At 46.0% G+C, this 60948-nt stretch overlaps 1 protein-coding gene across 1 annotated transcript; it reads right to left on the bottom strand.

Moving 5' to 3' along the window:
• Nucleotides 1–336: 336 nt before the first annotated feature.
• Nucleotides 337–46004, bottom strand: LOC311223394 (alpha-1A adrenergic receptor; the record flags this gene model as incomplete). The annotated part of the gene is made up of 4 exons (XM_084308182.1): nt 337–348; nt 8710–9078; nt 35394–36424; nt 45752–46004. Coding segments are annotated over 4 exons (1665 nt in total), but the record flags the coding sequence as incomplete, so codon positions are not given.
• Between the last annotated feature and the right edge of the window lie 14944 nt (nt 46005–60948).

Raw genomic sequence — 60948 nt, 5'->3', positions numbered from 1 at the left:
GTCCGCTTCCATTGTGCCGCTTCCATTGTAATAATAAACATATTGAAACATTCAGAATAATTTTGAATCTCTAATTCTGAATGGTCTTCAAAACAAGTCTCTGTACTAATGGCTACTAGACAAAGGCTGAACGCTCAGGTGCACACAGGTTCCAAATGCATGAACGGATTCAAATTTCCGTTATTGTTATTTTTTGTTATTTCAAGTTTGTGTGGTTATGGTTGTTCGAGGTAAATAAAGATCAAATCAAATCAAATCAAATATTTATTTCTGACTAACAAATTACCATGGGCCCTGATTTAGTTTGCCGGCAAATCAGTGTGTTTGTTTATTTTGTTATGGGGGTGTCTATAGAGAACCCAAGAGCAGAACACGGGCACAGGAGAATGAGGTGGTTTAGGATCCTGGTATCCTGGTATCTTATGATTGGGTGATAGCCGGCAGGTGTGTAGTCAGGCACAGGTGGTAAGAATGATGGTGAGGCGGGAACAGGAAGATACCCATATATGGACGTGGGGACCTGCTGACAGACAGGGGAGAGAAAAGCCTTGGCTGTGGCTGTAACATATTTTTTCTTTCTGAAGAAATGGTTGGTAACCATAACCCCTAATAACTCATGTGTGATGGTGTTGAGCACTGGTTTACTTTAATTGTTTAAGCAGATGAAATACAATCAAAGATACAACAAACATCACAATAACAATACACAACAAATTATAAAAAGGTTAACTTGCACAGGAGGAAAAAAGAAACCCTCCCCCCAGTAATCACATCACATCCTGTCACTCTTTGTCGATGATCAAATTTCATATATATATATATATATATATATATATATATATATATATATATATATATATATATATATATATATATATATATATATATATGCAGCAATCAAATGTTGAAATGTATACAGCTATATATATCCATGGGATATCACTGTGCCCTTTGCTTGCACCTACACAAAAGTGTACGTTCACAATAATAGAACGAATTGTCTATTGGCTGAGCAGCCTGGCATTTGTGTGAAATCATGTCCGGAATCAACCAGGAAATATCTAACGGCTAATAGTTGTTGTCGTCGTCGGAAAATTGATAATAATCACAAGATACATTCCTTACTGGATCTAACTAAATGGATTTATTGAGACACATTTATGTCCCCTTAACAATTGTGTGTATTGAGCCGTACTGTATTGTACCCATTCTGCAATCTGTTAAATAAAGTTTTCATTCATTCATTCATTCATTCATTCATTCATTCATTCATTCATTCATTCATTCATTCTGTGTTATGATATTATGATTTGAAAATGTAACATTAGTGCTAATTACCCCCGCCCACGGGTTTAATGACTTTGACATTGTTATGTCCAGCGACTCCACAATGCAGCCTGTAGCCAACTCTGTCAGTAAATAGGTGTACCACACAACTACACAAAGGACTACATGAAAGTCAATGGAAAATGCTGGAAATTAATTCCCCCAAAATACTCCCCGTTGCCTGATGTGAAACATATTCCCACACGCTCATCCCTGTGCCTCTGTAACTCTCTGCGCCAAAGCACAGGCTGATCGGCCAAATAGATTGCAAGATATTGCACAGATTCACATACTGTAGCTTGTAGTTCCATAGTAGAACTGTTTATAGACCATATAGACAGTGGCTCAGGAGGTAGAGCAGTCGTCTGGTAATAGGAAGGTTCCCGGTTCGATTCCCGCTCCTCCCGGGCAAGATACTTAACCCCTAATTGCTCCTGATGAGCAGGTTGGCACCTTGCATGGTTGCCTCTGCCGTCGATGTGTGAATGTGTGAGTGAATGGGTGAATGTGAGGAACAAAATTGTAAAGCATTTTGGATAAAAGTGCTATATAAATGCACCATTTACCATTTAGCATATTCCATATGCTTAGTTTGTTGTTCCATAGTAGAACTGTTTATATTTTAGGCATTTTCGACTATCCTTTGACAATGGCCTCTGGTTTCTTCACTGAGCATGTGTCCTTATTCTTACTTCAAGAATAAGGATTTCTTACTTCAAGCTGCTGCGGTCAGGCAAGCGCCTACGGTCACACGCTGCAAGAACAGAGAGACTCCGACTCAGCTTCTTCCCCCTGCAGGCCATCAGAACACTGAACACTGAACTCTCCACTCACAAGTACACATGAGCACACACACACTCAGACACAAACACTCACACACACACACACACACACACACACACACACACACACACACACACACACACACACACACACACACACACACACACACACACACACACACACACACACACACACACACACACACACACACACACACACACACACACACACACACACACACACACGCACACACACACTCATGCGGCAACCGCTAAAACAATCACTCTAAACAAGATGTCACTTTAAAAAATAGAAAGTCACTTTAATGGAAGGAGGTACTGTATAGTATAGTTTAGATACATTAAGAGTTAAAATTGTATATTGTATAGTAGTGTATATAGGAACCAGTTTCTCAGGAACCTAGCATGTCTTTTTTATCATGCATATCTTGTGTCTTACCTATTTTATTTTTTCTATGCCTATTTTATTATTGTATTTTGCACAATCAATGCGGGCATGAACACCCGCATTTCACTGTATGCCCTGGTATGTATGTGACAAATAAACCTCTTGATTCTTGATTCTTGATTACTTTGTGTTTCATTATTTTTTTTGTTTTGATCCACCTTTTCTCCTTATTTTCTATTCAAATCAAATCACATCAAATTTATTTGTAAGGCCCGACAACACACGTTAATGTCCCCATGGGCCGTACACTTCTTCTTTAAACAAGTCAAGAAGAAACATCACAATAAATCAAGAACAAAACAAGAACACCATAAGGTCCAAACATTTTTAAATAAATGCAAAATAAATAAATGCAACACTCCCAGACATACCCCACGCGAAGGTAAGGAAAAACTCACTAAAACGTATGAAGCTGTTCCATGGGACCAGTTGAGACGGAGACAGAGGTTAAAAGGTTCTCCTATGTCTGCAGAAAAGCAGACAAGGGAGCAAATAGACATCCTAACTAAACTAGATAGATTAATCTAAGGGTCAGTCGCCGACCAGGTGAGATCAGGGTATGTTGAAGGAGAGAGAGAAAAGATGGGTCTTAAGCAGGGATTTAAAAGCTTCGACAGAGCAGGCGCCCCTGACGATGGCAGGTAATTTGTTCCACAGGTAGGGAGCGCGGTAGACAAATGCTCTGTGGCCGGCGGATTTCTTTTTAACCCTAGGAATCGATAGAAGCCCCGCATTTTGTGAGCGCAGAGCACGAGTGGGCGAGTATCGAGAGATGAGATTGGATAGATAGAGCGGTGCAAGCCCTATTTTTCTCCCATCCCAATTTTGCTGTTTCCAATTCTCCCCTCCCCTGTCTTGAACGTTGCTCGCATATGCCCCCCACAGGTCGGTCGTAGGGAGGATAGAAGCCTTGCATCACGTGTCCCCACCGGTACACGAGGAGGCAGCCTGTCACATCTTTTCACCTGCCAGCGCGGACTCTCATTGGCGAGGTGTAACGTGTGGGAGGCTCACACTACCCCCGCTATTTCCTGTCTCTGCTGTGCAGGCGTCCCCCAACCGACCTGTAGGGGTCGCTGTCCACAACGTCCAGATTACCACCCATCGACTTCCACCCGCTAACTCTGCCAATTGAGTTAGTATGACGGCCGGCCCAAGCCGGAGGCAACGCAGACAGACAGATTTCTTTTTTAATCTTCTTTTTCTCCCCATTTTCTATTTTTCTCCCATCCCAATTTCATATTATCCAATTCTTCCCTCCCCTGTCTCGAACGTTGGTAGACCATGCCTCCCACTGGTCGGCTGCAATGTGGACGAAGCCTTGCATCACGTGTCCCCTCCGGTACATGAGGAGGCAGCCGTTGCATCTTTTCACCTGTACAGCGCGATCTCTCAGTGGCGAGGAGTAACGCGTGGGAGGCTCACGCTGCCCCCGATACTTCCTGATTCTGCTGTACAGGCGCACCAACCGACCTGTAGGAGTCGCTGTCCACAACGTCCGATCCCCACCCACCAGTTTCCCACCCCCTATTACTGCCAATTGTATTAGTATGAACGACCAGCCAAGCCGGAAGCAACGCCGAGAGCTGGGCTCGAACCCAGCATCTCCTGCGTTAGTGGCGAGCGCCTTGCCCACTGCGCCACTTAGCCACCCCTATACAGACAGCCGGATTTGAACCCAGTGTCTCTTGCGTTGGTGACGAGCGCAATGTCCGCTGCACCACCCAGCCGCTTTGTGTTTCATTATTAAAATAACTCTCAAACCAATGGAATTTGTACAAGACAAGCTTGTTAAATGATGGCAGATTATGGGCATACGAAAGTCAAGTTAGACCGCGCTCACGATAGTTGACACTGGGTGCTGCAATCCCGAAGATAAATGTAGAATAAAGCAGGAAGCCGGACCAGCACTCTCAGGTTTCAAATTTTTAATTGCAGCCGGATACATACATGTTTCAGAACCAATGTGTTCCTTCTTCAGTGTTGATGGCTAGCAGTATTAGTTTAGGCAAAATGGTGGCTATATACAAGGTGGGCAGGAAGTGACATCAAAAACAGGTGTGCCTGGGATCACTGGTCAACTTTGACCCAAGGAAGGACATTTATAATATGGAGTCAATTCCTAAATACAAAAATACCAGAAACAAAATACATCTTACCCATAAAGATAATGGGCTAAATAGATAATGGGCTAAATAGATGAGCCCATTGCAATATTTGCAAAATGAAAATTCTCTTATGAGCAACATAAGAAAACATTTCCTCATTCGTAAAAAATAAATAATAATAATCATGAAATCATAATAATGATGGTAAAAGTCACTTATAGGAAACAAGTTAACACGTTCTCTTCATTCATTCCCCTTGGTTCAATGCAATTGAACAAATGGATATAATAACATTCACGTTGCAATAGCAACTTATGCCTGTCACCCCCTCTAGAGGGCCTGTGGACTAACTCGAGTCCCATGTATTTAAGATCGTTGACGGCATGTTTGCATTTAGAAAAATGTCAAGCTACCGATGACTTGGACATCTGAATTTCTGACTGAACATTTATGTTCACTGATTCCCGATTTAAAGGCTAAAAACTAGAGCCTTTAAATCAAGAATGAGGAAATGAGAGAGAGAGAGAGAGAGAGAGAGAGAGAGAGAGAGAGAGAGAGAGAGAGAGAGAGAGAGAGAGAGAGAGAGAGAGAGAGAGAGAGAGAGAGAGAGAGAGAGAGAGCGCGCGAGAGAGAGAGATATCGCAACTCTACCTTGTTAATTTTCGTTTAGCAAATATTGCAATGGGCTCATCTATTTAGCCCTATTAACTATGGGTAAGATGTATTTTGTTTCTGGTATTTTTGTATTTAGGAATTGACTCCATATTAGAAATGTCCTTCCTTGGGTCAAAGTTGACCAGTAATCCCAGGCACACCTGTTTTTGATGTCACTTCCTGCCCACCTTGTATATAGCCACCATTTTGCCTAAACTAATACTGCTAGCCATCAACACTGAAGAAGGAACACATTGGTTCTGAAACCAGTGGCGGCCGGTACATTCTTCTCCATGGGGGGCGCTATACCAAACATTTTGCAAACATGTACCACGCATTGGCGAATATTTAATTCGGTACAACTATCACCATTGCCATCAATCAATATATGATCACAGTCAGTCAAATGCAGCCAATATGCCCTACACAATCAGAGAGAGAGTGAGAGAGAGAGAGAGAGAGAGAGAGAGAGAGAGAGAGAGAGAGAGAGAGAGAGAGAGAGAGAGAGAGAGAGAGAGAGAGAGAGAGAGAGAGAGAGAGAGAGAGAGAGAGAGAGAGAGATATCGCAACTCTGTTAAGTTGAACTTGAAACGCACAGTGGTCCAGCAGGCAGAAGGGCTTGATAAAGTATATCCACTCCACTGTCCAGACTGTGTTGATGTCCATCCATGTCCACACTGCATCCATATATAGCTTCTTGTTGTTAGCCAACAAGTACTGTGTGAGTGACGAGCTGTGTCTTTGCCCATTTCCGCGTCGAACAGCCTGCAAACTACCTGGCGTTAGACAAACTCTAACCTTAACCAACTTTGAAAGAGTGCCTAAGCTTAACCGTCGAAAGAACTTGCCGTCACGCTCTAAGACAAATAGCTTCATCACAACAACACAACAGCTAGCATAGAGTAACTATCTACTAACCAGAAACTGGCCTCGGCCAATCAGAGAGAGCGTCTCCGCGAAATGCAGCTACGGAAAAAACTGACGTCGGCCAATCAGAGAGCGTCTCCGAGAAATGCGGCTATGGAAATTATAGACGCAGCTTGCTTAGACCGCTTCAAATCGCGCCCGGCTTCCATCATAATACATCATATTTCAACGCACAGCGCGTTACGCACTGATTGGCTGCGACGGATACAGCGATGAAACCAGTGCACGGCGTGCACACCCACTGTAAGCTATATTGCGTCTAGCCCGAGAGAAATGCGGCTAGGAGAAATGCGGCTACGGTAACGGAACGTATTCTCTATCAGACAGTGAGTCACTTCCTGTTCAGGAAAACAATTATTTATATTTGATATATTAACGTTATATTGTGCATTGGAAACACAAACATACTTAAAATGAGTAAATATTATTCATTTTAAACATGTTTATATTATTTATAGGGCTATAAAAAATAAAAATAAAAATAAATATTTCTTCTTCTTCTCTCTTTTAACCAGGGTTAACCAGGGGGGGGCGGCGCCCCAGCGCCCCTAGTGGCGAGCCGCCACTGTCTGAAACATGTCTGTATCCAGCTGCAATTAAACATTTTAAACCTGAGAGTGCTGGTCCGGCTTCCTGCTTTATTCTAGATTATGGGCATACTACATTGACATTTGCATTTTTCGTGAATTGTTCCTTAAAGTGATTTCAGAGTGACAGAGTGCTATTCTAATCATGTAAATGTCTAATGAATGTCTGCCTTTTGGAATCTCTCACTCTCTTTCCCTCTCTTTGTCTCTTCACTCTCTCCCTCTCCCTCTCCCACACACACACACACACACACACACACACACACACACACACACACACACACACACACACACACACACACACACACACACACACACACACACACACACACACACACACACACACACACACACACACACACACACACACACACACACACACACACACACACACACACACACACACACACACACACACATTTTAATACTTTATTTGGTTCCACAAATTATATTACATAAACAGGGAATCAAATGTATCGGGGCCAAGCAGCACTGAACACTTAAGGGTACACATAGCACCTCCTTCTCCACGTGGCTAAGCTGCCAATAATAGCTGAGACAGAGCAATATTTGGCAATTTGTTTGGCTTTTCTTTTAGACATTGCAGCAATTCTCAGACCGGTCATGGTGGATTTGTGTACATGGCCAAGACTTCCGAACACAAGTACACCATATCTACACCTATACCCAAGGTCAGTCATCACACTGAGCAGTGGTTGGTATTTGATATACTTGTCCCGGAAGGCCTGGTCCATGTACAGGTCAAAGGTACAGCCTACTTCTATGACCAGCACCTCTCCGTGGCTGGTGTCAACAAAAACAACGTCCGGTGTATTGGGTATGTTAGCAAAAACATCGTTGGTAAGACCAAACCACTCTGGTTTGGCACTAGATGGTGATATGTTCCGTACCGCATCAGACACAATGTCCACAATACGGTCATGTCGAGCGATGTACAGGTGTTTGTATGCATTACATCCGTTTGTTATATGTGCAATGGATTCTAGGTGTTGTGAATCCTGATGGTTTAAACAGAATAGACTGTGAGTTTGAGGATACCAAGTGGACAGATTGTATTGGGTGGGTAATACCTGCAGTCTTGCTTTGATGGTAAATTTTAAAACATCCTCACCAACAGCGGCGTTCTTATACACTGAGTGTGAGACTGAGTGGTCAGCAAACTCCAAACAAGCTAGTTTGCCCTGTAGTCTGAGTCCACACCAGTGCTGCCTGATCTCAGACTGCTTCATGCTAAGCAGAACCCTCCTTGCAGAGTCTCTGTGCAGTTCGACAGTCTCTTCCTGCGGTGTTGTGATGTTGGCCTTCACAACCACACAGGGGTCTGTGATAAGTTCATCAGAGACAGGGACTTCATTCTGTGTGTTGGTGGGTCTTGTCCATTTCAGCTGAACTCCAGTCTGGTTGCAGAGGTCATTGAGATCTGGCCAGTCAGACCAGACCCCGAAGCCCTTGGCCCGAGAGTCCAATTTCCCAGAGTCTTTCTTCCTGAAGCCGAGGAAGTTATTCTGGTCTGCGGTGGCCAGGGGGATCTTCCTTCTGCGTAGATCCAGCAGGAGAGAGGCCCTGGCCATTTCTCTGACGGTGACATCATCATTGTTAAGCATGTGGAGCAGGTGGGCTAGCCTGGTGGCGATGTAGGTCCACTCGACATTGGGGACTCCCAGCCCTCCCTCTCCACATGGGAGAAAGATCATGCCCCGTGTGGAGTGTGTGTTGAGGCCTACCCACTTTCTGACCAGCTGAACAGTTTTGTTTGTCATTTCTCTCAGTGCCTTGAGAGGGATGTGTACATTGGCAAAAAGGTGTTGGATTTTAGCCAGAGCCACCTCTCTCACAGCCTGGAACTTCATGATGACGGGGAGGGGGGACAGGTCAATCAGATGTAGACGATGGAGAAACTCTGTAGTGAGCTCCTCGACCTGCTCCCCCCACTCTCCAGCGATGTTAAACCTGTGGCCAAGGTATGGGTAGGTCTCATTACGGGAATACACCTTGATGGGTTGGCCCATTACAAGAAAGGAGGGGGGCTTGTCGTTCTTGGCCTTATACCAGCGGTTGCCTCCACTGCAGCGCTCATGGAGTACGGCGCACTTGGCTTGCTTCACCTCCAGCCCTGACCACTGGAGGAACTCATCAGTGCGTGCCAGCATGTTAATGATGACATCTTCCTGTCGTGATGACACCTGCACGTCGTCCGCGTATCCCTGAACAGGATTTGGGGATCGGACATGCAGAGGAGCGCACTGGTAAATCCACTTCATCCACTGGTTGAGTGCTAGGCTGAAGTTCACGGCACTCCAGGGACAGCCAGTTTTTATTCCCACCTTCAGTGCAATCGGCTCTGTGAGCTGCTGCCCACAGATAACTTGGATAAATGAACCTTGGTATACACTGGATACAATATTCACAAAAGGCTGGGAGAGTGTACCAAATGCGTCTCTAAAGTCCAAAAACACTGTGTAGAATTTGGATGATTCATGTTTGAAATCGTCTATTCCGGTTTTTAAGCAAAACACATGTTCGTTCATTCCCTGTCTGTTGATATACGCTTTCTGATGGGGGGAGAGAATCCCTGTGTCCACCAGCCAGGGTAAGATGCGGGTGAGTAGGCACTTCATAAAAACTTTATATATAGTGGGCAATAGTGAAATGTCACGCCAAGTGGAAGGATCATCTGGGATATTTTCCTTTTTTGGTATTCTATGGATGAGGGCCCCTTTCCATGAATCAGGCACCTTCTCATTGATCAGGCAGGCATTGAAGATATGTGTGAGTGTCTGTGTTAACGTGGGCCTGGTAGCTCTCAACGTCTCATAGATGACCCCATCAGATCCGCTAGCCTTGTTATTGGGAAGAGAAGTCAGAACTGCATCCACTTCTTCTGTTGAAAAATCATGGGTGTCTGGGAAATAGCCTGGCTCTATTTTGTCAATGGAATTGCACCAAGGGGGCGTGGCCAGGGGAGTGACAGCGCTTGGTGCAGTTTGACATTTGGCTTTATAGTAGTTATACACATTGGTTGTATCACTAACAGTGGGGGGGGTTTCGGGAAAACAGCTATTATTCAAAATGATATTGATTGCCTTTGACTTGCGATGTTGCCAGAGGAATGCCAGCTTGGTCATGGAAACTTTTCTTTTCTGCCGATGTGTCTCTACGCCAGAGGCCTGTTGCTTCTTCCCAATCCAACAGTGCAAAAATGCTTCCGCATTCGTCACCGCAGGTACCGTAGTGGCGTGCGGTAATGCGCCTTTCATTTTCCTTCGCCCAGCGCCCAGGTGCGTGCACCGGCGGCGGCGTGCTCGCAAGGTGCCCGCGCATGCGCATGAGATCCCGCCTTGGTTCGACACGAGCGGAGCTCATTATATCCTAGTAACCGCCCCGTATACAGTATCCAGAAATATAGCTCAATTGGCAAGACTGCATGGCTGTGGATCCTACGGCTCGTTGCTGGCGAGTTCGATTCCCTTTAATTTCTTTTTATTTTTATTTTTTTAACGTGCATTCGGCATTCTTTCGCCGTTTCATTTCGCCGGTTAAGTTTAGGCATTGTTTCGGAGTTGGTTAAGGTTAGGCATTGTTTCGGAGTTGCTTAAGGTTAGAAGGGTTAAGTTTAGGCGCTGTTAAGGAGCTGGTTAAGGTTAGAGTTTGACTTAGAGAATGGCAATAGACAGCCAGCCGAGGTTTCAAGTGATTCGTTGCAATGTACGTGGAAATGCCATAGCATTTGTCTAAGCGGGCCTGAAAAGAAAGGCGCTTTACCGTAGTGGCGTGCGGTGACGAATGCTTCCGCATTTTTGCACTGTTGGATTGGGAAGAAGCAACACGCGTCCCAGAGGCGCGCAACACTGGTTGTATTCTCTCACGGATGAAGCAGAGCTGCGTTTCTATCCAGTGTGTCAGAGAGTCAGGTGTTAGGTCTACTGGGAAATCGGCAGAGAGAGGGAATTTCTTCAGGATTCTAGCGACATACTTTAGAAGCTGGAATCCGTACGGACGCGCGTTTCCTTGCGTCGCGGAGAATATTCCATTCTTAAAAAAAACGCTGATCAGGATAGACACCAGTCTGCCCCACTTCTCTGCGCCTCCGGGAGTAACAGCAAAGTTCGATCTTACCTGGAGCAGTTTTGTGTCCAGTGTCCCCCTGTACGCTCTTTCATGTCTCTGGAAAGTAATCCACTCGCAATCTGTCATTGGTCGCACGTATTGCTCGAAGTCCACACAAACATCTCCAGCCGGTGTTGGGCTCGGGTCGCAGACGTTCAGATGTTGTTTGTAGACTCGCCCGCTGTTCAGGGCTTGTTTAAAGGCCAATCTTAGTGTGGTAACGAGGCACATGCTTATCAAAAGCATCCAGTGCATTTTATGTCCCGACTGCAATAACGGTGGCAGTTACAACGGGTGTATGTGAGCTTAGATGTTAAAAATCATGAGCGCATTCGTCACACACACACACACACACACACACACACACACACACACACACACACACACACACACACACACACACACACACACACACACACACACACACACACACACACACACACACACACACACACACACACACGCTATGAAAGTCCAGTGCAGGGGCGGGGCTAGGGGGTGGCTACTTGGGCTCAAGCCCTGAATGTTTTCTTAAAAGCCCCGAATCTATTTAAAAAAAAAAAAAAATATATATATATATATATATATATATTTTTTTTTTTGGACAATTAACCCATTCTCCGCCAATCACGTGTTAAGTCGGGTTTCTCCGCCATGCGTTGTCTGCCAATCACGCCGCAAGGCGTGTTTGAGATCAATATTTCATATTTTCGTCATGGTATTCATATTTCACCCACGGAGTCTTGGCTGATGCTGTCTGAGCCATCACAACTCTGCAACGCTTCAATACCGCCACCTGGTGGCCGATCTGCAAGTTGCCAAACCGGAAGTCCCCTTTGTAGCTCGGTCCGTCCCCTAATTTCGTCCGGCCACTTGTTTATCGTCCCGGGGCTCAATACAGACACCGTGGATATGGATCTTTGCCATAACTCAATAATCAACATGATTTGGACGTGTATTAGTAATATACAAACCGGAAATGGATCGCATCGATCAACATCACATAATTGGGATCTGTTTGCTCCACTCTCATCGCCCAACGCTACTAGGAGACTGACGTGAGTTTCAGCGTTTTTCTTTATCATTTTCGATACAAACTGCTCTGATCAATATATCACCCATACTACATAAATCATTTAACGTCGGTCATTGAATTATAAATGACCCCCCCCCCTCCGTTCACCCACAGATGATCAGTCATGACGTTTAGGACCATGTACAGTTGACATTTTTAATATAGCATGGATCGGTATCAAACTGCATTTGATAATCTAATATATGCATTATGCCTATATCTCACGTTCTATGAAATACTGCAGAAAACGATAAAAACATATTTATACTCTAGACGGTATTTTAGTATGAATGTGTGAATGAAAAAGTAAAACGTTCCTACATCCTGAACGATAGATAATTGATGTTGAATGGGCCATAGTAATGTCAATTTAGCAATACAATTAAAAAAGTTATAGCCCTGCAAAGAAGGTGAACATCTCCATAGACAAATAGCGCTGGCAGAGGATGGGTTAATCATTGTTACATGAAAATATGTTTGCACCAGATTTAGCAGAAGCTAATTTCCTAATGTAGTCTATCCAGCTGCTAACTGTATTTGAGTGAGTTAAGTCTTGGTGTTATGGTAGACTCAGACCTAAGCTTTAAATCACAATCAACAAGTCGACAAAAACATAATTCTTCCACCTTAGAAACATAGCTAAAGTACGGCCATTTATAAATCAAAAGGACGCTGAAAACCAGATCCATGCCTTTATCTCAAGCCGACTCGACTACTGTAATGCACTCCTTACCGGCCTCCCGAAAAAATACGATGATAACTATTTTATTGCAATGCACTATTGCATTATTTTATTCTATTTTACTAACTATTTTATTGCACTGCACTATTTTACTTTGTATCAGTGATAATCAAACCGTAAACAAAGACGCATATTAACACTTTCAGCGCCAGATGGCGCTGTTTACTGTTACTGTTGAAAGGCCAGCGCCTTTTAACATGGGGATACGTGGCTGTGTTTGCAGGCCTAAAGCTATATTATATATTATAGTTATGGATCTAATAATATAGTCGATTGTCATTGAGTTTCTTCCGGTCAAGATGCAAAAAACAGATCATTTTTCCATCCATACATTTCCGTTTTATACTGTCGTGAATATGAGTGTAGTTTCAGGGTGGTCTGGTGTCATTTCCAAAATGACAGACACCAAGCCACATCGTTTCAAATTGAGTGCAATAGCGGCCGCAAGGTGTTAGGCGGCGGTATTGGACTTTTGAGATCTCAGACCCACCCCCAGTGATAACACAGGCTGCCGGCATGTCTTTATGAATGGAAATATCGAATAAAAGAAACAACGATGAAAACCCGACTATACTCTGGTTTTCGGGGGTCCTGGCGCTCAACGTTTTTGGCGAGTTAACCCTAGATCTTAGATCCTAATATGAAAAACAATGTGATTTAATGTTCTATGTCTTACCTTGACTTTGTCTATTTTACTGCTATCTATTTTATGCTTTATGTCTGCACTTTATGCATTGCTCTTGATCTGCCAATGTTGTGCTCATTTTATGCCTGTCTTTTTGTACTGCTGTGAAGCACTTTGAGCTGCAATTCTTGTATGAAAGGTGCTATACAAACACAGTGTATTATTATTATTATAAATTATTATAGTTTGCTTCATTAATTAAAGGGTGTGAATTTAAGTGTTCTCTAGTGCCTTTTGTCCGCTTTAAGGTGGTGGTATAAGTTAAAGGTTGTGGTGTCGAAGTAAAAGAAAATCTGATCTGGGCTAAGCCCCGGATCTTCTACAATCCTAAATCCGCCCCTGGTCCAGTGGTCCTGAGTTACATGATGTGGCCGGCGGATGCTTTTATCACATCTCAACTGACATTAACTGTGGGTCTCCCTCCCCTCTGTCTCTCTCTCTCTCTCCCCAGCGCCTCCTCCTGACACTGCAATCATCCTGTGATTATCTTTACTTGGCTACACACTGCAGCACCCACTCTACACACTTTAGAACACCTAAACACACTTTATATTTATTGGCAAAGAATTTGCACTACACAACCCATACCTCAGTACACCTTACTGTAAATTGTACCTAAATTGTACCTCATCCCATTTCTGCTTTGCACTATATAGTATATTGTATATTAGTATATTGCATAGTATATTGTTTGGTAACTCAGTTACTTCCACTCTGCATTGAACATTGTACATATGTACACACTGAACACTTGTGTCTACGAACGTGACTTCTATTTTTTTTTACTTGCTATACTTATTTTATTTTATACTTATCTATTTTTGTCTAGCACAGTCTCCGGAGCGTAACAGAAAGAAGCATTTTGTATAAAAGTATTCTGTGCTTCTGTATGACAACTAATAAAGAAACTTGAAACTTGAAACTTGAAAAGTAATACATGAATAAAATAGTGCATGAATAAAAATCTGTGCAGGACGGACGCCTATCTCTGACCATATAACTATGTATATTTGTTTGTTTGTAAAGCAAAAATGGCTTGTTTTTAGGCTTTGGGGTTTTGGGCTGACAAGGCACATTGACAGTACCCAACATTAGTTATTATTATCCCCCCTTGACCGATGACTGACTTTCATATGATGATTATGAAAAGGAATGTAATTTCTCATTATCGGAAAAAGGTGTTGACGAATGTAGATTGAAATGAAAGATAGAAAGGCGCTCGCCACGAATGCTGGAGACGCTGGGCTCGCCTGTTTGAGCCCAGCGCTTCACATTGCTTTCGGTTTAGCTGGTCGTTCATACTAATACACATTGGCCGTATTAGGGGGTGGGAAACTGATGGGTGGGGATCGGGCGTTGTGGACAGCGACTCCTACAGGTCGGTTGGTGCGCCTGCGCAGTAGAATCAGGAAGTGTCGGGGGCAGCGTGAGCCTCCCACGCGTTACTCCTCGCCACTGAGAGATCGAGCTGCGCAGGTGAAAAGATGCGACTGCTGTTACCTCAAGTATCGGAGGGGACACGTGCTATGTATGACTTAGTCCACATTGCAGCCGGCTTATGGGCGGCAAGAAGCAGCGTTCGTGACAGGGGAGGGTAGAAAATGGGAGAAAAAGTGGATAAAAAAAAAGAAATGAAAGATAGAAGGATGAAAAGATAATGTTGCTTTAAAAGCGCCGGTGGTGTCGGGCGCCCTCGTGGCGCTGCACCGCATAGTGCCTCGCACACCTACCCGGCCACGCCGGGCCGCCTGAATACTTTCCACAACAAATTCGTGTTTCCGCGTCTCTGATTGGCCACACGCGTTTCTGGTCATGTGACATGTGCGCCCAATCGTGTGACGGCACGTACTTTGGGCGGTTAAGCTTAGGCGACTCTTTCGAAGTTGGTTAAGGTTAGAGTTTGTCTTAGAGCATGGCGATAGAAACGCCAGCCCTGATTCCAAACTCTAACCTTAACCAACTGCGAAAGAGTCGCCTAAGCTTAACCAGTGGTAGACTCGGCGTTAGGTCGTTTGCAGGCTGTTTGACGCGGAAACGGGCTAAGACACTGCTCGTCATGCGATTGGGCGCACAATGTCACATGACCAGAAAGCGTGCGTGGCCAATCAGAGCGCAAAACGGGAACGCGGAAGGACAAGTCGATATTTGTCGCATGTCTTCGATCCCCACATCTCCTCCCGTTCTCCCTCTCCTCTATCGGTCCTGCGTGACCAGAAAAGCTGTCAAAATGCAAATCTTTTTTTTTTTAAACGCTGGCTGTGGGGAGAATAGCCGTTTGCACAACCCTCTTCTTCTTTTCTGTAGCCTGTACGTTGGGAACGATGATAACGCGCCGTCCTCCATCATCCAATCAACTTCACACTCGACACTGCACTCCTCTGCAACACACCCCGCCAGGGGCGTCGTTCTGTTTTTTTTATTACAATTTTTTATGTTGATTTAGAATTCGAATGTCAACATTATGAACGAAGCTTCGAACTAATCGGTACAGTCCTAGCATGTTTTGATATTGTCAATTATCTCACTTTTACTATAGGTGACTTTTACTGTGACTAACTGAAATATGCTCAAAAAAAAAGGAAAATGGACATAGGGACGTTTTTTAATCAAAGGGCAGCAGAGACAAGTGATACAGGGACACAGGTAAGGTCTTACAATGGCTTAGTGATTATATTATTTGCCAGGTCTTGCTCGAAAAAGAGATCTTTGATCTCAAGTGACTACCTGGTAAAATAAAGGTAAAATAATAACAGTGCAGTTCAGCATTCAGTAACCCATACTTTTTGTGAACGTGTTTTTTGATACTACATTCTGTTGAACACACACCTCAAAACCGTACCGAAGGAAAATTGGCTCAATTGCAAGAAAAATAATAGACAGTTATTGTTGTGAAGGATCAGATTAAACCGAATATATATATTTATTTATGGATATATATTTAATAGTATTTGTATATCGTTTGATATCCCTTGTATATTCTTTGTACATATACACTGAATATCATTTTAGTCTACTACAGCCCATAATAGTTCATTCTCTCATTGGACAAGAACCTGGCGCCAGCAGACAGGCCCCTTGAGTCAAGTTCAATAGTGCCGACGAACATGTCCCAACTAGCCCCGGTTCCGCGTAGGAATACGGCTACCGAAATACGAATGGTACTATTTGTTCACCGTGCATATAAATATGGCGCAAGTAAAGTAGAACTTTCCTTTAGTCCATTAGTCCTTTACCCTCCAACCTAGTAACAGACGTGAAGCCTCACCCACGACCCACGTGTGGTGCAGTATGGCCTATTTGGCCCCAGAATAGGCATTGAGACCTCGTGTAAATTCATAGCTGAATTGTCATAGTTTGGCACCGTATTTCTATTAAGTAATAATAGTCTATTATGTATGGTGCATTGTTCGGTTAGAGTTCTAAAGTGAGCAGCACCCCCATCGTTTCCTCGCGTTATCTAGAGTCTTAACCAGGCTGGGCAGACCACGCGTGGTGCTTTCATCCGAGGAGTTCTGGGCGAGGACGAGTGGACCTGCACATTGGATTACCTACCCGGACGACTGCTGAGCCTATACGGCATGGAATATCTATTTGCTTTGGGTGCTTTGATTTGTGGAGCGGATAACAGCCAACGCCGGTGAGTGTTGGAATTACCCCCGAGAGGAGCCCAGGTGAGACGGCGCTCAACCCAGACCGAGGCCGCCTCGCTTCTCCTTCGTTGTGGACCTACAGCCTACAGCTACCGTCTACAAGAGGGCCCAAGTGTATTCATCTGTGGATCAAGATCCTGCGGGCACTGTGTTCTGTACCTGAATTCTCCCCAGGAATCGTTGGCCAGATGGGATGCAGCTGACGGCTCTCTAAACCACCCCCCCCCCCCCTACTGACTTACAACCAGCAGGACCCCTTTAGTATCCCGCTATAATCCTTAAGTACCATCGCTATAGTTCCCTAAAGAACCAGGTTGTATACTTGCTTCCTGCGTAACCAGAGATTGGACATTCAGTGTTGATTTGCCTACGAATACTCATTTGCCTTACAAGTGCATTCAAATCATAAATGTAATTAAGTGAATGTTGTATATACCTTTTGCTATATTAAACCTTCGACTGTTATATTTGTGTGGACCTGATTTCATATGTGGGAAAGTGTTCATCATACTTAGATATCGTGTACTGTATGGCCAGAAGTTAAAGTACATCAAGCGGTAGTGGTTTAATGATACCATACTTATCAATACAGTCAGGGAATTGTACCCCTCAGTTACAATTGGTCCTTCGAGCCGGATGGTAACTAGCGTAATATTAATATAGTGTTATTAATATTGAAATGGCCTATGATGAACACTCCACGAAACGGTCCTCCTAACGTAGAACGCCCGCGGCGCAGACGACAGACACCTCAGTACTTAGAGGATTACGCTGTCAGTCAACTACCTAGCCTTCTACAGACGGTAAACGCGGTAAAAGTAGAAAGTAAAATTATGTCTGACCTTAACGACCAGGTTACCCCGACCACAGAGGCCCTAGTGGGTTCTAATGTAACTGACCAAGCTCACGGTGGGGACCAGGAGGGAACAGACATGCCTTTACCCCCCGCCAATACCGAAGAAGTAGTCCCCGACCAGCTCCGGGAGGAAGACAACCCTCCAGAGGTGGAACCCTGCACGGAACAAGATGAGGAGAGCGCCGAGGAGATAGAGCTCCAGGACTCCCCAACGAGTACAGCCAGGAGCGGCTCACCTCTACAAGCGTCTTCCCCCAGCGAGGCGGAGAGGATGCTGTCACAGGCGTTCCTCGTCAGCCTGACAGCCTCTACCGAACGCGATCGACTCCAGGGTGAACGCGATCGACTTCAGGGTGAACGCGATCGACTCCAAACACAGCAACGGAGCGAAGAAGAGCACATACGCCTGGAGATGAGACGCCTTCAGACGGAAGAGAATATGGCAAGAGACCGGTCCGACACCCAGCGCGCCGCTGACGGTGCCCAAAGAGAAGCAGAGCGCGACATCGCTCTCATCCAGCGCGAAGCCGAGCGCGACAGACTACAGGGCGAGCGCGACAGACTACAAACGCAGCTAATCACCAAGGCAACACCCTCTCCCTCCGCCAGGGGTTCAAGGGCCTCGTCGAGACAACAGTCAAGGGCAGCATCCCCTAACCGACCAAGCGACCCTGAACTTGACCACCAGAGAGAGCCTATACCCCCCGCAGACCCCCTTCCCCGACCGGTCCAAGCGAGACCCAGCTACAAGGAAGGAGCAGCATACACTGCGGAGAGGCTAAATAAACGACTACAGGATCTAGAGGACCTGACAGAAGAAGAAGAGGGAGAGGAGGAGAACCAAGCCCGACGACAGCACAGTACTCCACCGGACCAGGAGGTCCAGTACAGCCCAGGCTATACCCCCGCGGCGCTGCGCTACAGACCCCCGACTCTATTCACGGGTGAGCATGACGCACGACCAGCCCCGAGGAACAGCACCTGGACCAGCGGGGCCATGGTACCCTGCCGGTACCAGCCCACAGAGAGGCGCAAGAGGAGACTCGCCTAGGAGGCCTCTCTCCCAACGCTCACCGATGTGCCAGCCATCCACGGCGTCATACATTGGCACACCGACGTTTCCAGACTTCACCCATGAGAATCGAGCACAGTACACGGAGCTCCGGATGTGCTTAGAGACAATGATGGTGGATGTCGTTGACGAACGCCACAAGTATGCAATATTACTGAAGCACCTGAAAGTACCCCGAGCGCACAATATAGCGCTAGCCTATGCCACCTCTACGACCCCATACACCGCGGCTCTAGCAGCGCTGGACCAGAGATATGGACGTATATGGGATTACGTAATCCAAGAGATAAGGCATATTGACCGCCTACCCCCAGCAACAGACAATCGCTCACTAGACGACCTGTCTATAAAAGTGCAGTCCCTGGTAGGGATGCTGGGAGCGCAACGAGAAAAGGGTATGCACGAGCTATACGCCAACTCTAACGTCGAGAGGATTTTAGAGAAGCTGCCGCCCGCCAGACAAGAGCGCTTTAGGCGGCAAAGAGACCACCGTGATCCTAACGGTCCTGAACCATCCCTCCTCGCTTGGATACATTCGTGCGGAGCACACCAAGCTCCAGAGAGGGACCTAGGAGAGTAAACGATGGAAGAAGATCAGTGACTGTCATGCACCAATCAGAATCAGTACCGAGCAGTAAGAACCACAGTACCCCCTCGAGAAAAGAGAAGTGGAAGATGGTGTGCCCGTACTGCGAGAAGGAACACTGGCTGTCACAATGTGACCTGTTCAAGAAGATGAATGCAGAAGAAGTGAGTCAATGGATAAAGTCCAACAGGCGCTGTTACCGATGTGCGCGCAGTCACATGGCAGCCGAGTGCCGCCTAAAGAAGAGGTGCAGTCGGTGTGACGGAGCCCACCTAGATGTCCTACACGACAGTAACAGAAGAAAGCCTGCACCTGCACCATCGAGCAGCACAAAGGCAAGTGTCATGTACATTGACCCCGCCAGCAGCAGCGGCGCCCAGGTGCTCTTAAAGGTAGTCCGTGTAACATTGAGCCACCAAGATAAAGTCATGGACACTTACGCCGTCCTTGATGACGGGTCAGAGAAGACCCTTCTCCTCACATCCGCTGCGACCCAGCTGGGACTGCGGGGGAGCGAGAACCAGATGACGATTCGGACAATAAGAAGAGATTTAAAGACGATAAAAGGCGAGAATGTCTCCTTCACTATCGCAGCAAGCGGGCAGCCAGAGAGACGGTATAGGATTACAAATGCTTTCACCAGCCAAGAAATAAGACTATCACAGTACACCTACCCCATCGCCAAACTGATGGATAAATATGTGCACCTGCGTCAACTACCTATCCCGCTCATAGACGGCGCCACCCCGACCCTGCTGATAGGCTCCGACCATGCAGACCTCATAGTCCCGATAGACCGGGTCCATACAGGACCCAGAGGCTGTCCTGCAGCAGTCGAGACCCGCCTAGGATGGACATTACAAGGCCCCCTCGCTAAATCTCTCAACCGAACAGCAGCCACTAGCTGCCTCCACTCCAGAGTGACAGAAGAAGACACCACTCTCCTGCAGCATGTCGAGAGGCTATGGACACTAGAGACAATGCCCTTTAAGAACGAAAAGAAAGACATTCGTTCTAAAGAAGACATTTACGCCATAAACCTCCTCGAGCAAGGGACAAAGAGAGTCACAGTCGGCGGAGTGATGAGATACGCAACTCCACTCCTGAGGCGAGAGGGAATGCCCACCTTTCACGCCACGAAAGAAGCTACGGAGCGGTATCTATTGAACACAGAGCGGCGCCTAGCCAAAGACCCCGCTCAAGAGAGTGTGTACCGCGCTGAGATTGAGAAGCTAATCACAGCGAGACACGTAATGAAGATTGACATTAAAGAGGCCGATCAGACGACCGAATCATGGTATGTGCCGCACCACAAGGTCCACCACAACGGCAAGGATCGCATTGTGTTTAACTGCAGCTACCAGATCGGATCCCAGAATCTGAATAAAGAGCTCTTGCCCGGCCCCACACTCGGCCCCTCTCTACTAGGCGTGCTACTACGCTTCCGCCAGGACAAGGTGGCTATCAGCGGGGATATCAAAGGGATGTTCCTGCAGGTGAGACTAGTGGAGGAGGATAAGCCCCTACTGCGGTTCCTATGGAGAGAGAGGATCGGAGATGAGCACCCAGCCATCTACCAATGGGAAGTCCTCCCCTTCGGAACCACATGCAGCCCGTGCTGTGCTACATTTGCACTGCAGAAACACGTCGCAGAGGACCCAGCAGCAGATGAAGAGGTCCGACACAGTGTGAAGAACAGTTTCTACGTGGACAACTGTTTACAAAGCGTTTCGACCCAAGAAGAAGCCGAGGCTCTCCTACTCAAGCTACGCGCCTCCCTGATCAAAGGCGGCTTTGATCTCAGGCAGTGGGCCAGCAGCGACCCGCAAGTATTGCGCAGCCTCTCCCCCGCGGACAAGGCAGCCAGTAGCGAGACCTGGATGACGACCATCCCAGGAGAAGCCCCAGAAATGACACTAGGACTAGTCTGGCGCTTCACCTCGCTCCACTATAGACACAAACCCCTGACCACGGAGCAGGGAAGGTCGACGGCGATACCGACCACCAGACGGAGTGTGTACAGAACACTCGCCAGACAATATGACCCGTTGGGATGTATTCTACCTTACACCACCAGGGCAAAGATGATTGTACGAGCACTATGGGACAAGGACCAGGGCTGGGACGACCCAATACCCGCACACCTTGCTTCCACATGGAGAGAGTGGGAGACGGAACTCCGCTCACTCCCAGGCGTCAACATACGCCGCAGCTACTTCCCACCCACAGTGAGGCCAGAGACATGCAAGATGGATCTACACGTCTTCAGCGACGCCTCCGAAGTAGCCTATGGATCTGTGGCCTACTTGCGTGCCCAAGAGAAGGGAGGAGAGATACACACCGCTTTCATCCTGGCTCGCTCAAGAATAGCCCCACGAAAGCAACAATCTATCCCGCGTCTAGGGCTCTGCGCAGCCCTAGCAGGAGCGCATCTAGCCACGTTAATCCAACGTGAACTCACCATCCCGGTGCAAAGAACAATCTTGTGGTCAGACTCTATGACAGTACTCACATGGATCAAGTCTGATTCATGCAGATACAAGGTCTTCGTGGGAGTCAGAGTCACAGAGATTCAAGAGTTAACAGAAGCAGCAAGCTGGCGGTATGTGGACACCAAACACAACCCAGCTGACGTCATCACCCGGGGAATGTCCCTAGATGACCTCCCCCGTCACAACATCTACAGTGACGGACCAGAGTTCCTCAAGCTCCCGGAAGAAGAGTGGCCTACGCCCACCCCACGGGAGGCGAGTAAAGAGGAGGCTGAAAACAAGAAACCTATGTTCTGTGGATTGAGCACAGTCGCCTCCACAGACCCCAACATAGATGATTGCCTCACCCTACAAAGTGCGCAGCTAAAGACATTCCTGTGGCACCACCCAGAGATTCAGCCCACCACTGACATTTCAGCAGCTGACTACGAAGAAGCAGAACTTCTTCTACTACAACGAGCCCAGAGAGACTCGTTCCCCGATGAGCTAGACTGTCTACAGGGAGGAAAGCCCGTCCCATCAGACAGCAGACTGCTCCACCTGGCACCCGAGAGTGACGCCCATAATCTCATCAGAGTGGGTGGTCGTCTGCGGAGAGCCCCCGACCTACCGGATGACGTTAAGTACCCGATAGTCTTGAACAGCCGACACAAGGTCACAGAGCTGATCATAAAGAAATACGACGAGGATGTGCACCACGCAGGAGCAGAGAGAGTCTTCGCAGAGATCAGACGTCGCTATTGGATACTTCAAGGGAGAGAAGCAGTGCAACGCTTCCAGCGAACCTGTCTAGACTGCCGAAAGTGGCACGCGCAGCCCAGCATACCCCGGATGGCTGACCTACCTCCCTGTCGCCTCCGACTCGGCGACAAGCCCTTTCACTCCACAGGCATGGACTGTTTTGGCCCGTTGTATATAAAGAAAGGAAGAGGAACCGAGAAGCGGTGGGGTATTGTATTCAAATGCATGACCACCAGAGCGATACATATCGAACTCCTTCCAACCATGAGCACAGACTCATTCCTTATGGCCTTCCGAAGATTCACATCGCGGAAAGGAAAACCGTCTACATTGTTGTCTGATCACGGGACAAACTTCAAAGGCGGAGAAAGAGAGCTGAGAGAGAGCTTCCAAGCTATGGGCCCAGAACTTAAGACCCACCTCGCTCCATCCCAGATTGACTTCCAGTTTAATCCCCCGAACGCACCCCACTTCGGTGGAACCTGGGAACGAGAAGTACGTTCTATAAAGACAGCCCTGTACGCCGTGCTTGGGGCCCAGACTGTGGCGGAAGAAGTCCTAATGACAGTCCTCACGGAGATCGAGGGAGTATTGAACTCCAAGCCCCTCGGTTACGTCTCAAGTGATGTAGCAGATGTCGACCCAGTCACCCCCAACACACTCTTGATGGGGCGGCTGGACCCCGCGCTACCCCAGACAATGTACAGGCCTGAAGAAGCGAACGGCCGAAGAATGTGGAGGTACAGTCAAGTACTGGCTGACAAGTTTTGGAACAGCTTCCTACTCCACTATCTACCGTCTCTACAGACCCGCCAGAAGTGGGTAAAAGAGAGAGACAATTTGACAGAAGGAACAGTCGTCATGATTATCGACCAGTCACTACCCAGAGCTATGTGGCCGGCTGGCCGCGTAAGCAAAGTGATCACCGGTGCCGATGGCAAGGTCCGAGCAACTGAAGTGCTCGTCCAAGGGCGGACTTACACACGACCCGTGGCGAGGCTAATAGAACTGCCAAGACTCCCAGACACTATCGATGACGACCATGACCCCACGACTTTGTGAGTTGACTGACCCTTACAGCGGACCTTGAGTGGTAGACAGTGCGGTTAATCTGTCTCTGCTTAGCTAATTAGGTGGGACTAATTAGGGGGCGGCTGTTGTGAAGGATCAGATTAAACCGAATATATATATTTATTTATGGATATATATTTAATAGTATTTGTATATCGTTTGATATCCCTTGTATATTCTTTGTACATATACACTGAATATCCCTTTAGTCTACTACAGCCCATAATAGTTCATTCTCTCATTGGACAAGAACCTGGCGCCAGCAGACAGGCCCCTTGAGTCAAGTTCAATAGTGCCGACGAACATGTCCCAACTAGCCCCGGTTCCGCGTAGGAATACGGCTACCGAAATACGAATGGTACTATTTGTTCACCGTGCATATAAATATGGCGCAAGTAAAGTAGAACTTTCCTTTAGTCCATTAGTCCTTTACCCTCCAACCTAGTAACAGACGTGAAGCCTCACCCACGACCCACGTGTGGTGCAGTATGGCCTATTTGGCCCCAGAATAGGCATTGAGACCTCGTGTAAATTCATAGCTGAATTGTCATAGTTTGGCACCGTATTTCTATTAAGTAATAATAGTCTATTATGTATGGTGCATCGTTCGGTTAGAGTTCTAAAGTGAGCAGCACCCCCATCGTTTCCTCGCGTTATCTAGAGTCTTAACCAGGCTGGGCAGACCACGCGTGGTGCTTTCATCCGAGGAGTTCTGGGCGAGGACGAGTGGACCTGCACATTGGATTACCTACCCGGACGACTGCTGAGCCTATACGGCATGGAATATCTATTTGCTTTGGGTGCTTTGATTTGTGGAGCGGATAACAGCCAACGCCGGTGAGTGTTGGAATTACCCCCGAGAGGAGCCCAGGTGAGACGGCGCTCAACCCAGACCGAGGCCGCCTCGCTTCTCCTTCGTTGTGGACCTACAGCCTACAGCTACCGTCTACAAGAGGGCCCAAGTGTATTCATCTGTGGATCAAGATCCTGCGGGCACTGTGTTCTGTACCTGAATTCTCCCCAGGAATCGTTGGCCAGATGGGATGCAGCTGACGGCTCCCTAAACCCCCCCCCCCCCCTACTGACTTACAACCAGCAGGACCCCTTTAGTATCCCGCTATAATCCTTAAGTACCATCGCTATAGTTCCCTAAAGAACCAGGTTGTATACTTGCTTCCTGCGTAACCAGAGATTGGACATTCAGTGTTGATTTGCCTACGAATACTCATTTGCCTTACAAGTGCATTCAAATCATAAATGTAATTAAGTGAATGTTGTATATACCTTTTGCTATATTAAACCTTCGACTGTTATATTTGTGTGGACCTGATTTCATATGTGGGAAAGTGTTCATCATACTTAGATATCGTGTACTGTATGGCCAGAAGTTAAAGTACATCAAGCGGTAGTGGTTTAATGATACCATACTTATCAATACAGTCAGGGAATTGTACCCCTCAGTTACAGTTATGATATTACATTCTGCATAATTCGTATGCAACATATTGTGGTTCCCTGCTTTAGTCTGTTGACACATTTCTATACAAAAAATGCTTGTGTAGTCCTGTGTCATACCTAAATGTCATACAAGTGAATTGTATAGAAACAACTCACCAAAAGTGACTATTGCACAACTGATTTGACAAAAGAAATCCACCAAGGGGGGGAAACCCCCACTTCACCCCCCCCACCCTCCCTCCTCGCCATACCGTGCCTTTTACTGAAACGACGCCACTGGTTATACTCCTTTCAGACTAAAGCGTTGATTGCACAGGGTCGGACCTGGGATGTCAGTGTGATGTGAAGGGATTGCACCGTGTAATTATCATCAGACATACACTCATACTGTATTCAACCAGGTGCACAAAGGACTTTAATTTACCTTATTGTCACACATCCTTGAAAATCTTGTATCTAACTAGAATTGTGTGTGCTATGTATTACATCTCTTGTGCATTTAAAGCATCACAAGACATTTCTGCCTGGATTTTGTTGACTTTTTCTTCTTTCTTTTTTTATCAAATTATTATAATATTTTTTTTACATGGATAAAACAAAACATGACACCATATAATACAAGAATAATAATGGTAACACTTTATAATAACACTCAGTTATAAGCAGACCCGGCGCCATGAGCGGGCATTAGGGGGCCGGGCCCGCCCACTGAGTCAGCTGTGCCCACCCTGGTAATTTTTTTTTTTTCTATCTAAGTCAACTATTTTGATTGATTGATTGAATAATGGATAAAACACAATAAAGCCAAGGCTTGTTTCCATTGTGGTCCATAACTATCCAAATCCTTAGTCGGGGACAGCCCTAGTGGGCACTGATGTCAACAACAACACTACTGAAGCTAGCACGGCACTCTATGAGAATTCGTTTTCTACCCTCAAGAACGTCTTTACAGAACATCGCCTTAGTATGCTTCATCGACGCAAAGACAATTTAATTCAGTTGGCATTTGAGAAGGACTTAACAAAAAAGTTCAGGAATGAGTGGAGGGGCAGTGTTTTAAGAAGATTTCACTCTGTCCCCAAACGTCGCTTGCCGCTCCACTAATGATAGTGAGTAGCCTGTGGAGGATTTTTTTTAGCTTTTTTATGCACCTTATTTTTGTCAGTGAATTCAGAAGTGTTGAATAAATGGAGACTTTTCAAAGATATAGAATAGAATAGAATAGAAATGTATTATCCTGAGGGAAATTTGACACTGCAAATCACTCAACATTAAACATTTAGACAGAACAAGTCACGAATAAGAATAACAAAACAAATGGCCTAAGAATAGAATAAAATGAAATAGAATAAAAATTGAATAAAAGATACAGTAAATAAATACAGTAAAAATATACTGAAGTCTACAGTAGGTGTAATATTGCAGTGCTGTTTAAAAAGTAAGAGTCCAAGATGGTAACTGTCACTCTGTGCTCAGTGATGCAGTGAGGCACAGTGATGTATTGTATAGTCTGATGGCTGTCGGAATGAAGGACTTCCTGTGCCGTTCAGTGCTGCATTTAGGTAGTGTGAGCCAATAACATGCTCCTCCTGTCAGCCAAGTCTGTGTATAGTGGGCAGGGGTGCAGTCGTAATATGGGCGAAGGCCAAACGCCCGCGCACGCGCGCGCGTGCACGCGCATACATGTTCCCTCGGTTGCGCACAGAACAGATGATATCCTTCCAGTCGGGAGATCAAGCAACCCCCCACCACACCTTCAGGGCTTGTATTTGGTTGTCGGTATCCTATTATTATGCAAAGTCTAGGTGATAAGTGCCGGCGGCCGGGGTATACGGCGCGACGAGTCATTTTTGTGTCGTCGCGCCGACACTTATCACCTAGACTTTGCATAATAATAGGATGCGCGCACTTCGGCCTCAGTGACGAAGCCCAAACGTCGTTTGACCGCGTATGCCCAGCACTGCACCCCTGATAGTGGGTGGGAGGGGTTTTCCCTGATGGCCTGGAGCTTAGCAAGGTTCCTCCTCTCCGCCACCCTCGCTAGAGTCCAGCTCCACCCCAACCACGCTACTGGCCTTCCTGACCATCTTATCCAGCCTGTTTGTGTCCCCTGCTCTCAGTCCGCTGCCCCAGCAGGTCTGTTATATATATCCGTTCAGTCTGTTTTTGTATAAGTGAATGTTCTTAAGATAGAGAGAAATTAGATTGTTCAATTGCCTCTCTGCTGTTTAGTTCAGCACCATGGGCAGCGCCAAGCAAGCCACAGCGCCGCTGTCCCAGCTGAAACGTATAAAAGGGAACCTGTGTTGAAAAACCATTGTGCCCCCCCGAGAACATTTTATGCCCCCCCACTCATTTGTTTCTGCAGCCTGGTCTGGTTATAAGACCTTTATACGTTTTTTTTATCCACTTTTTTCTCCTGTTTTTCTCAGATTTTTTTCTCCCATCCCAATTTCGTCGTTATGCCAATTCCCCCCCTCCCCTTCCTGGTCGTTGCTCACATGTGCCCCCCACTGGTCGGTCTAGGGAGTCCTGAAGTCTAACAGATGCTTCCTCCGTCACATAGGAGACAGCCAGCAACCTCTTTTCACCTGCCAGCGCGGACTCTCATTGGTGAAGTGTAACGCGTGGGAGGTCACACTACTTTCAACATATCCCTTCTTTGCTGTGCAGGCGCCCTGACCGACCTGTAGGAGTCGCTAGAGTCCAGCTCCACCCCAACCACGCTACTGGCCTTCCTGACCATCTTATCCAGCCTGTTTGTGTCCCCTGCTCTCAGTCCGCTGCCCCAGCAGGTCTGTTATATATATCCGTTCAGTCTGTTTTTGTATAAGTGAATGTTAAGATAGAGAGAAATTAGATTGTTCAATTGCCTCTCTGCTGTTTAGTTCAGCACCGTGGGCAGCGCCAAGCAAGCCACAGCGCCGCTGTCCCAGCTGAAACGTATAAAAGGGAACCTGTGTTGAAAAACCATTGTGCCCCCCCGAGAACATTTTATGCCCCCCCACTCATTTGTTTCTGCAGCCTGGTCTGGTTATAAGACCTTTATACGTTTTTTTTATCCACTTTTTTCTCCTGTTTTTCTCAGATTTTTTTCTCCCATCCCAATTTCGTCGTTATGCCAATTCCCCCCCTCCCCTTCCTGGTCGTTGCTCACATGTGCCCCCCACTGGTCGGTCTAGGGAGTCCTGAAGTCTAACAGATGCTTCCTCCGTCACATAGGAGACAGCCAGCAACCTCTTTTCACCTGCCAGCGCGGACTCTCATTGGTGAAGTGTAACGCGTGGGAGGTCACACTACTTTCAACATATCCCTTCTTTGCTGTGCAGGCGCCCTGACTGACCTGTAGGAGTCGCTCTTTACAACGACCAGAATACCACCCCACCGGCTTCCCTCCCGCTGACTCTGCCAATTGAGCCAGTATGACGGCCGGCCAAGCCGGAGGCAACGCTGACAGCCGGATTCGATACCGGTGTCTCTTGCGTTGGTGACGAGCGCTTAGACCGCTGCGCCACCCAGCCGCCCCTTTATAAGGTATTTGTAGATAATGAACTAATCATGAACAAACCATTTATATACATTCGTAGATTATTATTAAATAATTTATAACTATATTTGTACAAAATTTATTTGTCATAACCCCACGATCGTGGTCCTAGAACCCGCCCACAACCGAATTACGATCACTCCGCCGGTCGTGGATTTAGAAGTGAAAGCAAGATGGTGGACAATAACATTTGGATTATGTAATTGGTGGGTCATGAGTCATTGTGGAACAAAATATCGCGCAAATTGATTGATTGATTGATTGATTGCAATTATTATTAATATTTTTTTTAACTATACTTTCTATAGAAGCAGCTGGGAGGTGCGCTGTTTTAAGTGAGCGTGGATAATTTAATTGATTGATTGATTGCAAATTGTATTACTGTCCGCCTTGTTTCCAACTGGTTAAGCTTGGCGACTCTTTCGAAGTCGCCCTCTTTCGAAGTTGGTTATGCTTAGAGTTTGTCTTTAGAGCAGGGCGATAGACCACCAGCCCTGATTCCAAACTCTAAGCATAACCAACTTCGAAAGAGGGCGACTTCGAAAGAGTCGCCAAGCTTAACCAGTTGGAAACAAGGCGGACAGTAATAAAATTTGCAATCAATCAATTCAATAATCCACGCTCACTTAAAACAGCGCACCTCCCAGCTGCTTCTATAGAAAGTAGGTTACAATTTGTTTTACCTCCTATAGGGCAAAGAAAACGTTTGAATTTTTTTACCTACTTTCTATAGAAGCATCTAAGAATGAAGTTCTATAGAAAGTAGGTAAAAAAAAGAAGGAGAAGTTGGATGTGTTAGTTTGTTGGATCACATCGGCCATTGTATAAAAGCATTAGATCACACGACAGAGTGGGTTATAGAAATTCGATCATGCGGGGCGGCTAGGTGGTGCAGTGGGCAAGGCACTCACCACCAATGCTGGAGACGCTGGGTTCGAGCCCAGCTCTCCACATTGTTTTCAGTTTGGCTGGTCGTCCGTACTAATACAATTGGCAGTATTAGCTAATTAGAGGGTGGGAAAACTGATGGGTGGGAATCCCCTGACGCTGAAAGATCGCGCTGCGCAGGTGAAAAGATGCAACGGCTGCTACCTCGAGTACCGGAGGGGACTTGTGCAATGTATGGCTTCATCCACATTACAGCCGGTTTGTGGGAGGCATGAAACAGCGTTCGAGATAGGGGAGGGTAGAATTGGACGATACGAAATTGGGATGGGAGAAAAATAGAAAATGGGAGAAAAAGTGGATAAAAAAAATGTATATATTCGATCACGCCTATGGGGGTCTAACGACCCTCGGCTGCGCCTCGGGCCTAACAACCACCCATAGGCGTGATCTAATTTCTATAACCCACTCTGTCTCGTGATCTAATGCTTAAACGTTGTAAAGTGCTTTCGGTCTGAGAAAAGCGCTATATAAATGTAATGAAGTCTTCAATCCCCTGTTGTCCTTCATCCTGTGTTCTTATTGTTACCCTTTTCTATGGCCTAGCCATCCCACTTCTGACACCAATGTGGCCAGCGGTGTTGGTAGAATGATGACAGAGTCAGGACTAGCTGTCAACCCATGTATTGGCACTGAATGGCAAGGCACAATAAGGGAGAGATTCACTGTAACAACGGGGAGCGTCACTGAGGCCATAAAACACAATGCACAACTCACTCAGGGTGTAAAATAATGAATTACATGAGGGTCTAATATCAAGATAACACAAAACCACTTGTACAAATCACAAACAATAACAACAGTTTAATAATGACAAACAATAATAAACAGGCTCTTTTAGAGCAGCTATACCAGACATGCTGGGAGACCAGAAAATAACTTCAGCACTGCTCTGATGCTATAAATATATTACAGAATGTCTTATTTCCAAGGGTGTTATTATATTACGCTGCTGGTAAATTCAAAATAGCCAAATAATGTCCTGACACTAAACAAATACCTCACGTATGTGCATAATTCAGGTGACAATAGCCTAGAAGACAGTAGCGCATAATTGATCACATAGTGACAGTGAATTGAAAAACCTATAGTATTGATCACTGACAGTGAATTGAAAAACCTATAGTATTTCATAACATTTGTGCAACAAGCCATGGTGGAGGTCACAAGATTATCTTTGTTCACATAATTTCATGGATTAAAAAATTATGTCCAATAAAAGGCTGACCTGCGTGATCACATGGCTTGGCTAAGTGAAACCTAAACATACCCCAAAAAAATAACTGCAATAAAAGTAACTTTTTTACTTTTTATTCAGACCATTTCAGATGAACTTAGGCGTGAAGGCGCCCTGACAATATTTTGACTGATAGATTGTTGGGTTGCACTATATTACAGCATAAGCATTTGATATGTACAGTACACATGCCTATAATTCGCTTACCAATTGGTTTCAATGGGCACTTAATGGTATAGTAAAACAAAACTGGTTTACAATAAGCTTGTTCAGTACAACGTTACCATCACATTGGAGGAATGTGTTGCAAAAAAGAAAAGAAAATAATTTTTTTGGTACAGTAAAATAAAAGGTATCCATTTACTTGAGTCATGAAAATACATGTTGTGATTTACTCTTCTCCACTGCAGCACTGACTCATACAGTCAATCTGTACACTCTAAAAGATGCAAACCCCCAAACGGTAGCCAACACAAGGCATGTGTACACTCTTAAAGATGCAAACATTCAAACATTAGCACAAACCCCCAAACGGTAGCCAACACAAGTTGGCTACCGTTTTGGGGTTTGTGCTAATGTGTTACACAAGGCATGTATACACTTTAAAAGATACAAACCTCCAAACATTAGCCTACATAAGGCATGTATACACCTTAAAAGATACAAACCTCCAAACATTAGCCTACATAAGGCAGCTGTACACTCTAAAAGATACAAATGTAGCCTACATAAGGCATCTGCCATATATATATTTTCCTTTTAATGTTGTAATTATCTTATAAAGACTAAATGCAATTGACTGTAAATTCTTTGTGTGTCTTCAAATGCATCTAGTCCATGTAAGATCCCAAATTAGATCATTCTTTCACTCACATAATGCTTAGACAAAAATAAAGCTATCATAAAATGGTAAAAAGAAAACAATGACATGTGTTTGCAAAAAAATAACACTTAAGTAATCATGAAATTTGTGCAAAATGTACATTATCTCTGACACATACACAGTACGATGCAGTCGACACCTGTTTTACACCTTTTTTAAGTCACATTTCATAAAGTGCATTTCAGATCTTCCCTATAGACACGGTATCCAAACAAGACGTATCTGCGACAGCCAGCGCCCTGCTCACGTACACAGCTGGGCCCCATGTCGTGTCTGACCTATATATAGCCCACTTCTCGTTTACCTCTTCTGTTGAATTTACGTCAGCTGTGATACATGGAAACAATCATTTACCTCTCCACAGTAGCTCTACAACAATAAAAGCAGAACACAAGAAGGGCCTGGATGACTACAGACTGGATGTTATGAATACAAATTAAGCTATAGAAGAGAATTTCAGTATTTTCTTTGGGGGGGGGGGGGGGGGGGGGGGTAATTTTATTATTTGCAGATCTTACAACAACAGACAAACAGGTGTAATTTGGTGTCTGATTTCAATGTATATATAGTGTAATATATGTATATAGTAGTTAGGATCTCTGTTAAACAGTACTGTATATGTGTATGTCATGTATGTCATAAATGTCATGATATCTGTATATCTGTATGTTGTGTATGTCATAAATGTCATTATGAATTGAAAATGGGGGACCCTGATGTAAACAAGACGGATCATGTAATAAATATGTGGAACGGATAATATGACAACTTTTTCTGGATAGCATAATAACTTGTTAAACGGTGAGTATGATCCGTTCCACATATTTATTACATTATCCGTCAAATTATTATATTATCCGATTTTTATTACATTATAAAGTCCTTCTGAATGAAAAAGTTATTACATTATGAAAAGTTATTACATTATCGGTATTATTACATTATCCTGTGTTACAGACCCCTTCAAGAAATTCAAGAAATTGAAACTCACAGCTGTGTAAAAAATAACACACACAAAAGAAAATAAAAAAAAATAAAACAGTGCCAGTTGCTAGACATGCATCTAGTTTTGGTCCCTGAAGTCAGCGAAATGCCCACTGAAGCCCTCTTTGATATGAAGCCCAGAGATTAGGTTTGATTATCCAAAGCACACACTGGCTGAGACAGAGGGGGAAGAGGCTGCTGCTATAGGGAGGTGTAGTGGTTTACGTCATTGCCGTTTTTCGTGTTCCACCCTCTGTCCAATGCAATGTATTTCCCCATTGCCCATTTCTAAATCGTCTCGTTTAAAACAAATAAAGCATGAACATTTGCATGGTGTACCTTTCTGTGCGTATTCATCCACAATCTATAGCTCAACATGAAAATATTCGCTTTTAATCATAAAAAAAATCGCCGAATTTTATTTCAACCAAAAATTCTTAAACAATAATGTTAGTGATAGAAGGGAACTCATTTTGTGCAAACAATGGAAAACTTTTCAATGTTCATGAGGCAGAATTGTTACAATAGCCGATAATCCATTTTCCCAATGATAAATCCCTATACGGGTGGACCTCGCGGGCGGTCCAGAGTGACGTCAGACTTCACCTCCCTATACGGGTGGACCTCGCGGGCGGGCCAGAGTGACGTCAGACTACACCTCCCTATACGGGTGGACCTCGCGGGCGGTCCAGAGTGACGTCAGACTACACCTCCCTATTAGGGGTGGGACGATACATCGATCCAGATCGATACATCGATGTAATTATCAACAATCGAATCGGATCAATGCGATGTAATAAGATCGATTCATATCGATACTCTTATTTTGAAAATCCTGTGGCGAGTCTCATATCCGCCCAAGAACAACAGCAGTAGCTCTGTGTGTGTAGATGTTACAGCATAGCATTCTCCCTTTCTGTGTGTGTGTGTGTGCGCGCGTCTTTGGAAAGACCAGATGAGGTCAGAGGAGTTTGATGTCTAAATGTTATTTAAACATAAACAATATAATACATAATAAATGTAGGCCTATACATGATCATGCAACATCAACAAATTGTTGTAGGAACGGTTTGGGAGAGGGAGGTTGTGAGTTTTGAGTTCCAAAAAATGTAGCTTAAAGTTTAAAGCTCAATATATAAAAACGTGGCACTTTACAGTGAACAGGAGGTCTATTTGTATTAAAAACAATAGATTGATTTTCCTTTAAATGTCTGGAAGAGCTCAAAAATACAAATGTCAAATGATATTTTCATTACCTTTTTTTTGTTGATCTAAATGTTACTGATTGTGTTAAATGGGCATATGATATCATCTCATATCGATCGCAGGCACCTGAATCTAATCGTATCGTATTGTATCGTGAGAGACTTTGTGATATCGGCAAATATCGTATCGTTGTCCAAATAATCGATATCGTATCGTATCATGATGAAACTGGTGATTCCCACCCCTACTCCCTATACGGGTGGACCTCGCGGGCGGTCCAGAGTGACGTCAGACTACACCTCCCTATACGGGTGGACCTTGCGGGCGGTCCAGAGTGACGTCAGACTACACCTCCCTATACGGGGGGACCTCGCGGGCGGTCCAGAGTGACGTCAGACTACACCTCCCTATACGGGTGGACCTCGCGGGCGGGCCAGAGTGACGTCAGACTACACCTCCCTATACGGGTGGACCTCGCGGGCGGTCCAGAGTGACGTCAGACTACACCTCCCTATACGGGTGGACCTCGCGGGCGGTCCAGAGTGACGTCAGACTACACCTCCCTATACGGGTGGACCTCGCGGGCGGGCCAGAGTGACGTCAGACTACACCTCCCTATACGGGTGGACCTCGCGGGCGGTCCAGAGTGACGTCAGACTACACCTCCCTATACGGGTGGACCTCGCGGGCGGTCCAGAGTGACGTCAGACTACACCTCCCTATACGGGTGGACCTCGCGGGCGGTCCAGAGTGACGTCAGACTACACCTCCCTATAAGGGTGGACCTCGCGGGCGGTCCAGAGTGACGTCAGACTACACCTCCCTATACGGGTGGACCTCGCGGGCGGGCCAGAGTGACGTCAGACTACACCTCCCTATAAGGGTGGACCTCGCGGGCGGTCCAGAGTGACGTCAGACTACACCTCCCTATACGGGTGGACCTCGCGGGCGGGCCAGAGTGACGTCAGACTACACCTCCCTATTGCTGCGGCAGTAGGGCTGACAGGGGGGGGGGGGGGGGGGGTTACACAGGTAACGAGGGTCTAACTGCAGACCTCAGGCCTGTTCCACAGACTGTTGCACAGACTGGCCTCGAGGAGGTCAAAGGCTAATGCTGTCGGAGAGTAAGAGGATGGTAAAAATTGGGCCGGATTGAAAATCACTCGATGCTTGGATTTTCACAGTTTGAATGTTTGCATCTTTTTTCCCCCGTAGGTCTCGAGTTCCCGGGTTCCCTTTGAGCTTCTCTCGCCGTGCAGGGGGGGCAGCGACCGCCCCCGGCCCCCCCCTGTGGAAAAGCAGGCTCACGCCCTTCCTGAAGCGCTGGTCCCTCACGCTGTAGATGACGACGTTGCAGCAGCTGCTCCCCGTCAGGATCCAGAAGGCGAAGAAGGAGAAGTCGCACCAGGCGTAGCCCACCACGTTGCCCAGCACAAACACCGCGATGGGCGAGAAGGACGCGGCGAAGGCGAACGTCAATATGCCGATGGTCTTCGCCGCCTTGATGTCCGAGAACGAGGGCCTGTGAGGGCAGCTCCCCCCTGCCCCTCCCCCTCCCCCTCCTCCGCCCCCCGCCTCGGCCCGCAGGCTCCGCTCCGACAGCAGCAGCTTGCGCTTGCGCGAGTAGCGCCGGATGCTGGCGAAGGACAGGAGGTTCACCGCCAGCGTGCCGCCCAGCAGCGTGAAGTCGAAGGCGGGGAACAGCAGCAGGATGTTGGCGTCGGGCGGCGGGCGCTCTTCTCCTCCGCGCCACAGCGGCGCGTAGTTGCACATGCGGCTGCACTCGCCGTACTCCAGGGTGAAGCTCCGGCTGAAGATGAGCGGCGCCAGCGCCAGCAGGAAGCTACCGGCCCAGGAGAGCAGGATGAGGAGCAGCACGCGGCGGCGCGTCACCAGGGAGTCCTTGTGCAGCGGCCGCAGGACGGCCACGCTGCGCTCCATCGTCATGAGGAAGATGGTGCTGATAGAGACGAAGGTGCAGCCGGCGAACACCGGGCCGATCAGCATGCAGGGCTGCCAGGGGGAGGAGGAGGAGGAGGGGGAGGGGGAGGAGGGGGAGAGGGAGGGGGAGGGGGAGGAGGAGAGGGAGGAGGAGGAGGAGCACCCCTGGTACCAATGGGGAGGGGTGCTGGCCACCATCAGGGAGATCTCCGTGTAGACGGAGAATGGGACCACGAGGACGCCCACCATCATGTCCGCTATGGCCAGGGATACTGAGAGAGAGAGAGAGAGAGAGAGAGAGAGAGAGAGAGAGAGAGAGAGAGAGAGAGAGAGAGAGAGAGAGAGAGAGAGAGAGAGAGAGAGAGAGAGAGAGAGAGAGAGAGAGAGAGAGAGAGAGAGAGAGAGAGAGAGAAGAGAGACAGAGAGAGAGAGAGAGAGAGAGAGAGAGAGAGAGAGAGAGAGAGAGAGAGAGAGAGAGAGAGAGAGAGAGAGAGAGAGAGGAGAGAGAGAGAGAGAGAGAGAGAGAGAGAGAGAGAGAGAGAGAGAGAGAGAGAGAGAGAGAGAGAGCGAGAGAGAGAGAGAGAGCTGTTATATACATGTGGGGAGAAAGGTCAGTGTGCAGTATTTGTAGTCGAGTGTCTGTATCTTTCCCAATACAAATAAACCATAATTATACTTTTTCAGGAGTACAGTCACACGGGTGAGGGAACAGACGAAGAATGGTTTAACCACTGCCCGGTGGGCCTGAGAGGGCAAAGGGCTAAGGGAGCAATACCCTGACAAAAAAGCACCTCTAGGTGGGCCAATCACCCGCTTAGCGGAACAAAATGATTACAGAAACATTCATGGTAAATACACAGCGAAGTTTGGACGTGGAAGGTGTCTCTCCCCAGACAAGTATGGTGCTGGACAACTCAAGCCGAAAGGACGTTGCCCAGCTGATCCCCCTTCTCACAACTAAACACATTACAAAGATCGGCTCCTGGAACATTCAAACAATGTACCAAGCCGGTAAAGCCACCCAGATAGCATCGGAAATGAAACAGTACAACCTTTCTTTAATAGGACTCAGTGAAACAAGATGGACTCAATCAGGAAAAGCACAACTTTCAAGTGGAGAAACAATAATATACTCAGGTCATGAGCAGGACAATGCCCCACACACAGAAGGAGTAGGACTCATGCTCTCAAGAGAAGCAGCTAGGTCCCTCATGGAGTGGGAGGCAATAAATGCATGCATCATCACAGCTAGATTTTTCACCAAAAGCAAAAAAATCACAATCATACAATGCTACGCACCCACTAACGAGGCAGAACAGCAAGCAAAAGATAATTTCTACGACATACTACAGCAAGTCATCAACCGGCAGAAAAAGAAAGACATCATCATCCTGACAGGAGACTTCAACACAAAAATAGGACAAGACAACACAGGAAAAGAGCAAATAATGGGCAAACATGGTCTAGGGGAAATGAACAACAATGGTGAACAATTCACAGACTTCTGCACATTCCATAACCTGGTCATAGGAGGCAGCGTCTTTCCGCACAAAAGAGTTCATAAAGCCACATGGATTTCACCGGACCACAAAACAGAGAACCAGATTGACCATATATGCATCAGACAGAAATTCAGGAGATCCCTCCAAGACGTCAGAGTGAAAAGAGGAGCCGATGCAGCTACAGATCACCACCTCCTGATAGGAACTCTCCGGTTAAAACTCAAGAAATTCACCAAATTCACAAAAAAAAAAAAACTTTAAATATCAAAAAAAAGAAATTCACCAACACTGCAAAAAAAGTCAGTACAAGGTACAATGTCAGCCTCCTCCAAGATCAGAACACCAGAGAGAAATTTAAAATCAGCCTCTCAAACGGTTCCACCCCCTGAGCCAACTGGAAGAACATCAATCCATCGATGAACGTTGGCAGAACATGAAGAGGGCATGGACGGAGACATGTGAGGACACATGTGGGAGGAAGACAAGGCACCACAAGGAGTGGATGACAGGAGAAACACTACAGAAAATTCAGACTCGCAAACAAGCCAAAGACACTCTCAACAATAGTCGCACAAGAGCTGCAAAAGTAAAAGCACAACAAGACTACACCACGGCAGACAGGTGGGTAAAAAGGAGCATCAAGAACGACAAAAATCAATTCATCAACAACCTGGCAACTCAAGCAGAAGAAGCAGCAGCTCAACACAACATGAAGGAACTCTACGACATCACAAGGAAACTGGCTAATAAACGCAAAACTCCGGACAGACCAATATTAGACAAAGAAGGAAAAACACTCACAAAGCAAGAGGCTCAGCTGAAGAGATGGGCAGAACATTTCAGAGACATACTGAACAGACCCAAACCGACAGCGCTAGCCAACATCCATCCAGCGGTACACTCCCTACCGGTCAATACCAACAAGCCCAATAAACAAGAAATAAAAAAGGCCATTCAAAAACTGAAAAACAATAAAGCACCAGGACCTGACGGAATAACCCCAGAGGCCATAAAAGCAGACCCAGTAATGGCAACAACACTACTCCACAAACTCTTTGGACAGATCTGGTATGAAGAAAAGGTGCCAAGCGACTGGGCAGAGGGATACCTGGTGAAGCTCCCCAAAAAAGGCAACCTGAAGGACTGTAATAACTACAGGGGCATCATGCTCACATCTGTGCCAGGGAAGATTTTGAGCAGGATCATCCTGGAAAGACTGTCCAAAGAAGTGGACAAAGAATTCCGAGAAGAACAAGCAGGTTTCCGACAGGACAGATCATGTACAGATCACATTGCCACCCTCCGCATTATCATAGAACAGACCCTGGAATGGAACACATCTCTCCACCTCACATTCATCGACTTCCACAAAGCATTCAACAGTCTAGACAGAGACACTATATGGGAACTCATGGCACATTACAGTATCCCAACGAAGTTCATAACCATCATCCAACAGCTGTACCTACAATCATCCTGCAGAGTAATACACAACGGCCAGCTCACAGACAGCTTTACAGTAGAGACAGGAGTCAGACAGGGCTGCCTACTGTCCCCTTTCCTCTTTCTTCTGGCAGTCGACTGGATCATGAAACAAACCACAGCCGAAAAAAATCTGGGCATTCAGTGGACAATGTGGTCTCAATTAGAGGATTTGGACTTTGCCGACGACATAGTCCTCCTCTCACACACACAAACACAATTGCAGCTACCACAAGACTACACATCAATAAAGCAAAAACAAAGGAGATGAAGATGAAACACAATTTAGAAGAGGCCGTACAACTGGACGGAGAAGCACTGGACAAGGTGGACACCTTCACATACCTGGGAAGCATCGTGGGGAAGGACGGAGGCAGCGACAAAGACATCAAAGCAAGAATAGGGAAGGCAAGAACAGCATTTTTAATACTGAAGCAAACATGGAATTCAAACCACATCTCCACAAAGACCAAACTCCGCATCTTCAACACCAATGTCAAATCAGTTCTATTATATGGAGCAGAAACATGGAGAACCAGAAAAGCAACCTCAAACAAACTGCAAACCTTCATAAACAGATGTTTTACGACACATCCTGGGAATCTACTGGCCAAACACCATCACAAACTAACAGCTCTGGCAAACCACTCAACAAGAACCACTTGAAACCCTAATCAAACGCAGGAAATGGGGCTGGATTGGACACACCCTGAGAAAACACAACCAGGCAGGCCTTAACCTGGAACCCACAGGGGAAGAGAAAGCCAGGAAGACCCAGAAACAGCTGGAGAAGGTCTGTCGAGGCGGATCTCAAGGAAAAAAGAACCATGGAAGGAAGCAGAGAAAATCGCCCAACACCGAACCAGCTGGAGAGATTTCATGAATGACCTATGCTCCCCAAAGAGCAAAAGGGTTTAAACTAAACTACAGTCACACTGATTTCATCATTCTAAAAGGTACTATTCTAATTAATTAGATAATAACTGGTTTTACATGCAAAATGGACAATAGAACAATAGAACACAATAGAACACTTCAACAATTGAAAAAAATCTTCAAACGGGGACTGACTTCGCATAATAGACTAGGCATTTACAGCTGTTCCAATGTAAATGTGCCTTCCTCCGTGCGCTTCACGCTCGCTCTCTGAAGTCGGACTCGGTGTGGACGGCCGCGCGCGCTGTTCTCGCACGAAACCCGCGCATGCTTATGCCCGTGCCTGGTGCGTTTCGTGCGTTACTCCACAAACAAAATGTTAGGAAGGCTGCGGGGCCAGACAATGTGTCTCCATTTACCCTGAAAAGGTGCTGACCAACTTGCTTCTGTTTTTACAGATATTTTTAATTGGTTTCTCAGCAACTCCCGGCAATCTTATAAATCTGCCATAGTCAGCCCTGTGCCCAAGAAATCTAACGCTGCTTGTCTGAACGATTACAGGCCTGTCGCTCTGACCTCTGTCATTATAAAGGTGTTCAAGGGCCTTGTCTGCGATCATTTATTTAGTATTGTTAAACTAGACATGTATCAGTTTGCTTATCAGCCCAACAGGTCTGTAGAGGATGCTGTATCTAACGGAACGTAAACCAATCCCGGTCACCCTCTTTGTCTGGGAACGTCACATTATGTGTTTACTCTGACTCACCATCCTGCAGCACCTGGAGGCCTCCGCCACTTATGTACCAATTTTGTTTATTGATTTCAGTTCAGCGTTTAACACGAAGTGGTTTAAGTGGTTAAAATAGGTCATATGTTCTCTAGATTCAGGACATTTACTTTCAGAGCACTCCACGGTCAGGCCCCTATCTACATCATCACTGAACTCATCCATCCCTACACCAACACCCGCTCACTCAGATCTGCCGATCAGCACCTCCTGGTGGTCCCCAGGTCCAGGCTCAAAACAAGGGGTGATCGAGCCTTCGAGGTGACGGCACCAAGGCTCTGGAACGCTCTCCCCCTGGACCTGCGAACTGCCCCCTCTGAAAACTCTTTTAAAAAACAACTAAAAACACATTTGTTCAGACAGGCCTTTGGTCATACATTTCTTGTCCTCACTGTTCCTATAGTTTTGTTTTTTAATTAGTGACTCATGATTTTATCCAAATTATTTTATTCTACTTTTTTTTATCTGGTTTCACTGTTTTCTAACTGCTGTCTGTTGTTGTTGTTGTTGTTGTTGTTGTTGTTGTTGTTGTTGTTGTTGTTGTTGTTGTTGTTGTTGTTGTTGTTGTTGTTGTTTTTATATACTAAGCTGTAGTGTAAAGCACCCTGTGTATTTGTGATGTGAAGGGTGCTATATAAATAAAAGTCATTCATTTATTCATTCATTCATTCATTCATTCATTCATTCATTCATTCATTCATTCATTCATTCATACAAGTACACACATGAGGACCCATACAGTCAATAACATCCTATACTTATTTTTTTTCCTAGACAAACAAAAACAAAATAATATGTTGGGGTGCATCTTCCTGACTCAACTCCCTTTACACAAGGTTTACTTAAAAATTTACCCGAAAGGACGTAGCTATACACATTAAACAAATGAAGATCGTAACAGTGTAATGTACAGATGCAGCACTGAAAATTCAGATCCCTTCTGCTGCTGTTCTGCTGCTCCTCTGCCACTATAGAACTAGCACTCAGGTGTTATATTTCTGCTGCTGTTCTGCTGCTCCTCTGCCACTATAGAACTAGCACTCAGGTGTTATATTTCTGCTGCTGTTCTGCTGCTCCTCTGCCACTATAGAACTAGCACTCATGTGTTATATTTCTGCTGCTGTTCTGCTGCTCCTCTGCCACTATAGAACTAGCACTCAGGTGTTATATTTCTGCTGCTGTTCTGCTGCTCCTCTGCCACTATAGAACTAGCACTCAGGTGTTATATTTCTGCTGCTGTTCTGCTGCTCCTCTGCCACTATAGAACTAGCACTCAGGTGTTATATTTCTGCTGCTGTTCTGCTGCTCCTCTGCCACTATAGAACTAGCACTCAGGTGTTATATTTCTACTGCTGTTCTGCTGCTCCTCTGCCACTATAGAACTAGCACTCAGGTGTTATATTTCTGCTGCTGTTCTGCTGCTCCTCTGCCACTATAGAACTAGCATGCAGGTGTTATATTTCTGCTGCTGTTCTGCTGCTCCTCTGCCACTATAGAACTAGCACTCAGGTGTTATATTTCTGCTGCTGTTCTGCTGCTCCTCTGCCACTATAGAACTAGCACGCAGGTGTTATATTTCTGCTGCTGTTCTGCTGCTCCTCTGCCACTATAGAACTAGCACTCAGGTGTTATATTTCTGCTGCTGTTCTGCTGCTCCTCTGCCACTATAGAACTAGCACTCAGGTGTTATATTTCTGCTGCTGTTCTGCTGCTCCTCTGCCACTATAGAACTAGCATGCAGGTGTTATATTTCTGCTGCTGTTCTGCTGCTCCTCTGCCACTATAGAACTAGCACTCAGGTGTTATATTTCTGCTGCTGTTCTGCTGCTCCTCTGCCACTATAGAACTAGCACTCAGGTGTTATATTTCTACTGCTGTTCTGCTGCTCCTCTGCCACTATAGAACTAGCACTCAGGTGTTATATTTCTACTGCTGTTCTGCTGCTCCTCTGCCACTATAGAACTAGCACTCAGGTGTTATATTTCTGCTGCTGTTCTGCTGCTCCTCTGCCACTATAGAACTAGCACTCAGGTGTTATATTTCTGCTGCTGTTCTGCTGCTCCTCTGCCACTATAGAACTAGCACTCAGGTGTTATATTTCTGCTGCTGTTCTGCTGCTCCTCTGCCACTATAGAACTAGCATGCAGGTGTTATATTTCTGCTGCTGTTCTGCTGCTCCTCTGCCACTATAGAACTAGCACTCAGGTGTTATATTTCTGCTGCTGTTCTGCTGCTCCTCTGCCACTATAGAACTAGCACTCAGGTGTTATATTTCTACTGCTGTTCTGCTGCTCCTCTGCCACTATAGAACTAGCACTCAGGTGTTATATTTCTACTGCTGTTCTGCTGCTCCTCTGCCACTATAGAACTAGCACTCAGGTGTTATATTTCTGCTGCTGTTCTGCTGCTCCTCTGCCACTATAGAACTAGCACTCAGGTGTTATATTTCTGCTGCTGTTCTGCTGCTCCTCTGCCACTATAGAACTAGCACTCAGGTGTTATATTTCTGCTGCTGTTCTGCTGCTCCTCTGCCACTATAGAACTAGCATGCAGGTGTTATATTTCGGGGGCTGGTGGCTAGCTCCCAAAGTGAACAAAGAGAGGGTACTTAACTTAAGTGCTCCCCCCAGACCCCCAAGATCATTTTTATATGGGCAGTCTGACTTGGGGTACTGCCCATATATATTAGTGTTGCAATGCATGATAAGTAAACAGTGAAAAAAGCTAAGGAATTGGATGGAGCTGGGGCGTTTGGGACGAATAAAAGTTTAAGATGAAAAAGTCTCCCCAGTGGGGGGCAGTGGAGGTGTGACATCTGGCCCGGTCCAGAACAATAGGAGTCACAACATCACTTTGACCCGTGGAGTGGTGGAGGAGCGGCAGAGGAGCAGCAGAGGTTTGATTTTTCAGTGCTGGATCTGTACACTATCCATCTTTCCCATTTCTTCCGAAACTTGTCCTGTTGCAACCTAAAAGAAAAAGTAATTCTTTCCATCTTAAAAATATCATGAATAATATCAATCCAATCATCCACTGTAGGAATTTCTGTTCTTAACCACTTTCTAGTAATGGCTTTCCTGCCAGCCGCACTTACTATCTGAAATATATATCTATCCCCATTTCCTGATGGCATAGCGCCCAAATATAGACTCTGACTCCAACTTAAATGGAATGTCCACCTGGAATAATTTTTTCAAAGATTGTATGGACCTCCCTCCAGAAAGGACAAGACCAGGACAAGACCAGAATATGTGGTAATGATTTGCCTCTGAGAGGCCACACTGTCTCCAGCAGTTGGAAGATTTGGTATGATGACTCCCTTGAGCTGGAGTACTGAAGAACCTAATCAGGGATTTCCAACAAAATTCTCTCCATACTTGATGTTTTCCATTGTATTTCACATAAATCCTCCCATTCCTCTTCCGTTGTATTTAGGTTTCCCTCCCTTTCCCATTTCTGTTTTACATACAATGAATTACCTTTCGTCTGGTATGGTATTTCTAAGTAAGTTAATCATTTTTCCTTTTTATTTCACATGATTTGCTGTTCTGGACAATCTGACAATTCAACAGAGAAATTAAGAGCAAATGGATTATTTTCAAACTCTAAATATTTACTAGATGCTTTCCTTAACACATTGGGCGCTAGCCATTAGCCTTATCCTTGTAGCTAACGCGCCAGGTTTCCATAGCATATTTTCACTGTGCGTCACTATGTTTGTAGAGCTATATCTATATTCTATATTATAGCTATGGAGACAATACTATGGTCAGTTGACAGTGACTTCCTTCCGTCGAACATGCAAAAAAGAGATAATTTTTTCATGTATACATTTGTGAGTTATCCCGTGGTGAATATTGTATAGTTTCGGAGTGATCCGGGATCATTCCTGAAAAGCTGAATTATAGGGCGCTACGTGAATTCTGCTATAAGTGTTGGCATTTCTTGCCTGGACATGCTACTATTTCCAAATCAAATGTATATAATACGTATTATGGTTTTTTTATGCTTTGATGGCCAGTAACGGCATTCGTTTTGAACACCACACACGCTGATCAGCTGGATCGATATGGAAACATGTTACAATCAAGCTGGAATTGACGTCAGATAGTCCTTACCTTTGATCGGGGGTATTCCAAAAATAATATTCCAATTGTCTCCTCGCGATTTCCAGTATTGGTGTCCAACTTATGGATCGAGTGTGCTAGATGCGTTTCGAAGTGGTCGGATGAAGCGGTTTACTTTGCTCCGTCTAAATTCAGCGCCCGGAGGGGTTTAACTGTAACACATGGTGAGATATAAGGTTTCAAAGGGTGGGCGATACTGCCACCTAGCAGGATGCGGCCGGTATTGCACTTTGACGATCTCAGAAAAAAATCCTATGGTAGGGCGGCTAGGTGGTGCAGTGGGCAAGGCGCTCACCACAAATGCAGGAGACGCTGGGTTCGAGCCCAGCTCTCCGCATTGCTATCAGCTTGGCTGGTCGTTCATACTAATACAATTGGCAGTATTAGGGGGTGGGAAGCTGATGGGTGGGGATCGGACGTTGTGGACAGCGACTCCGACGCTGAGAGATCGCGCTGTGCAGGTGAAAAGATGCGACTGCTGCTTCCTCGAGTACCGGAGGGCACACGTGATGTAAGGCTTAGTCCACATTGCAGCCGGCTTGTGGGAGGCATGGCCTAAGAGCGTTCGAGACAGGGGAGGGTAGAATTGGACGATATGAAAATTGGGATGGGAGAAAAATTTTAAATGGGAGAAAAAGTAGATACAAAAAAAATTATAATTTCCTATGGTAACACCGAGGTCCGTGGATGAATAATGCATGGCGAGTTAACCCGAGATATCTCGGGTCTGGCGCCGAAAGTGTTAATGCTGTCTCTGTAACTGTATGCTCTTTCTCAACATAATATTTAGTGAACGTGCCAGAAAAGAAAATACAAATCCTTTACCTTTGAGATACCCCTGTGGCGTCCGGGACTGTCTGGTCTGCATGAAGACGGTGAGGGTGACCACGTTTCCCACCACGATGGCCAAGGCCAGGCTCACCATGAACACCACGGCTAGGGTGTGGTTGAGGTGGCTGCAGCAGCAGAGGGGGCAGAAGGGAGCCGGAGACGCCCCCACCCCGGGCCCTCCCGCCTGGGCAGCCGCGCTCAGGTTAGAGGGCCCGTCTCCCAGGACACCGAGGCTGGGCACCAGGGCAGTCATGGCCGTCGGTGGTTGTTTTGTTTCTGGGGTTGAGTGGGGTGGCAGGGGGCCCTCAGGACAACTTGGAGCCCCTGGAAATCATGGCCCCGGCTACAAGGTTATCCTGTTCAAATATAAAAGAAGAACGTGTCAAATCAAAAAATAAATTTTAAAAAGAAAAAGAAAAAAAATCTATCTCTAACTAACCTTGCTGTCATGCACTTGTGTGTCACTAGGCGTGGGTCCTGCTTCCTGCACTATGGATCATTCGACTGATCTTTAAAGTGATGTCACGTCTTACCTGTGCAATGGTATAGGTTAAAGTGATTGATTGATTTATTGATTGATTGAACATTGTATTAACAGATTGCAGAATGGGTACAATACAGTACAACTCAATACACACAATTGTTAAGGGGATGCAGACCAGAGAAAGACTTTCGTCTTGTTTACATCAGGGTCCCCCATTTTCAATTTATCATAACATATATGACATACACGACATACAGATAGACAGTACTGCTACATCTATACATTTATGACATACCAGATTTACAAATACAGTACTGTTTGTGATACAAAAAGAGTTTAAAAAAGAGAGTATATACATTTGACGAAGAAACTGTACTTTAGAGGAGGTTGGGTAGGTGGGGTGGAGGGGGGGGGGAAACTGTACATTGGAGGTGGTTGGGTGGGTGGGGTGGGGGGTGGGGGTAACTGTACATTGGATTATCAACGAAACCTTACTTGGTCCCAAGAAGAGGGTCTTGTGTATTATTGGGTTAGGACATTTACTGTACATTGGAGGGGGTTGGTGATGGTGAGTGATGTTAACATGATGATATCACACCACTTTTACAGATTTGTATATGTCTATGTTATGTCTATGTGATGTGTTGTGATGTCATGTGTCTTTTACGATGTCTGTATGATGCATGTCTGAACACTTCGTCGTCGTCGTCGTCCCCCCCCCCTACAAGGACCACAATGGAAATAAGCTCTGAGCTTTTTTGTGTCTATCTTTGGCAGTATGTGCTTCTTTCTGTCACATGTTTATTTATATATTGTCAAAATAAAATAAAATAAATCAAATCATGTGACTGTCTTTTATAGCAGTCACTATTACTTCACATTCCATTATGTCCTTATCCATCTGAAGGATTTGGATCTTGAATAGCAACCAGTTTCAATGCACATGAAGGTAGAATACACAACCTGAAATGTAAAAAGGATGTTAAAGTGCTGATCTCGATTCCATTGAAATAAATGTCTATTTCAGTCACTATCCGATCAGGTAACACAGTGGTGAATGAGCACATGGCCCACTGGTGAAAGTCCTTGACTATGCAGCGTTACCAAGTATTATGAACTGGGTGTCTGGGGCAGCATTCATGGGAAATTCCTTTAAAATGTGTACATGAATTACCACAGGCAATAGTACATAACCATAGGCAATTAGTACATAATGTACGTTCTGTTATAGCCATAAGTAATATCTTACGTATTGTATCGAAAATGTACAATGTGTACATATTACAAATAAGTATTATATTACATAATCCTAGTATTGCTGTGTGTGTATCAGGGTGGTGAGAGCGCTTGTCTGTGACCGCAATGATTGCTGGTTGGACTCCAGTTTGCTGTGTTTGTTTTGGACTCTTGCAGATACAAAACGTCATTATTATTACTTATACAACTCTGTATTACGTATAGATATAACACAACGTACATTATGTAAAGATTTTTCCTGTGGTCAATTAGCACTTTATTTCCATGTTCTGATGAGATCGTGAAAGCAGTACAATGCAAACACATACATAAGATACCTGATGCTCGAGTGTGACTGAAGAAAATACGGACAATATATAACATACAGTATGAAGCATATCACGGCATACATACCTATGCATACTGCACCTTATGCTTATGTGTATACTGTATACATATTTCATCAGAGAATATATTTAGCATTTTAGTATTTAGCATTTTTAGATTAGATATATTAGATTAGATATTAGATTATTATTATTATACTGTATACTTATTTCATCAGAGCATATATATTGCATTTTTTGCATTTAGAATTTTTTGATTATAGGCCTATATATTAGATATTAGATTATATATTGGTGCTGTCAATATATTAAAAAAATGTATCTCACAATTTTCTGTAATTAATCTAGATGAAGACCTACGCTTGTAACAGATATTTACTTGAGTAAAATCATGGAATTAATGTAAAATCAACACAAAGAAAGTATATTTAGATTCAAAGACTATTTTAATAGCTTTCTTTGAATACAGTTTCTCTCGCAAAAAAAAGAACAAGCAAATATACTGCTGAAAGTTCAGAACATTGAATATTTTTCACTCCATAGATTAATCTAGATTAATTTATTTTAATGCTTTAAGCCCTAGCCATATTTCACCTAAAAGTACATACCCAAGTAAATGGAAGATTGCTCTACAAGGTCCATTTGCGTGTTCTTGGTATCTAGGGAATGTATTCCCAATGTCAGAAATATTGTCTGTTACTATGCTTGAGTAAATTGTAATGAACCAAAGGAGAATATAAATTATTATTATGAGTTTTTTTTCCATCTTTGACGGTGAATAACACCATGCTAACATTGACCAAAAGTGAAACATTTATTTCAGCACCTTCTTGACATCAAGTGTACAAAATATCTAAGCAAATTAACAAAGGGCAGAAGATTTACAGTGTTTTTTGTAGATACAGTACTGAATTTTGCCATCCGGACACATGCAATATGAAATATGAATATAGAATACCAGGCCTATAAATTACCTTATTATGTCCAAGTCATATATCTATGGATCGGCCCAAATCTCCTCTTTCCAATAGCAGAGTTCAATATGGATTTAGTACCACCAGGCGCCCATCACAGGACAGCAAAGACTGTGAATGAAATCTACTGTAAGTACAGTTACTTTTGTATAATGTCCATAGGTCCGACATTTTTTACCGGATTGAGACGCTCTTTTCCCTAGACGTTGACAGAAAGGTAAAGAAACAATATGTTGTATTTTATGGAAGTAACGTTGAGGGAGGTGTAGTGGTTACTTCCTGGTCTATAGGGAGGTGTAGTGGTTACTTCCTGGTCTATAGGGAGGTGTAGTGGTTACTTCCTGGTCTATAGGGAGGTGTAGTGGTTACTTCCTGGTCTATAGGGAGGTGTAGTGGTTACTTCCTGATCTATAGGGAGGTGTAGTGGTTACTTCCTGGTCTATAGGGAGGTGTAGTGGTTACTTCCTGGTCTATACGGAGGTGTAGTGGTTACTTCCTGGTCTATAGGGAGGTGTAGTGGTTACGTCATTGCTGTTTCCGGCCGGTCTACCTCGCAAAATTGCAACGTATTTCCCCATTGCTCATTTCTAAATCGTCTTGTTTAAAACAAATAAAGCATGAACATTTGCACGGTGTACCTTTCTGTGCGTATTCATCCACAATCTATAGCTCAACATGAAAATATTCGCAATTAATCGTAATTTCGTTTTTTATTTCAACCAAAGATTATAATGTTAGTGATAGAAGGGAACTCATTTTGTGCAAGAATGGAAAGCTTTTCAATGTTCATGAGGCATAATTGTTAGAATAGCCGATAATCCATTTTCCCAATGATGAATCCCTATAGGGGTGGACCTTGCGGGCGATCCAAAGTGAGCCCCCTCCTCTACTCCCTGTACACACATGACTGCGTGGCACAGCGGAACAACAACACAATCATCAAATTTGCTGATGACACAGTAGTGGTGGGCCTGATCTCTGCCAACGACGAGAGGGCCTACCTGGAAGAGGTAGAGAATCTGTCACAGTGGTGTCAGGAGAACTGCCTCTCCCTGAACGTCAGCAAAACAAAAGAGATGATTGTGGACTTCAGGAGGTCGGGGGTCAAGGACTACAGCCCCCTCAGCATCGACGGGGCACCGGTTGAGAGAGTGAACAGTTTCAAGTACCTCGGAGCCCACATATCCGAGGACTTGACATGGACCACACACATTGACAGTGTTGTGAAGAAGGCACGACAACGCCTCTACTTCCTCAGGCGCCTAAGGAAGTTCCAAGTCAGTCAGAAGATCCTTAAGAACTTCTACTCATGTACAATAGAGAGCATCCTGACTGGCAACATCACCTCCTGGTTTGGGAATAGCACTGCACAAGACCGTAGCAGACTACAAAGAGTGACACGTTCAGCCGAACGCACAATTGGAGGGGGGCTTCCCACCCTCCAGAACATTTACAACAAGCGGTGCAGGGGGAAGGCTAAGAGAATCATCAAGGACTCCAGCCACCCGAACAACTGCCTCTTTGAACTACTGCGGTCAGGCAAGCGATACCGGAGTCTTAAGGCGAGCACAGAAAGACTCAGAAGAAGCTTCTATCCCCAGGCCATCAGGCTGCTCAACGAACAATAAACACTATGCAACAACCATCAAATGCACACAGCACACACATCCACACGCACACACTCACTTTAAACAAACAACTCACTGCAGCACCCACTTTACACACTTTAGAACACCTAAACACACTTTACACTTTATATTTATTGGTAAAGGATTTGCACTACAACTCGTACACCTTACTGTAAATTGTACCTAAATTGTACCTCATCCCATTTCTGCTCTGCACTATATAGTATTGTATATTAGTACATTGCATAGTATATTGTATATTGTATGGTAACTCAGTTACTTCTATTCTGCATCGAACATTGTACATATGTCTATACTGAACACTGTGACCTCTATTTTTACTTCTATTTTACATGCTATACTATTTTATTTCATACTTATCTTGTCTAACACAGTCTCTGGAGCGTAACAGTAAGAAGCATTTTGTATAAAAGTATTCTGTACTTCTGTATGACACCTATTAAAGAAACTTGAAACTTGAACAATATCATATCACTCGATATTCGATATTATCGATATTGTTATAAGTATAAACATTTTTTATATATTTTTTTAAACAACAGATGTATGTTTATTTTGCAGCAATTCTTTGTCGTTGCCGCCATCTTTAGTGTTACATCCCCTCACACTCCAGTTCTCAGGCTGCAGCTGGTTTGAAAGCAAAAGTAAACAGGCTTCTCTGCTGGCTGTGGCTCCAGGGGATCGTGATATCATTTTTTGCCATATTGCCCAGCCCTAGTCTCAGCCTTAAACATCACTTAATACGGACAGTATTGATCTATTTGACGTGAAATAAATCTCGGCCCATCGAGCTTAAGAGGTTAGCAAGGTGACTGGCTTCTAGGAGGCTGAGGGCATCCATTAAAGGAACACTTAAGTGGTATGGTTAACGTTAATGTCCCCATGGGCCGGACACATCTTCTTTAACAAGTCAAGAAGAAACATCACAATAAGTCAAGAAACAAAACAAGAACACCATAAGGTCCAACAAATTTAAAATAAATGCAAAATAAATTAATGCAATGCAAACACTCCCAGACATACCCCACGCGAAGGTAAGGAAAAACTCACTAAAACCTAGCAATAGGAAAAAATTTACCACAGGCAATGTGGAGGAGAGAAACCTTAGAAGGGCCAATTCAAGGGGGGATCTCCCTTCTTAGATGTCGGTGATAGTAGTGTTGCAGACGGACAGTTGGTAAGCATGCACTCATGTGTGTAGTGAAACACAGATGAGTGCATGCAATAGCAACTGAACATTTAGAAAATTTAAGATGGAGCTGATAGCGATAGCAACTGAACATTTTGAAAGATTAGAGATAGAGCTGATAGCGGATCTATTTGAGGCACAGGGGCGGCGTGAATCATTATTATTACAGTATCTGGTTAAAGTGAATCATTATTGTGACGTACCTGGGTACGTGGGTTGGTCATTACCATTATTACTGTATTTATGACACCTTCTGAACATCAGGTTAGTATATTTAATGTGTTGTGTTTTGTATGTGATGTGTGTGTGTGAACATGAGAGCTAATGCTGTCTCTTTTCTCTCCCTGTCAGGTGCTGCCCGTCCCTACACTGAAGAGTGCTGATTGCCTAATGAATGACAGCTGATGGCAATCACCTCGAGAGGGATGGGTAGCCAAATACCTGACAGCACACACACGTCTGGGCGCCTCATTCTGTCAATTGCCAGTGACCAGAGTGGAGTGAGGTTGCCATTGTTTTCCACTGTTGCGTGGGATATATATATTGTTGGCCACTTTGGATTCATCCTACACCGTGAGCTATATGGTTAGAGTGGTGATTCATCCTACACTCTAAGTATTAGGGTTAAAGTGGTGTTCATCCTACACTGTGAGCTGCATGGTTAGAGTGGTGTTTCTTTGTTTATCCAGGTGAGCTTGTACCTTTAAGTATATATATGTAGATATTGTTGGCCTTTTTAGATTCATCCTACACTGTGAGCTACATGGTTAGAGTGGTGTTTCTTTGTATAGCCCTAATTATCTTATTGCTGGGTGGTTCCCAGATTGCCAACCACGTGGCATGTGGTTGTGTGTTTAGTGTTTGACTTGTTTATTATTATACTTACCTTGTTTGTTCTCCCCTTACCCTTCTCCCTGTTTGTTAATTGTTTGTGGGTTGTTTTTTCCCTTTGTTGCCTATTTAAATATCAGTGGAGGTTTCAATCCCTACCCTGCATAATAAATATAATTTACTATTTTTGGAACAACGTCTTGTGTTTATTATTACCTACCTGCCCGGGACTGTTTTGAAAGCATTTACTGAGAGAGGCTGTTTTTGCTCATGTGCAGCCGGCTCCAGTTATTATTCTGTGTGGTCCTTAGACCTTTGTACATGACAATTATTATTACAGTATCTGGTTAAAGTGAATCATTATTACTACATTATCTGGTTAAAGTTACTCATTATATTACTACAGTATCTGGTTAAAGTGAATCATTATTATTACTGTTATGGTTTGTAACCGACCCCAATCGCACAACACAAGACAGGTATGAGAGTAAGCCAAGAACAGGGCATTTATTGAATACAAACAAAAAGCGGCACTGTCCCTTTAAGGGAGAACACAAAATACTGGAAACAAGAATTAGGGAAAATTGGCACTGTGCCTTTAAGAGGCGAGCAGGCTAAGGGGCTAAGGCTAAAGAACAGGGCCAGGGCAAAGGACAGGGCAGGAACAGGGGCACTGGAGAGTGGAACAGGGACAGAGGCCCGGGGAGGCGGGCTGGAGACAGGGACAGAGAAAACAGGGTTAAGGCCTTGGACAGGGCGAGGGCCAGAGCTGCTTACAGGGATGGAGTAGGAGCGCGCAGGCTAGACGTCTGGAGTGGAGCGCGTCGGCTTGAAGAGCGCGCCGGCTCGGGGTCTGGAGTGGGGCGCGTCGGCTTGAAGAGCGCGCCGGCTCGGAGAGGATTAGGAAGCGATGCGCGTCTGGAGTAGTAGCGCGCCGGCTAGACGTCTGGAGTGGGGCGCATCGGCTTGAAGAGCGCGCATCCCCCCGTAGGATAGGGAGCGATGTGCGCCGGCTTGGAGAGCGCGCCGGCTCGGGGTCTGGAGTGGGGCCAGGGGAGGAAATTAGGCCACTTTACTCGCCAAATGCGAGTATTTTTTACGTTTGGCGAGTAATTCATGAAGAGCACTCGCCAGTCTGGCGAGTACTAGTAATTACAAAACAAAACAAAAAAATCATTCTGCAATCTGCTGATTCGCTCACTGGCACAAGCCGAACTCTGACTCCCCCCTTGATTCGTCCCATTTGCGCCTCATCCAACCATAACCAATGAACATCATCGTTGTACAGATGCGCTCTAAGCTCCTCCAATGAACACTCGTTTTCTAGAAGATGCCGCCCATCTAGGGGAAGTGGACAGATCACTGCGCGCGGACCTACAGACTCCTGCCACCGGCTTGACAACGTAGACAAAAACACATCAGTGGATGAAAATAATTGCATGTAGAGTCGTCGCTTTCGGATATAAGTGCGGTCTGTCTGACATGGGGGCGAACAACAGCACGCGACGTGTCTCCTTCGAGTCGGATGAGAATGACAAGTGGGCGTGAGGCTCACCCAAGTCAACCAGCATTAGCCGGCTAGCTACCTAGCATGTAACAAGCTACCATAACGCGCGTTCAACATAGTGGACTATACTGAGCGGCTTTGCTTAAATGCAGCCGAGTGACATTTTATTATTACCGGGTTTCCCCCCATATCACCACTCGCCCATATGCCCTTCACAACGGTGATGTTGTCATACTTGGCATTCAGAATACACCTGCTGAACCCCTAGCGTTGTCGATTCGGTTCCATACAGCACAAGTACAGTACAGTACAACCAGAATACATTTGGCATACAACCAGAGTGCAAATGTAACAAGTCAAGTTGTTTTATTTAGCTATTACATTACAGTGAAATGCTTGGTTCTTTCACTGCCCAACCCAGTCCAGCCTAGTCCAGCCCAGCCCAGCATCTTTCACTGCCTAGTTCAGCCCAACCCAGTCCAGAATAGTTCCCTCTTTCATGTTAATATGTGATATCCTAATATTTTGAAGAGTAGAGACAGTGTGATTAATACATGTTGTATGCTAATATTGTGAAGAGTAGAGACCGTTATTAATGTTTTATGCTAATAAATATTTTAAAGAGTAGAGACACGGTGTGATTTTTACTATGATTGAAAATCAATTTAGACGAAGACATACAAAGAAGTAATTATCACAATTAGCGATTTTATTTGGCTGGTAAAAAATCAGTTTGTCTGGTAAAAAAAATCAGATACTCGCCAGTTGGCTGGTAAGCCAAAAAGTTAGTTTCCTCCCCTGAGTGGGGCGCGTCGGCTTGAAGAGCGCGCATCCCCCCGTAGGATAGGGAGCGATGTGCGCCGGCTTGGAGAGCGCGCCGGCTCGGGGTCTGGAGTGGGGCGCTTCGGCTTGAAGAGCGCGCCGGCTCGGAGAGCGCGCCGGCTCGGAGAGACGCATCCTCCCGTAGAGGATTAGGAAGCGATGCGCGTCTGGAGTAGTAGCGCGCCGGCTAGACGTCTGGAGTGGGGCGCGTCGGCTTGAAGAGCGTGCCGCGCGCTCGGAGAGACGCATCCTCCCGTAGAGGTTTAGGAAGCGATGCGCGTCTGGAGTAGTAGCGCGCCGGCTAGACGTCTGGAGTGGGGCGCGTCGGCTTGAAGAGCGCGCCGGCTCGGAGAGCGCGCCGGCTCGGAGAGACGCATCCTCCCGTAGAGGATTAGAGAGCGCACCGGCTGTGTCCCACTCCAGGCAAACGGCGACAGGTGGCGATGGCTGGCACCTCATCTCACGCCGGAGAAGAACCAGCATACAGATACAGATAAGATACGGAACGACCCGACGAGGACTGGAGGGGAAGTCCAGGTATTTAAAGCCCTCTGGGGTGCTAATTAGAACACACATCAGGTGCGTGATGGTAATTGATACTTGACTTAGAAGTGTGTGTTCGGCACGGACCAATCAACACAGAATCCTCACAGTACCTTAAAGGAACGGAGCGAGGCAGGGAATGCAATAAATCAACAAAGTACCTTAGAGGAACGGAGCGAGTGGGTGGGAAGACAGGGAATTAAAGGTCCAGGGAACAGGCGAACCTCACAGTACCCCCCCCTCCACGGGAGCCACCGGGCTACCCAAAAATACAGACAGAGGGGCAGGGGACACAAACAAGGCAACAAACAAAAAATTGGGCCATGGTAGCGGGGAAACTACACCAAAAGTGGGGCTAGCAGAGGGACAGGGTAGCTGCCAGGGCACTGCTAGCTACAGGGCCTATGCTAGCTGTACTGCTACATTAACATAGAGGCTGCGCTAGCTGCTGGAGCTAGGCTAGCAGACAGGGCTGGACCAGCATGAGAGAACAAGCTAGCTGGAAGGACAGTCCTAGCAGCGGGGAAGACTGACCTTGCTAGCTGAAGGGGCAGTCCTAGCAGTGGGAAAACTGACCTTGCTAGCTGAAAGGGCAGTCCTAGCAGCGGGGAAACTGACCTTGCTAGCTGAAGGGGCAGTCCTAGCAGTGGGGAAAACTGACCTTGCTAGCTGAAGGGGCAGTCCTAGCAGTGGGGAAACTGACCTTGCTAGCTGAAGGGGCAGTCCTAGCAGTGGGGAAACTGACCTTGCTAGCTGAAGGGGCAGTCCTAGCAGTGGGGAAAACTGACCTTGCTAGCTGAAAGGGCAGTCCTAGCAGCGGGGAAGACTGACCTTGCTAGCTGAAGGGGCAGTCCTAGCAGTGGGAAAACTGACCTTGCTAGCTGAAAGGGCAGTCCTAGCAGCGGGGAAACTGTCCTTGCTAGCTGAAGGGGCAGTCCTAGCAGTGGGAGAAAACTGACCTCGCTAGCTGAAGGGGCAGTCCTAGCAGTGGGAGAAAACTGACCTTGCTAGCTGAAGGGGCAGTCCTAGCAGTGGGGAAACTGACCTTGCTAGCTGAAGGGGCAGTCCTAGCAGTGGGAAAGCTACACAAAAAGTGGAGGCCAAGCAGAGGGACCGGGTTAGCTGCCTGGGCATGTCAAGCTACAGGGCCTATGCTAGCTGCAAGGGCTGCATTAACATAGAGGCTGTGCTAGCAGCCGGGGCTAAGCTAGCAGACTGGGGCCAAGCTGGTAGTAGAGGCCTGGCAAGCTGCAGGGGAGCTAACGAGGCTAACAGGGAAGCTAACAGGGGAGACTAACAGGCTAAACAGGGGAGCTAACAGGGAAGCTAACAGGGGAGTCAACAGGGGAACTAACAGGGGAACTAACAAAGGCTAACATGGGAGCTAACAGGGAAGCTAACAGGGGAGACTAACAGGCTAACAGGGGAGCTAACAAAGGACAAACTCAACATACACTGTCTGTGCTGGCTGGGGTCGTCGACTGTTCGGGTCGTACTGTTATGGTTTGTAACCGACCCCAATCGCACAACACAAGACAGGTATGAGAGTAAGCCAAGAACAGGGCATTTATTGAATACAAACAAAAAGCGGCACTGTCCCTTTAAGGGAGAACACAAAATACTGGAAACAAGAATTAGGGAAAATTGGCACTGTGCCTTTAAGAGGCGAGCAGGCTAAGGGGCTAAGGCTAAAGGACAGGGCCAGGGCAAAGGACAGGGCAGGAACAGGGGCACTGGAGAGGGGAACAGGGACAGAGGCCCGGGGAGGCGGGCTGGAGACAGGGACAGAGAAAACAGGGTTAAGGCCTTGGACAGGGCGAGGGCCAGAGCTGCTTACAGGGATGGAGTAGGAGCGCGCAGGCTAGACGTCTGGAGTGGAGTGCGTCGGCTTGAAGAGCGCGCCGGCTCGGGGTCTGGAGTGGGGCGCGTCGGCTTGAAGAGCGCGCCGGCTCGGAGAGCGCGCCGGCTCGGAGAGACGCATCCTCCCGTAGAGGATTAGGAAGCGATGCGCGTCTGGAGTAGTAGAACGCGCCGGCTAGACGTCTGGAGTGGGGCGCGTCGGCTTGAAGAGCGCGCATCCCCCCGTAGGATAGGGAGCGATGTGCGCCGGCTTGGAGAGCGCGCCGGCTCGGGGTCTGGAGTGGGGCGCGTCGGCTTGAAGAGCGCGCATCCCCCCGTAGGATAGGGAGCGATGTGCGCCGGCTTGGAGAGCGCGCCGGCTCGGGGTCTGGAGTGGGGCGCTTCGGCTTGAAGAGCGCGCCGGCTCGGAGAGCGCGCCGGCTCGGAGAGACGCATCCTCCCGTAGAGGATTAGGAAGCGATGCGCGTCTGGAGTAGTAGCGCGACGGCTAGACGTCTGGAGTGGGGCGCGTCGGCTTGAAGAGCGCGCCGCGCGCTCGTAGAGACGCATCCTCCCGTAGAGGTTTAGGAAGCGATGCGCGTCTGGAGTAGTAGCGCGCCGGCTAGACGTCTGGAGTGGGGCGCGTCGGCTTGAAGAGCGCGCCGGCTCGGAGAGCGCGCCGGCTCGGAGAGACGCATCCTCCCGTAGAGGATTAGAGAGCGCACCGGCTGTGTCCCACTCCAGGCAAACGGCGACAGGTGGCGATGGCTGGCACCTCGTCTCACGCCGGAGAAGAACCAGCATACAGATACAGATAAGATACGGAACGACCCGACGAGGACTGGAGGGGAAGTCCAGGTATTTAAAGCCCTCTGGGGCGCTAATTAGAACACACATCAGGTGCGTGATGGTAATTGATACTTGACTTAGAAGTGTGTGTTCGGCACGGACCAATCAACACAGAATCCTCACAGTACCTTAAAGGAACGGAGCGAGGCAGGGAATGCAATAAATCAACAAAGTACCTTAGAGGAACGGAGCGAGTGGGTGGGAAGACAGGGAATTAAAGGTCCAGGGAACAGGCGAACCTCACAATTACAGTATCTGGTTAAAGTGAATCATTATTATTACAGTATCTGGTTAAAGTGAATCATTATTACTACAGTATCTGGTTAAAGTGAATCATTATTACTACAGTATCTGGTTAAAGTGAATCATTATTACTACAGTATCTGGTTAAAGTGAATCATTATTACTACAGTATCTGGTTAAAGTGAATCATTATTACTACAGTATCTGGTTAAAGTGAATCATTATTATTACAGTATCTGGTTCAAGTGAATCATTATCACTACAGTATCTGGTTCAAGTGAATCATTATTACTACAGTATCTGGTTCAAGTGAATCATTATTACTACAGTATCTGGTTAAAGTGAATCATTATTACTACAGTATCTGGTTGAAGTGAATCATTATTACTACAGTATCTGGTTGAAGTGAATCATTATTACTACAGTATCTGGTTGAAGTGAATCATTATTATTACTACAGTATCTGAATCTCCACCTGTTTTTGATCCACTAGGGCTAGGCCACCATCCCCACCACCCAGAACTACGGCCACATCATCGCCGGAGCGATACTCCACAGGGACACCAGAGCGGTGTGGGCGCTTTATGATGAGGTCATCGAGAAGGGATTGTGCCCTCGCCAAGACACCTGGGAAGCCCTGTTCAGAGGAGGAGTGTGGAAGGAGGGATGGACGGAGGAGCAGGAGAGAGAGAGCATGTCCCCGTCGGAGTACCAGGACAGACTGTTCGGTGTCCTGCTGTACATGCGAGAGAACCAGCTGTATCCTCAGCAGGCCCTAGCTAGCACCATCCAGACCTGGTTCCAGAGGTACGACAGCTGAACACGCCCTAGCTAGCACCATCCAGACCTGGTTCCAGAGGTACGACAGCTGAACACCTCCTAGCTAGCACCATCCAGACCTGGTTCCAGAGGTACGGCAGCTGAACACGCCCTAGCTAGCACCATCCAGACCTGGTTCCAGAGGTACGGCAGCTGAACACGCCCTAGCTAGCACCATCCAGACCTGGTTCCAGAGGTACGGCAGCTGAACACGCCCTAGCTAGCACCATCCAGACCTGGTTCCAGAGGTACGGCAGCTGAACACGCCCTAGCTAGCACCATCCAGACCTGGTTCCAGAGGTACGGCAGCTGAACACGCCCTAGCTAGCACCATCCAGACCTGGTTCCAGAGGTACGACATAGGGATGTCCGATATTGGCATTAACCCTTTCACTGCCACACGACAGCCGGTTAACCCTTTCACTGTGAAAATACAGAAGGTTAGCCCTTTACTATCACACAACCGACGGCGATGCTCCATCATTAGCATCATTAGCTCCGCGGATGCAAAAGACTACACTCAAGTTAGGTTGTGCCAAATCCTTGCGTAAAACCTTGCCTTTTTCCTGACTCGATGCCCTGAGATTTCTATAACTCATATTTCACTAATAACACTTAAACTAGGGATGTCCGGCAGTAAAATGTGATATCGGAAAATATCGGTATCGGTAAAAAAAACAAAAAAAACAATAAATTTTTTTTTTTATTTAACCTTTACTTACCCAGGCAAGCAAGTAAGAACCAATTCTTATTTTATTTATTGTCAAAAGTATGCATGTTGGTTTAATTCAACAACAAGAGATATGTAATGTTAATTTTTACTTTTTTAATGATCATATTTTGCACAGATAATGCTTACATTTAGAAAGCCTTTTGAATGCATCCAGTGAAATTATTAGTTACCTGAAATTATTCCGTTTTTTTGGGGGGAAACCCTGCATATATCGGTATCGGTTGATATCGGTATCGGTATCGGAAATTAAGAGTTGGACAATATCGGAATATCGGTATCGGTAAAAAAGCCAATATCGAGCATCCCTACTTAAAACCATCGGTAAACAAACGTAGTGCTGAAAATATACACTTTGACTGCTGTTTTGACAGGGTTAGGGTCTTTACTCTTGGCTACACATATATATAATCTCTCTCTCTCTCTCTCTCTCTCTCTCTCTCTCTCTCTCTCTCTCTCTCTCTCTCTCTCTCTCTCTCTCTCTCACTCTCTCTCTCTCTAGTCTCCCAGGGCAAAACTGGAAAGGCAGTTGGACCAACATCAACTCTAAGTAATATGAATGCGTGTGTGTGTGTATGTTTGTAAAGGTATGTGTCTGTGGGGGTGTGTGTTGATATATCTTGTGTGTTTGTTTCATATGTGTATGTATGTGTGTCTGTGTTTATCTCATGTGTGTATATCTCATATCTGTATGTGTGTGTGGATGTGTTCTTCTGTGTGTGTGTGTGTGTGTGTGTGTGTGTGTGTGTGTGTGTGTGTGTGTGTGTGTGTTTGTGTGTGTGTTTATCTAATATGCGTGTGTGACTGTGTGTTTATCTCATATATATGTGTGTGTGTGTGTGTGTGTGTGTGTGTGTGTGTGTGTGTGTGTGTGTGTGTGTGTGTGTGTGTGTGTGTGTGTGTGTGTGTGTGTGTGTGTGTGTGTGTGTGTGTGTGTGTGTGTGTGTGTGTGTGTGTGTGTGTGTGTGTGTGTGTGTATAGAGGTGTGTGTGCAGTTCAGAGCTGGAGTCCATCCTGATCAGTAGAATATCAACAGCTGAAGAAGAAATTCATGACTGAAGTTATACAAGGAAGAGACGTCTTCAATGAGACGATACCTCAGGTACACACACTCACACACACACACACA

The sequence above is a fragment of the Notolepis coatsorum genome (genome assembly GCF_963971535.1).
Source record: "Notolepis coatsorum genome assembly, chromosome: 2".
Classification (NCBI taxonomy): Eukaryota; Metazoa; Chordata; class Actinopteri; order Aulopiformes; family Paralepididae; genus Notolepis; species Notolepis coatsorum.
This window is presented reverse-complemented; position numbering and strand designations above follow the sequence as displayed.